This window comes from Halichoeres trimaculatus, unplaced genomic scaffold, assembly GCF_033239565.1.
Source record: "Halichoeres trimaculatus isolate MK-OKI-2021-1 unplaced genomic scaffold, fHalTri1.1 fHalTri1_scaffold_6, whole genome shotgun sequence".
Classification (NCBI taxonomy): domain Eukaryota; kingdom Metazoa; phylum Chordata; class Actinopteri; order Labriformes; family Labridae; genus Halichoeres; species Halichoeres trimaculatus.
This window is the reverse complement of record NW_027437184.1, coordinates 31,130,366-31,191,313: the sequence shown is the minus strand read 5'-3', so window position 1 is coordinate 31,191,313 and position 60,948 is coordinate 31,130,366. Positions and strand designations below refer to the sequence as shown.

Below are 60,948 nucleotides of genomic sequence, written 5' to 3'. Positions count from 1 at the left end.
CAGTTCTCATCCTCGACATGAAATATTTCTGAGTGTCATATTGAAAAGGAAATAGAAACAGAGTAACTCTAGTCATTGCTTTTTCTCCTATTTGTTGCCATGAATTTTTAGACTGGCTTCTTTTTCTTGTAATCAGGATTGATTGTCGTATTATTTTCAGGATTAAATCAATACTACTACTACTACTACTAATAATAATAATAATAATAATTATTATTATAATGATCGTTATATTAAAAATGTATAGGTTTATACAGAGTGTTTACAAATACTCAAAGATGCCTGACATTATGACAGGTAGACTCCCAGAATATTTATCTTGTATTTCGGACCCCGAAATAAACGTGTGGTGTTCTTCTCTTGCTTGAGTTGTTTTGTTTTGTGGGAGGCAGAGGTTCTTGTTTTGTCAATTAACTTTTACTATCAAAGTTATAATGCTTGTTTTGAGATGTTAATTTGTTAGGGTTCTTGGTTTTTCTACAGATTTTAAGTAACATTGTTGGTTTGTTCTCTGTCTTTGCTAGTCAATTATTGTTTGTTGTTTCTCTGGTTATGAACAATAATACTTGAAATCATATTATTCACAAGTTTATTATTAATAATAATAACAATAATAATAATAATAATAATAATAATAATAATAATAATAATAATAATAATAATAATAATAATAACAACAATTGTAAACATCACCACAGTTAAGTAAAGTAAATTCGGTATTAATCGTATAATAACAGTGGTGTATCAATTTTTGGGACGAATGAAATAATAATAATAATAATAATAATAATAATAATAATAATAATAATAATAATAATAATAATAGTAATAATAATTGTAACCATCACCACAGTAAAGTAAAGTAAATTCGGTATTAGTCGTATTATAACAGTGGCGTATCAGTTTTTGGGGCGAATGAAAATCAGAATTGTATTGTTTTAGGCCTACAGGACTGATACATTAAAGCCTATATGTCAAGTGAGGGTTTGTCATTAAGGTAAATTATAACAATTGTATCTTATTCGGTTGTAAAAATTAGTTTTCAATACTTTTCCTAATATCTTTTGTGCCCTCAGACCAACCTGACTCCAGTAGTGCCTGTGGCTGACACTAGAGGCTTCCTGCTGCTCGCTCCCTCAGTTGTTTTGGTTAGCAGGATGCTAACACATGCTGTCTGCTGTAGCCGGCTGTAGCGGTGATGGCTCTCCCATAAAGCGGGGGAGCGGGGCTCTGTTTTCCGTACAAACACCAAGACAAGTTCCGTGGCCATGGCTGGAGTTTTTGACATCGACTTAGATCAACCGGATGAGAATGTCTCTGATGACGAACTGGAGGATGGGGTGAGTAAACGTTAACATTGACGCTTACACCGCAGCTGTTAGCCAGTTAGCTGGGAGTTTAGCGCAGTGCTAGCACTTTCGAGGCCCGCGCTGCTAACGCTGGTGGTTCCATTATCGGACATGTCCTCGTTTACCCCTTTCCCGCGGAATCCTGCAGTGTCCCACAAAAGACTTCACTGTAGTTCCAGAAGTCTCCCATGACCTGACTGATGGTCTGTACTCGAAAAAAATGACCGAACACAATCCGGTCTCATCGCTGACCCAAATAAACACGTACTTCAACGTTAGTCTTTAGGTTTCGACTGTTTGTATCTCCCGGTGTTTAGTCGAGTTATGCAGCTTACGAAAATCCAACCGTTGGGCGAATCCACGACAGATTCAGTGAAAATATATTAGATAGTGCTCCCTGTAAACACTCTATTGTCACCAAATCCTGCGCCATTTCATATATTTCTCACCGAGAACTTGTTTAATATTACATGACAAAACTTATAGTTAAAAGAAAAAACAAATTTGCGCATATATCCATATACTAGTTAGCCAGCTTCATTTAAAAATGCTTTTATAACGAGTTGATTGAACCTGACACCACTACGCACTCACTTTGTACCATAAATAAAAGATTTATAATATTTTTCTTTAAAAGACATGAGAGAAACGATCCACTATTATTCGACACGCATTATGGCGCTAGTAAGCATGCGCAATGCCTCATCTCGATAGGTAGCACTAATTGGCATAACACTAGCTTAAGTTAATGTAACTACAGTTTCTGCTTGAAATACGGTAATTTCGTGGCTGTGAGTGTGTTGATAGTGCGACACAAACGCCACTTTTTTTGTTCAGAACTCTGGAAGTCGACATTAAAGAACAGTCACAACATCAGCCGTGTCCCATCTTTAAATCTCTGTTACGTTGGCTCTCCACCCGGGCGTAGCTAACTACATGTCCGACAATGGGACTAGCAGAACAGATGAGGCGGTTTTACGCACTCCATCGGCATCCGCCTGTTGTAGGGATGTAATTACACAGTTTCAACTCGCATAAATGCCACATGTTCAATTTGACAACGACTTTGACAGACAACAAGTGGGAAATAACTAGGTTAAAGGACCAGCTGACCAACAAATGCAGCTAATGGCTCTGAAGCTAACAGACTGTTTACTACCCCATCACTCACCTGGCAGTAAGTCAGACACCTCTCAGGTTTGTGTTTTGGGATACAAGTACAGATAAGCACATAAAGGTTTTAAGTTATGGGTTTATTATTGGTTTTAACACCATTTTACTTTGAAATGGATATCAGTCTATTGTCAAATGCAAATAGAGCATGAAAACATTACATACACTTGTTTACACTGAATCCAGACGTTGTATTCACACTTTTTAAAGATTAAAAAATGACAAAAAAGTTTAGAAGAGCAAAAGCTGAAAATCTTTTTACAAATGCCACAGTGTGGAAGTTCTTGACACATATCCTCACCCCTTATGACCCCCAATAGGATAGATTGAGGACATAATGGATAACTGTATGAGCCTAACACAATACAATTAAGTTATATCAGCAGTGTTTGTGGTAGCATTACTCATAATTGAAAATTATAGAGACAATTTTAAACAAAAAACAAAGAAAAACAAAAATCTGAAGTTTTCTCTCTTTGCATTCAGCTGGACTGATTTTTTGTTGTCCTGGTCTTTCTCTTCTTTTCAGGGTCAGCTCAGCGAGTACATGGACCAGTGCAGTGGCTTTGAATTGTGAGTAAAAGGTCACCTGTAATTAACTTTGTCCTGAAAGTTTTAAAAATCAATACATATTTATGTCAGTGACTCAGGTTTATTGCTTATGGGAAGGAATTTTCAGAAAACCATAAAGCTTTGATTGTTTGTGTGAACCTGCCTTCTCAGTAAATTCTTGTTGCTCTTTATATAAGCTGACTTTACAGCATTGCAACACATTAGAAATAAAAAACAAATTACAGGGACGAAGTCATATATGAGAGCAATGTGTAACACTAAGGTTTCCCCATAGGTATTGAGTAAAGTTGACAGTAATCATAATCTTTTTCATCAAACCGTGCATGAAGTTCTGTTTTTTTTATTCAGAGTTTTCACCCATCATCTTGCCCTCAGAAATAATTTTCTGTGTTTCTATAAATACTAACTGTGGAATTTTTAAGCTCATGTAAAGAATGTACAAAGTCTGAACTTAAAGCTGGATTATAACGGAGGCCTTGTGTTGTTCTGCTCCTGTTTGCTCTGTTAAAGTTATGAGTTCTGAAAGCTTCTCATGTTTCTTTAGAATGAGCTTATGAATGATCAGAGTACCAGTAAATGAATTTCTTAACTAAAGCCTGGAGTATACTTCTGCATTGACTCTACACCTTAGTGGCCAGTGCAGTCATGAGCTCTACATTCTTCTGCATGGATATGTCTACGTCACTCTGCATTACTTAGAGTAAGGCTGAACGGTTTTGGAAAATAATCTAATTGCGATTTTTTTTTTGGACCAATATTGCAATTGCGATTTAGCATGTTCATCTTCTACATTATTCATTTAACACAAGCAATACATCATTCTGTAGTATGACCAACACAACAAAGGATATTGTCAACATATAAACAAGTCTTTCCTGTAGGCCGGGCCTACAAGTTATCATGAAATGAGATGGACTGGTATGAATAACGTATCTCTAACTATTACAAACACAGTAGAATATTGACTGATTGATTTAACTTTAAACCTTATAGACGTGTAATAAAATTATCAATAATTTCCACACAAAAAAAATCAGAGAAAAAAACAAAGCACTGCAGAACAGCAGGTCTGGTATGAACAATAATCTGAAAAATAAATATGAATCCTCTCTTCTGTGAATCTCATACTAAATAAAATGAGGAACTGTGAATAAAATCAAAGTTTTGGCTCAACCACTGAATTATGTATACTTGTGGAATGCACTTTTTAAATGCACTTTAAAACTTTTCTTTCTTTTTTTTAATTGCAGCCTTTGGGATTTGAAAATTGCATTGTGTTACATTGGGATGTCGATTAAAATTCAATAAATTGTTCAGCCCTAACTTAGAGTGATCTGTATGATCACTGTTTCTGGTCCCGCTTTATTTTATCTTGCTTTTTTTCAGCCATTTTGAGTGTATTAAGTTATATTGAAGCAGATACATCGTGCTGCTGATCGTTCAACAACTTTCACAAAAAGAAGGTTAGAGAGTAGACAATGTGGAGGCCAATGTGAGACAATCCTGCCAATGTAATGAATACAGGAAATTAGGGATGGGTATCAAATTAGGCTTTGATAGGTACTGACCGAATTCTGTCTGTAGTACCGAGTACCCATTCACAAAACCCAACAGTACTATATTTAGGTACCTTAACACATCCTTGTAACTGTGAGGGAGTGGAAGAGTAGGTGATTTTCCATGCTAAACATAAACACAGCATTGCAAGTTTAAATATTGAGAATAAATTTGTTTAATTGAAAAAAAAAGAGATTTTATCGTTAAAAAAGTTAACATTTATTACCACATAAACACACAAAAATGTACCGAAAAATTGCACCAATGAGTAGGGATACCAATTGCCAGGTACCGGGCATTGGTACATATCATTTCAAATGTGAAAGGTACCCATCCCTACAGGAAATATGATCCTGCTCAGTCGACCTATCAGAGAGCCTGCAGCCCGCATTGCTTCAGCATGTAGTCACATTTTGTAGGAGGCGCTGTAACGTAAACAAGACAAGGACAAGACAGAAGTATGAACTGAGCTTTAGCTCTTATTGACAAACATTTGCAATAATGTATGTGTTTTTAGAATCTGAGAAAATTTACCAAACAGTACTTGCAATGAAGCTGATGCCATCTTGTGGCATTTCTATGCCACTATAAATTACAGGATGGCAAGTTAAAGGTCTGAAAATAAACATTATGTGTAGTTAACACTGACGTGATACAAAAAACACCACATTATTTCCCAGGTTTTGGACTGGGACAGGCCTTTCTATGTTCCTGTCAGTCATGTTTTGACCATTACTAGATACCTGCTATTATCTGAGGAAGTACAGTTTATAATCTTATATTAAACAAGCCAGTAGAGCTGCAAAATGGTCATACTGATGGATCTATTTGAGGCACATTTGCATGCAAAAAAACATAAGTAATACATTTTAACATGTATCTCAGTCATCCTCAGATGATAAATGATAAATGATGATAAATCTGTTTTACTTTGGACCAAACTCAGAACACCCATTAATGCTTTGAAAATGTTACGTTATCTTGTGTTGGTTGAGTTTTTTTTATAGTTTGTTTCTTGATATTCTTTTTTCTGTGTTTTTTGTTTGTTTGACAGTAACATGGACGACTGTGAGAAGTTTGAAATCTCAGAGGACAGCGTGAACAAAGGAACGGAGCAGATCAGGCCCGAGTGCTTTGAGCTGCTGAAAGTTTTGGGGAAAGGTGGATATGGAAAGGTAAGACATCTGATTCTCTAATAAAACAAAAATGTAAATATGAGCTCAAGTCAAGGCAGCTCTCTTCTGATTAGCTCTGTTGAAGTGTTGAAGCTATAGAGTAGGTCAGACAACCATGAAATAATGGCATCAACAACTGTACGGAGCTGAATCGACCCAAAGTACATAAAATGCTCTGAATAATTAGTTTCTAAAGCAGGAAATGTTCCTGGGTCTGGACCTGTCTGTACACGTCAGTGTGAGGTGAAGACACTTGCTCATGTCTTTAAATTAAAATAAGAGGAACCCTTTTACAGGAAATCAACCCTTAAACTGGAGCTGTTTATGAGAAACCTTTAACACCCAGACATATGTTACAATATTTTTAAGCTGTTGGAAATTCTAAAATTCACTCTGCACCTTCAAATGTCAGATCTGGCGTCATAAAACAGCCTCCTCTTCAGCCACATCAATACAACACCAGCCTATAATCATCTACGCCCTCCTATCAAAGTGTGAGACCTCTGACGTTTGGGAGTTTCGCTTGATTGTTTTATTTTTGTGTTACCAACACATGGGGCTCTGGAAATTTTCTGACCTCTTCTTTTCTAAGCCTGGCACATAAAAAATGCACATCACAGTTATTTTGGAAACACTTTTCATTTGGCGAGTAGATGCGTGACTTATTCCTTCTTGAAGTGGTTTGTATGTCTGATGACTAAGAAGTCGATTTCTGCATCCTGGGAATTTTTCAGCCAACATTTTCTCAAACAACACAGTCATCTGTTTTTGTATTCTTCAGTTTTGACACTTTATTTTTCTTCAAAGGTTGAACGTTACTTTAAGCGAGGACTAAATGGTTACTTAAGGTAGATAAATAAAACTTCAGTTCAAACTAAATGAGCAGCCTTTGTTTGTAAAAATGGCCTTTTAGGTGGTAGACAGTTTCAGAGTCATTCAACATCAGGTCTGTGCACTGCAAAAAACTGAAATCTTATCAAGTGTTTTTATCTTATTTTAAGTAAAAATTGTCTTGTTATACTTAGTATGAGCCTGATCATTTCCAAGAATGTCTTGTTTTAAGCAATTCAAAGACTAAAATTAGGTCTGAAATGCTTGTAACAAGTAAAAAAATCAGCCGATAGAACAAGAAAAAATAGCTCGAAAATTTGCTTAAAACTAGAATAATGTCTTATACAATTAACTTTTCTCTTCCATTGACAGATGTTTTTTTTTTTTAGTTGCTTTGGTACATTTCTCAGATCAGAATTGAAATTCTTAATATCCATGGAATGGATCTCTGTCATCCCATAAGTCTTCACATGCAAAAAGGTTGAACAAGTTATTATAATATGTTCAACATCTTTCCATACAATCTCATCGGACTTTTTTTTCCCTAAATCTGTCTGGATTGATAAATTACTCCCTGGTCAATCTCACAGATATGTATGTGTACTTTCCTCCTAACGGAAAGTGGCAACAAATTTCTTGCAAAGGACAATAAAGATCTATTACACCTGTGGACCATTTTCCCAATCATCAGCTTACAATAGCCCAGGTTGGTTGAAGGATGTGGCCAAAAGTTGAGAACAGCTTTGTCCTCAATTTTGTGGACAGAGAAGATCTTTGTAGTGATGTGGATGAAAATTTGTGGCCCAGCAAACAGGAACATAACAGTGCAGTGGGAAGACTGTACTGACCTGCATGAACAGTTTTCCCTAATAAAGAGATAGTTCTATGTTCACATTTCTACTAAGGTGTTTTTCTTAGTGCTGTGCAGTGCCTTCTTCTCCTTTCTGTATCAATGATGGGGTCAGTCAACAAATTACAGCACAAACAGTAAAAAGCGAAAATGTGAATTTTGTCCAGTCTCTTGAAATCAATCTCCCATACACACTAAGATGTAACTCACAATTTACAATAATTGTCATCAAAGCTTAGCTTTAGACATTGTTTACATCAGAACGTCCTTCCAGAGTAAACTGTTATACTGACAACATGACTCAGCACTTTGACTGTCCTATCCATACACACTGACACCAGGACTTGTCATTCTGATGTACTGACACGTTCACTGATACTGTACTTTTAAGAGTTGAATTAAGGATTCTTAAAAAGAGACTGGCTTTTGCAGGTAATCCAGGGTGTTTTGCTTTTTGTACAAACTGTTTTGAGTAATACACTTACTGTTTTGCAAATGGTAAAGATGATTGGAGAAATGAACCAAAGCAACTGAGAAAAACTGTAACTCGTTTTGAGCAATTCAGACTTAATTTTTGTTTCTAAATAACTTGAAAAAAGACATGTTTCTGGACTGGGTGGGTGAATGTGGCTCATATTAAGTCTAAACAGGCATTTTCTACTTAAAATAAGACAAAAAACACTTGATAAGATTTCAGTTTTTCCAGTGTAGTCAGTTGCACATTGTGAATCAGCGCTCTCCCATCTTTTGCCATCAGTCCCATTAGCTGCACATTTATGCTTAGCTCATGTCACTGGTGGTTACTTGAATGATGTTGGGATTCTGTTTGACACAAAGTGCATGTTATTTTAAATCTTTGCCTGAGCAGCCTATTAAAGCAGTGACACACCTTTGCTGCATCACAATTAAGACATCAACACTGTTAGACCTAGAGAGAATCAATAACCCCTGAATTCAGGACCATCTTGCTTTCCTAGATATATTTCAAGAAAAAAAACTCTTACATTGAGGTCAGCAGTAGGGATGGGTACCGAATTAGGTACTTTTATAGGTACCGACCAAACTCTGTCAAAAGTACAGATTCACGTAAAACCAAAAGGTACCATGTTTAGGTGCCTGAATACATCTTTGTGACTGTTAGGGAGTGGAAGAGTAGACGACTTTCCTTGCTGGACATGAACACAGCATTGCAAGGTTATATATGGAAGAATTAGCGCGTTAAATTGAACAAAATATATATTTTATTAATAAACAAATTGATATTTTTTACCACATAAACTCAAAAAAGTACCGAAAAGTGGTACCGTTGAGTACTGGTACCGATTGCCAGGTACCGAGCATCGGTACCGTATAGTTTCAAATGTGAAAGGTACAGGTCTAGTTTACTTTTGTAGGTCATACAGAAGCATTGGTAATAATCTCAGTCTGAGTAATAGCCAGCCTAAAACTCTGAACACATAAAGCTACTTTTAACCATTCCTGTCCTAAACTAATAAAAGGATACATCTCCTCATCCCCTAATGATTTCTCTAAAAGTTCTGGTATAACAAATTAAATGTGGTCCAAGCTGTAAAAGTTTGTGGTGTATTCAGGGTCTTACAAAATCATCATCAAGTTATATTCACTCAACACAAAATTATGAGAAGATATTCCAACTCTTCTACTCTCTACAGTCTTGTCAGTGTTTGTCATTTCTCTTACCACACATATTGATGGTCAAATAATGTCTCGGCACATTATAACCAACAAGCTGCTCGTGAGAGATGGGGAGCTAAAAACTGCAGTCCCCTCAGTGTGTTCTTGTGGCTGTGGTGTTAAAACCCACATACAGTAAAAATAAAATCATCTTTGGAGCAGAAATAAACGTGTTTACGCTCATGCTTGGTTTGGTTAAGTCAGCATTTTTCTTGTATGGTGAGCGCTATCAATCAGCAACGAAGCTGCACTTCTGAAGTAAAAGTGCTGACATCACCGAGTTGGTGTAAATGGTTGCTAACTATCCGTAATGTAGCAGCCGATCTCTTTACTAAAGTTAGATTCTTGGAGCACTGGGCTGAGCATGCAGCGTACACACTTTCTCTGCTGCTGCTGCTGCTGCACATAAAGTACCAACATGTTAGCTCCTAATAAGCTTATCACTGGGTATTTGTCTCCATCTCAGCGTGCGATTTAGCAAAAACTAATCAGGCTTAGAATAATTGACAATTTTTAATAGGCTAATAAATCCATTACTTCTCTCTGCAATCAAGGCCACAACTGTTACAGTAATTATATCATAAGTATTATTCGTGTTATGGCTGCAGGGAGGTGGTGAAATAACTGATATAAAGTGAACTTATGAGGCTGTGTTGTTGTGACAGTTTCTGTCCCCCTCTGGAACTTTTCCCAGTGATAAACTGTTTGCAGAAACCCCTGTTAATGTAAACTAACTGTGACTGATGTATGATAAATGTTTGCAGGTGTTTCAAGTCCGGAAGGTGTCAGGCGCCAACTCTGGGAAGATATTTGCAATGAAGGTCTTAAAGAAGGTGAGTTCATCTCTGCTGGATATAAAAGGATTTACTATGCTTTGATTAAAAAAGAGCTCATTAAGAGAAACTACCAATCATCTATGAAATATGAAGTTAAGGTGAGCATGTCTGCCCCCTGGTGTTCAGACAGGGAAGTGCAATGTGATGTAAAAAAAAAAAAAAAAAAAAAAGCATCTAATTTTTCGCTCCATATGGAAGCTAACGCTGGTGTTTGTGGAATTAGCACCTTACATACTTGGTGGACGTACAGGCCAAACGCAGTCTGACTGTGTCTCCTGTTTCTGTGTGCTGAATGTCTCTGGTGACAAACTGGTGCATTCAGCCGTGAAGCTAAGGGCAGACCACCCAAAATAATGGCAGCAGGCTCTCTGCCATTAAACCTCACATGTGCTGCCTCTGTTCAGCTTGGCCTCCTCTCCGCAGCTGACACCGAGCCGGTGCCTGGCTCTCCTCGAGAAGCCAACTCTCATTCCCCGAAGCTTGAGGTTTGGGTTAATGACTGTGTTTATTGGCTTAATGAGCCTTTACTGTAGCTACCAACCTGGCTTCCTGTTACTGCTCTGGCCCGGCCGCAGCTGATGTTGGAGCGATGACACGAGCTAACTGGCTTTAACTTTCACAGCTCTGACTCTCTGTGTTTTTCTGTCCCTCTGCAGGCCATGATAGTGCGTAATGCTAAAGACACAGCGCACACCAAAGCAGAGAGGAACATCCTGGAGGAGGTGAAGCATCCTTTCATCGTGGACCTCATCTATGCCTTCCAGACTGGGGGAAAGTTATATCTCATCCTGGAGTACCTGAGCGGTGAGCATCATGATGCTCAGACATATGAAAACATCCTGATACTAAAAATACTTTTGGTTTCTGGGGTTGATTTTTTTTTTTTGTTCGAGGACTTTATTATAATTCTTAATCAAGCTGAATCTCCCAGTGATGACTTGCGCAAACAAAGTCAAGTTTGCACACTGATCTGGTGTGTTTGAGTTTCTATCATTTGCAAAACTTTGCGGTTCCTCGCTCATTGAGAAAATGAGAACACTGGCTCCACCCACTTTTGAAAACAAGGAGAGTTTTACCAAACTATAAAAGAGCTACAGGTTTATTCAGATCTCTTCAAGGTGTATGTCAGGACACAAGAGGTCCAGTTTGGTTTGCTCATACCGATACTGGAGGCTCAAATTTAAAGAAAGACTATCAATGTATTCAAAACAATCGACTCTGAATAGCAGCTAGGTGTGTCTTTAAAGCAGGATCTCTGAATGAAGGGGGCAGGGGAGAAAAATGAAGAAAATTAATGATGATTTGCCATGGAGTCAGTGTAAAAACATTGGTTAGACAACATTATAATGTTTTCTTTTTCAATGTGCAGTTTGTGGACAAAAAATCCTGACTCATTGTGCAAAGGCCTTAATGTGATCCTCTGCATGCAGCAGGGTGCATCTGAAATTTTACTCCCCTCTCCATCTGCAAAACATTCTTTTATATTTGGTAGTGCAGATTTTTTAATCTTTAATCTGATTCTTTAATCTGTGTTCTCCCTCTTGAGTACTCAACAATACTGAGTACCGATACTACTAGTACTTCATAAAATTTAAATTCACAGTAACAGGTCATTTTGATAAAAGACAGCACAGTCACACTGCCATTAAGTCCAATAAAAACACAAACAACTCTCTCTGAGTTTAGAATTTTTTTGATAATTATTTAAAAAAAAAAAATGAAAGTGCACAATAAAATGAACAACTATTAGAGTTTAAGTATTTTTTAAAGTAAACTAAAGGGAAAAATAAAACTGTTTAACTGTTGACTCTTCCTGGTTTATTCATGTTGTCTAAACAGGACCTGGCGCACATTTGCAGCGGTGTTAAACTGCAGCAACTAGCAGCAACTAGTGGCGAGGAGGACTTCCTCGACATAAAATTTTCTTGCCTTGAGTATCTGCTGCTGGTATCTGCAGTCTTCACAAGTACGGATACCTTGAAAAAAGGCTGGTATCGGCCTGATACCAGTACCTGGTATCAGTACTAGCCCATCCCTACCATGAAATAAATGAGCCTTTAATTTGTAATGCTGCTTTTATTGACAAGAAATCTAGTTTGAAGACAAAAAGTGAATACGAGAGGTACAGCTGGAGGTGTTTTGGCTTTGTGCACTGCAAAAACTGAAATCCAATTATCTAGTCTAATTTCTAGTAAAATTTGTCTTATGAGTTCGAGGATGAGCCACATTTTTTTGGAAAAATGTGTTAATCCAATATATTAGAACACAACAAAATGCCTAAATTGAAAAAGAAAGATTTTTTAACTAGTTTAGTTTGTAATCTTAAAAGGGTCTTGGTACTCTGCACCCTCGGCTTGGAACCAGTTTCAAAACTAGTAAAAGCTCGAAGAGCTGGTGTCCTTAAATGTTTTTAAATCTAAAATGAAAGACATGGAGGCAGGTTTTGTAAGATATCAGTTTTTGAGCTCGGTTGTTTGAGCAGTTGTTTTCTAGAACATGATTTTAATCCATTATCTTGTGTTTTATTGACTCTGCTTTGTCTCTTTGTAACTTTAATTTTTCCAGGGTTTCCGCATTTCCCTGAAAAGTTGTATTAAGTCTTAGATTTAGGCCTTAAAATGTCTCCAGTTCATTCAAAATGTCAAATGCTGGTCTTAAATATGTCACTCAGAGGTCTTGAATTTTTCAGGGCAGGACTTGGGCTTTGGTGAGCAATTCAGTATTCATATTTGTTAAAAGAGGCAAGCTCCTTTCTTTCAGCTCAGATCTTTAGCTTCAAAAAACAAAAACATGTCAGTTTAATCCCTAAAATAGAAAACACCTCTGCTGTTTTCTCTCTTGAGGAATACAATTTTCAGTCTTTTTTCTTTCTTTGGCCTGAATCCCTGTGATATAAAGTATCTGCATGCTTGCTAGCCAGTCCGGGATTTTGGGGTTAGTGCAAGTTTATTGTGATTTGGGTGTATATAGCAGGATCTGCCAAACCATCGCCTGTATTACAAGCCTTTTTGGCCTAAAATTTAATTCAAGGTGGCATTACAAAGTATTAAAAAGTCTTAAATCTGACTTGCTGAAACCTGCAGATACCCTGTTTTTCAGGTCTCCCCTGAAAAACAGGTTTTTAATCTCAATGGCCCATCCTGATTAAATGAGGGTTAAATAAAATAAATCATTTCGAAAAATTTGATTGTGTTTTACCCGTCAAAGGCAATTCAATCTATCTTTATCTATATAGCGCCAAATTGCAACAAACATTATCTTCAGACACTTTCCAAAGGACATTAGACCCCTTTGTTGATAAAAATTTATTAGCAGAAAATTCAGGTATACAGTTTTGCCTCTTAATGTCTTAAGGCATCTTTTCTGGACTTGTCAACTTTCAGTTTTTGCAGTCTGCCCTGTAAGGCATGATGAAGCATGAGTGGGCGGAGAGCTGGGGGTGTTATGGCTGTTTACTGGACAGAAAGGCTGCAGCAGTTTCCAGATTCGCTGGAAGTTAGTTGGAGACGGTAATTCCATTAAGGAGAGATATTTGGGTTTCAGAAACCAACGTGCAATGAGTTTTTCGCAGAACCTGTTCCGTTCTCTGAACATGGCTGTAGGTATTTACTATTTTTCCTCGGGGAAAGCTACCGTGACATTTGCTTTGAGGGCCAGTTCTTGTTTATTGTACCAGCTGAAAACGATGTGGTTGCTGGCGGGCTGACCGATTTCCCTCACTGTAACGTGTTAGAGTGCACGTGGATGGAGGAGAGTCAGCGAGAGTAGGTGACCTGTTTGAGAGGATGTGAGGTGTTGGTCCCATGTCAGGCCTTGGCATTGGGAAAGGAGAATTAATACCCATCCCTCTCCCTGTGTGTTCTCCTCACATTATGTAATGAACAAGATAAAGGAAGTCAGAAAGGCATTTTTCTGGTAAAGGATGATTCATTATTTCCACTGTAAATACCCTGGACTGACATGTTGTGTTTTTGCTGTGTCTGCAGGTGGGGAGCTGTTTATGCAGCTGGAAAGAGAGGGCATCTTCATGGAGGACACAGCCTGGTGAGTCCAGTTTGTCCAACACCCCAAAAAAATCGTCCCCTAAGAAACAAACACAAACGATTGAGTTTCTGGAAACTCCTGTGTTTCAGGATGTTTTGATTAAACATGTCAAATGTCTGTGAATCAGTTCATCCTGCCCACACTTCATGTGTTTACGTTCATATTAAAAATCTGCCCTCACAAGTTACAACATGAAACAGTTTCCAAATGGGGACAGCATTGACATCCTGAAAATCACAGATTGTTTCATCTTTTGTGTCAGAAATGTAACACCGTGAGTCAAACAAACGGCTCTGGTTTCAGGCTTTCAGTTCTGGAAAACAGGCCGAGGGTGACACACTTTTTAGTCACTGTGACGTTAACTTTGCACACAAATACTTTCAGTACCTGCTGTTCTGTTTTATAAACACAGCCTGTTGGTGAAAACAGTGATTACATGAGCTGAGCTGCTGAACAAATAAGGGTGTGTAATATTCCTGGAAATGACACAGATTTACACACTTACTGCAGATCACTGAGAAGCATTAATATGATGAGTTTAGTGAAAGAACATGTGACTGAATTAAATTTAGCTTTATCTAAAGCCTGTTTTGTGTTCCTGTGCACAGTTTCTACCTGGCTGAGATCTCGATGGCATTGGGTCACCTGCACCAGAAAGGCATCATCTACAGAGACCTGAAGCCTGAGAACATCATGCTCAATAACAATGGTATAAAAACATGGGTCCATATTAACACAGCTTCACTTACATGCATCTCATGACCTTCACCGTCTTCATAGATTTCCCCTCGAGTAATCTGAGCCTTAATCTATAGTATTCTTGGTTTGTAGTTTCACTCTTGTCTCTGTTTTCCTGTAGGTCATGTGAAGCTCACAGACTTTGGTTTGTGCAAGGAGTCCATACATGACGGGACGGTTACTCACACCTTCTGCGGCACTATCGAGTACATGTATGTCTCACAGCCATCTTCCAGATTCAGTAACTGATTTCAGCTTCCAGTTTGTCCTCACATTTCCTTCCCCCCTCACAGAGCGGTGTGTTAGCTGTGTAATGTTTCACACTCTTGTCCTTCCTCAGGGCTCCAGAGATCCTGATGAGGAGCGGACACAACCGAGCAGTGGACTGGTGGAGCTTAGGGGCTCTGATGTACGACATGTTGACAGGAGCAGTAAGTGCAGATTAACCAATCAAAGAACAGCGTTGTTAATGAATTAATCTGTTAATATCTGCACTGTTGAAATCTCAAGACTCTCCAAATCAAGTTATTTGTGTTTAAAATTGTAACTAGTGTCACTTAAAGGTAGGGTCTGCAGGAATTTCTGTTACTTGTTTGTAAACACAACATTCAAACTGAGCTCCTCCTCCTTGGCTTAGTGCCAGCAGCAGCACACACCCACAGCCTCCAACGTGAACACACTCACTAGCTCAGCAACCACCTGTAGCATCGAGTTTCTACGTGGGAGAGACTAAAGAGTCGTGTACCTGACTTGTCTTGTTAGCACAAACTGATCTCTGGGTTATTTGACACATACCTGGTTAGCAGAAAGCCAACTTGTGTTGCTCTTCGTCCTGTGCTGCTCTCCAAGTGCCCCAAAGCGAGTGAACAAAGCATTTGCAACGTCACCCATCTGTTCCTGAAACCGTGAATATGAAGCCAATCTGCAGACGCTGCCATATACATTATGATGCCGGCTGTAAGTTTTTCTTCAAGCAGCCCAGCGGTCACGTGACCTGAGCTGTGCCCTTGATTGGAAAATCAAACGGTCCTAATAACTTCTAAACCGCAGACATAGAAAAAAAATCCGGACTGTAAATATGCTTTTCAATGCCGTAAAAGTCTGTTTTATGGCTGGGTATGTACGTGACTTCCGGTCTTTCTGCAGCCAGCCTCAAGCGAATTCTTGACGAACAGCAACTCTTGGCACTTCCGCATATGCTTCATTTTTACTTACCGGATGTTGCTCCTTTTCTGTTGTGTGTTTTTGGTTTTGTTTTTCTTTTTCTGTTTTACTTCCACTGTTGTAGCCGCTCAGGATAGCTTATTTCACTTGCTATTATCAACACGCAAAGTCACTTGCGCACTCGATGTGCTGTGATTGGCTGAGGTAACCATGCTTACCCTCCACTCAGAAACATCCCAAAATAACCAAAACTTTGACATTCAGGCAGAGGAGGAGGTTGAGGCAGATGTAGACACTGACAAACATGTATAGAGGCCTGTGGGAGATGACTGAGCAGAACTATTCCTGTAAAAGTTGACTTTTTATTTTTTAAGGAATATCCTGCAGACTCTACCTTTAGTCTGTGGGTTCATTCTGAGTGAAATAATTGTCCATCATCACTATTCAAATGGAAATATGCTGGTTTAAGTCCAAGCCTGAGTATCGTAACGTGTCAGGGACAGACGATGTTATACACAGGCTGAATTCAACTCAACTTTATTTAGAAATCACCTTTCATACACAGAAACAAGCAGCTTCACAACAAAAGAAAGGTTACAAAAAATACATATTGTCAGCACCAGTGGAAGAAAATAAGAGGAAACAATATAATTAAAGAATTTAAACCATTAAAAATCTGTGGAGTAAAAACAGTTACATGAATAGAAGTCCAAAAAACCACAGTGAGCAATAAAATCTCAAATGCACCTCATTTTTAATGAATCAATCTGTCTTTTGATAGTGTCAAATTATAATAGATATGATCTCAAGACACGTTTTACAAAATTAACAGGTCTAGACCTGTTACTTTTTAAAAAGGAGAATAGCTTTGAGTTTTACTTATGTCATAGTCTACAGTATTTCATACTCCAGACTTGAAACTGTCCCTCTGGTGCCCCCTGTAGTAGCTTTAAATTGTTCATACCTCAAAAAAAACTTTATTTATCTCCCACTAGTGTTTTAGAAAACCCTTTTCTCAGCCACTGTCGGAAACACCTCATTTTAGCTACTATCTCTTTAAGGCTCCCTACTCCATAAGCCCCTTTCCTCTGATTGGCCAGCTCACTGGAGGCCTGTTGTGGGTGGAGCTATGGGCAGACTTCATTTCTCCGATAAAAATATGGGAGAGCGACATACAGCCTCTTTAACTTTGATGAACAGAATATTCAGTAATGTCAGCAGAACACACACACAGGCAGATAAAAGACAAAGCAATTAAAGCAAAGAGATTATCATTTATAATCTAAGACAGAGAGTATTATTCAGATTATGCATCCCATTTAGACTCCTGCAGCAGATTGTGACACATGGCCTCTCACCCACTTACAGTCAGCTCTTTGTCTGCTCACAAAGTAACCAGCTGACAGTTCGCAGGGCTGGCTTTAATCAAAATGCAAAGCAAGTGAACTGCAGTCTGAATGAAAAGAGGGACAATGATGCTACCAAAAGTGCAGCTGCAGGTTTCTGATGTGTGGGTGGAGACAAAAACACCAGGAGAAGTTTGATCCTGCTTTTGATATTCCATAAAGCTTGTTTTAATGAACGTGTGACTTAGTCATGGAGTTTGGAAACCATCACAGCTCTGCAGACGTTAGACATATGCTCCTTTCACTGACTTTTGTTACTTTCCATCTTTGTTTTCCTAGCCGCCTTTCACTGGTGAAAACAGAAAGAAGACGATTGACAAAATCCTAAAATGCAAACTCAGCCTTCCGCCTTACCTCACACAAGAAGCCAGGGACCTCCTGAAAAAGGTGAGTAGTGATGGATGTCCTTCCTTCTCTGCGTCAGCTGAATGGTGGGGGCAGAAAACTGAGAGTCCATTTTTTCTTTTCCAGCTGCTGAAACGAAACGCCTCATTACGGCTCGGGGCTGCACCAGGAGATGCTGCAGAGGTCCAGGTGAGTAGATTTGTAAAGATGTGATGCAGAAGTGAAACTCTTGCGCATCTGAAAATATTAAACCTGGTTTTTGTCGCTGTATTTTACAGGCCCACCCGTTCTTCAGACATATAAACTGGGACGAGCTCCTCGCCCGGAAAGTCGAGCCTCCATTTAAACCCTTCCTGGTGAGTTTTTCTTTCAGGATCCTCCTGTCTGATTTTTTCACACATGTGATTAACTTACCTGTTTTCTCTTTTTCTTCACAGCAATCAGCTGATGACGCCAGCCAGTTTGACTCCAAGTTCACCAGCCAGACCCCCGTGGACAGTCCTGACGACTCCACGCTCAGTGAAAGTGCCAATCAAGTCTTCCTGGTGGGTACCTGAAGCTGAACCTCCACACAGAGTCTGACCTGTTTCTCACCTGTCTCATATTTTTCATACTGAGTCTTGATAGGATATTACCTTAGAAGCTTTCAACAGATTCATTTTGATAATCAGCTTTATAAGTCTGTCATGAATATTCAGTGCAGTGCATGTGCAGCGAAGTATTCAGAGTAATACACTGATCTAAATCCACCACATTGACCATTATCTTCATAATTAGCATGTTCTGTATTTAAAGAGAATAGAGCATTATCTAGCAATGAGCTCATAGGTGTGCTGAGCATGTTACCACACTGTCTTTGAACCCGTCAGTTGTCTCTCCTGACCGTAAATTGTCTGGCTTTCTTGCGTAGTCAGAGGTCACGGTAAGCAACAGTCAGCCGAGTCTTTCTTTTCTTTACCGCCCAACTTCACAAGTGATCAGGAGTTTGGAACAAAGCAAAAGCCAAATTCGTCCCCCTGGACACATTCACAAAATAAATAAATGGTTCATTTTCAACACTTGGAGGGAAGCCTGTTCATGTTTTTCTGGTAGGTCTCAGTTTAAAGTTGAATGGGGACCAACGTCAGGGGGAAGGGCCTTAAAAAGAATTTTCCAGTAAATAACTTGTCAGAAACAGGTTTTAGGATAGCTGAAGTAACACCACTACAATGAAGATATGTAAAAAGTAAAGAAGGAAAAAAAGAGGAGCAAGAGGTGACAGATTTGTTGCCCTGCTTCAAATTTATGAAATGTATAATTAAAACAAAATTTAATTCAAAATGAATTAACCAGAAAATCTTTGCAAGTTTAAAATCCACTTTTACAAGAGTGTCCCAGCCAAGCCCAGCAGCAACATGTTTCAACAAAGTTGCAGAAATACAGCAATACTTTTGCGTTTCATCCTAAAACTGTTGTCATGTGAACGGCCCTTTTAGCTGTTTCCACCAAGCAGTACGGTTTGGCACGGTTTGGTACAGTTAAGCCTGATCCCGTTTGCATTTCCACAGCAAACTGTGCCCTCTCGTGGTGGTCGGTGTGTAAACCGGATGCCGAAAGCTGCAGCTGTTGAACAATAGCGTGACGCCATAGCAGCGCAACACAGTGTACCCCGCTAGTAAATCCAACGAAGAAGAAATACGGGACACAGTAAACAAAGAGCATGTAAGGAAGACATGCAGCATTTCATCCTCTCTGTGATTGGCATATGACTCTATCTTACAAAGCACAATCAAGCTGTGTTTCAGAGAAGTCTGTGTGCTGCCAAGAGAAATGCAGACGCTGTCGCACGGTAAGTGACGATTCTTTCAATCAATCAACGGTCTGCAGTGTTGTAGCTCTGCCTTCGGAGAGCGGATCAGTTCAGTCTGGCACCCATACGGAAGGGTCCCAAAAGTGGGACGGCTCGTCTCGGTTATCTGGGGATCTGTCCCGGGATAAGTCAGTGGAAACTCCACAAAATGCGTGCTGTACTGAGTCAAACTGAACCGGTCTGCTTGGTGGAAACACAGCTTTTGTTTCCCTTAGTATCAGCTGGGCATCGTTGTAAGTCCACAGCCAACCTGAGTAGTGCTGATGACCACAGTGTACCCATCTTCTGATGGGGACTTCGAGCAGGATAAGGCTGATGCTTGACGCCTCTGTGGGGTCCATGCGGCTTTGTGCGGACGAATGACGTCACTTTCGCACCTACGCTCCCTCACGCGGTCCCTTTCATGTGGAAAATTACCGTGCCGCGCACACTCAAAAATTTCTAACCTGCCAGACGATGATGCACGGACAAGATGGCCAAGGAACAGGATATCCTGGTAGTCGAAGTGCAGAAAAACAGGCATCTGTATGACTCTTTATACAGACATCACCGTGATAACCAAGTGGTAAATGATTTATGGCGGGAAAATCGCGGCCACTATCCGCAGAGGAGAAAAATATGTTTAAAGAACCTGGAAAAAATTTGGGACAGATATGTAAATGGGTTGTAAACAAAGACAAACTTCTTCGACACTTGTTGTGTACCCTGGTAGACATACATTTGTGATACACCGCCCCCTGCAGTTTGGGAATGGATACCAACAGACACCACACAGCGTGTTAAAAAGCATAAAAGCCTCAGGCATTCTCTCGTGTGGATCTCATGCGTCTGATTTTTTGCGCGTCACACCTGCGTGAAAGTCATAAAACAGCCTAAACGCTCCATGTCACAAAGCTCAGATAATCTCAGATTGGTTTCTTGATCATGACAATGAGTTTACTGGACTCCAGTGGCCTCCACAGTCACCAGATCTCAGTCCAGTACAGCTCCTTTGGGATGTGGAGGAATGGGAGAATCTGCAGCAACTGTGTGATGCTGTCATGTCAATATGGACCAAACTCTCTGAGGATTGTTTCAAGTGCCTTGTTCAATCTATGCCACAAAGGATTAAGGCAGTTCTGAAGACAAAGCATAAACTTTTTGACACATGACTAACTAATCAATACAAAGTGCAAAAAGTATTTTTGTGTCAATCCAGTAAAAAAAGATTAACAGTCACGTAATGTTTGAAACTCCAAGAGGGGAGGTCCAGAGTCTACTGTTGGTAAAAAACAGCAAAAACTTAGCAACCTGTGTGTTGTTGTCAGATATTTCTTTGAATATTAAAGTAAGAAGAAAAACTACAGTTCCTTGATCACTCAGTTGTTTTAGTTTCTTGGGTAAAACTTCATCAGAGCAGTGAGCAGGAGTAAAAATGCTCGATGAAGAAATGCAGTAAAACTTTCTGTAACTTCAGTTTCTGTGCAGCATCAAAACATGTAAACAAACACAGACACAAACAAAGATCAGCTGTAGACTTAATATTTTTTTTGTCCTCCTCAACAAGTGGCTCTTACGAGAATCAGTTAATGCATCACATCTGGTCCAGTGTTTTCCTGGAAGCTCCTCTCACTGCTTCACCACATCGCATGATCCGGTTTACTCAGCGTTTCATTGCTCATCATCAGCTGTGGGTTGTTTTTGGAAACATGGTCTTTGAAGAGGTGAACTCACATCTTTTTCTGTTATTGTCCCCCTCCTCTGCCCTCAGGGTTTCACATATGTAGCTCCATCTGTGCTGGAAAACGTCAAAGAGAAGTTCTCCTTTGAGCCAAAGGTCCGCTCACCGCGGAAGTTCCCTGGAAGCCCAAGAACACCTGTGAGGTAACAACAAGTTGTTTTTCTTTCTCCCTGGTTCCTCTGAATTCCTTTGGTCATCATTTACAGATTTTCCACTCAGCAAGTCTTTCCTGCTTCGATTACTCATTTGCTGAGCTTGTAAATGTTGCCAGATTGATCTGAAACAAACCATTTGAAATAAAGAAAAGCTGTTTCAAGAGACACGGTCCCTCCAGCATCAGGAGGAGAATTTATCAGTCACACCACATCTGAAAAAACATTTCTGTATATTTGATGCAGTTGATGTCAGCTGCTTTATTTGAAGCAGGTTTTTGTCCCTCTTCATCTGTTTCTGTAGTTACTTGCAGTGCCTCACTTTCACTCATCTTATGTCTTCAATCATCTCTAACAGATCTGTGCAGTTGCGTCGCAGCTTTTGTTGCCGTAGACTTACTCATGTATTTAAGGAGAAATCTCCTCAGTGATATTTGTGTTTGTGTCATCAGGGGTATAATCCCTCTGCCTGTCTCTTCTTTTCAGCCAAGCTGGTGCTAATACTAGTTCCAGGTTGGCTGATTCTGGTATCACTTTTTTGTTATTCTTTTTTTCATTTTATATCAAACAACAGACTAATATTATAAATATTAAGCTAGAAACAAGTTTTTTTTAATATTTCGAACATTTATTAGATGAATGGTGTTGGCTCAGTGAAATAATTCAGAAAAACACTTCTGGATTTCTGTCAATATCAAGCTTTGAAAAGCCCCCAAAAAAAGGTGCTAAATCTACACTTTTTAGCTCAGGTAACATTAAGTTAAATCTGTTGTAGACACATTATAAACAACTCCATAGCACCTGAGCTCTGCCTTAAAAATGCTCATATTAATGATCTTATCTTAAACATGTAGTTTTTACATTGTTTTAAGCCCCTAGTGGTAAGGTGACATTACCACCAGTGTTTGCTCATGAAAGTTGTTCGCTTTGTGCTATTAAGTAACCAAATACCTCCTTAAAGGGACTGTGTGGAGGACCTGTTTAAATTGGACTGCAGTGCCACCTTTTGGCCTGGAGTGTCACGCACACCGTCGTGAAGACACGACTTTTTACAAGCCATGTATTTGATTTGGAAATGAATGGGGATTAAAACAAATTTTCTTTGTTCAAGACAATTTTTTACCAAAAACAACACAATAAAGTAAGGTTACGTTATGTAGCACTTTTGTTTGAAATGTGACAACACACAAATATTGTCAGTTTGTACTGTAGCTTAGTAGCTAGCTATAGCGCTACTGGCAGCCACATGCTCTAGGACATGTCCGTCATGTGTAACGTTAGCAAATTCTGGTTATCTCCTGCCATCGCTCATCTACCAACAGAGCTCAGTGTTTCCCCTAGGTTTACAACCTTGGGGGGGGCGGTGACATTGTCGGCAGCCGGATGGGGTGGGGTGTCGCATCTTCATAGAGAAGGTGCTAGGAGACGTTTTTGTGGCTTTCACAGCTATCTGTCCACTATACAGAATGTGCTTGTCGTTGTGTAAATGCACACACGCGTTTGTGGGTCTGTGAACGTGTTTGAGCGGAACTTCGCCGTGAGCAAAACAGCCCGTGGAGAATTAGGAACCCAACAATGTACAAATGACATCCCGTCATGTAAATTAGATGAAAATCATAAGGCTATTTAGTCTGTTAAATAAAAAAAACAAGGTATAGACCTGATTTATGAGAGAGGTAACTCTAAATCATTTTTGCTGTGATCTGGCGATAAATGGAAAATAAAATCAGCTCGACTTCCAGAGGGGTCAGGCTGCCCCCAGGATACAATGGTAAGGAAGACAGTGGAGCTAACGTAACCTCAGTCTTCATTTTATTGATAGACGCTCAAGTTTGAACAGACCACTGCAGAATAACTGCTGACTGTGGGTTGGAAGAAACATTGGCACAAACAGTTTAGTCCCTGCGTTAGCCTTTAGCTTGTGTTTTAGCCTTTAGCTCATGCTCTATCTCTCTCCTGTTTATCTCTCTTCTGCTCTTCTGTCCTTTTTCTGTCTGACAGTTAGTCTCTGTCACTACAAAATTAATCACAGAAATTGTTTTCAGCAGAGAAGAACACAGATGTCTCTTCTCATAAATAAACTTCTGCTGACTGCAGTGTCTACAGACGTTTATTTTTTGAGAATGGGCCTGTGAGCGCAGACATCAGCTGATGCCGATTAGGAAAATGTTGTAAATCAGCTCATTCAGATTAGGAGTGTTACTCATAGTTACACACCACTGCAGAATACGACCACATATAAAAGCTGCAGTCAGATTAACTCTAATTTGACAGTTCAGGTCAAAACAGAACATTAACAGATTGATTGGTTAAGGTGGATTTTGAACTTGTATGAATCAGAAAGATTGTAGGGTATATCTGCTGGTGTTTATTGTTATTTTTCTCTGAACTATCTTAATACCTTGGTGTGTTGAAAATTGTCTTCTCTGTGTTTGATTCTTCTTATTAAAGCCACAGAGGATCTTTATTGCAGGTGAATGGACATTGGATTTACATGCCTTTCCATGTGGCTATTTTATATTATGTTTTACTTCCTTGACAATCAATATTTTCCATGTGTCAAATTTGTTTAACAAGACTTTCTGACAATTATTGTCATTTATATTTGTTTCTTTATTTTTCTCAATGTCATGTTAATCTGAAACAGGCCACAGGATGATTAAATCGATGGTGGATTCATCTGTTAAATTCATGTTGTAGTAATAAACAAACCTATAAATATATTTAAAAAAACCCCACAGAGGAGTAACCTCACTTTCTTTTATTCCTCCTCACAGTCCAGTGAAGTTCGTAGCAGGGGACTGCTGGCCCCGGGGCCCGACACTGACCACCTGCCCGTCCCTGCTGTCCCCTGGTAACTCCGTGGAGCTTCCCATGGAGGTGTCGACTGTGGAGCACATGGACACGAGCGGCAGCAGCAACTGCGAAGCCTCCGCTCCTCTCCCCATCAGGCATCCCTCAGGCATCAACGCAGGGCCGTACAAAAAGCAGGTCTACCCCCTGAACTCCAAACGACCTGAACATCTACGCATGAACTTATGACACCCGTCAGGACTCGTCCTCTTTTATCCTGTTCCTCTCAAAGAGACTTTTAGAATCTTTATAAATTGACTGACTGACACTGTCAAAGCTGATCACCAGCTCTTCACGCAGCGCCTTCCCGTCTCTCGGCCTCTCAAACCTTCCTGACTCAGCCTGGCCTCCTCAGCCTGATGCTTCGCAGGTTCAGTAAGCAGACCCGTGGTCTGTCGGAGAAGGTGCTCCTCTGTGAAAGTTAACTTGGTTGTGTCAGCTGGTGACTGCTGGGGTGCTTTTGGTGTTCTCTACTGGCTTTATCGTGAGATTGACTGGTGCTCTTTTATCCTTAACTTTGTTACTTTTAGTGTTTACAAGTAGACACCTCCATCACAGGGAGAAATAAGGTTATAGGAAGCTATTCTCCATCAATCAGACGTTCATTTATCAGTTATGATCATGTTTGGATTAAAAATAAGTAGGTCACACTCTTATTTGGCAGGACTCCCTAAAACAGCACATCACCTGTGATTTTACAGGTAGTATGCATCACTTTCCCCCACTGTTTGCTGTCTCTTGGCCTGAATTGTGTCACGTTGACAATAATCAGGTGCAAACACTGCTTTTAAAATTATGCAGAGCTGTGTAGTTTGCTCTTGTTTTGCATCTGATCGAGGAGATGAGCTGTAAGCGTCTACATGAGCTGCTGTGCAGAGCTGCACTGTGTGCTCTCAGTCTGTCAGAGCTCAGATCTTATAAATTCTTAAAAATCATGAGAAAGTTACAACATGCTATACATATTAAATGCAGCATCCAACTCATAGAAGACATTAAAAACCTCACTGTAACTGCATGTGGCTGGAGTTGAAAGCTTGAGGCTCATGCAGGAAAGATGTATTTAGCCCCAAATGAATACAATTAACCCTTTACATGCGATTGCAAAAATTAAGCAGGCACAAAAGCTGCAATCACTCTGTGAAACCTCACTCAGGTGAAATGTGCTGTGTTAAGGGAGTCCTGTCACTCTGCAGAAGTATTTCATAGTATTCCACAGTGAACACAGTATTCCTTTATGTTAGAGGGAACAATCACTTTGCCTTTTCCTTTGAGCAGGTGTACCTGCAGAAAAATAACTACCTGTAAAAAAAAGTAATAAATAGAAAAGCAGCTGTAGAAAGAAGAAATGAAACTTTAGCTTAAAACATATCACTTCCACTACAATCAGTATGAAAGGATTGGGGGCTTTCTTCAGGAGGCCTTTGGTCCAGAAACACAGTTCAGTTTCTTTGTGTTGAATGTAAACAGACTCTAAATGCCTTCGTTTGTGCGTCACTGAAATCTTCTGCATTTAGCTGTGAAGACCAGAACTGTTTCACTCCTGGGCAGACAAATACGGTGGCTCTGCAGAGCCTCTGAGCATCTCAAACTGGTGCACAGGTGACCCTCAAACACACACTGCACTCTTTCCATAACTGCTCTGTTAGTGATGTAGCATGAAGCAAGATTGAGTCGGTTTGAGACAGAAAAACGTCACATTGATTTATTTTAATCTAAAACTATAACAGGCTTTGAAAGTCATCCACTGTTTTTCCTCTTTTTAAGAAAATGCATTACAATTACTGAAACTGTATGAGAGGCTATGACCATTTAGATACATTTTTGCTGTAATTTCTTTTATCTCTACTGTTTGAAGCGGCTTCATGTCCTCATATCAGGTCAGAGACCAAACAAACAGTCAAGCCTCCAGGTCTAGTGCTGCTGCTAAAGCTACGCATGACATAATTTCCAAATTCTTAGACCGTTTCTTTGGTAAATTTTAAAGTTTTGAAGCAAACAGCATTTTAGTACAAAGTGAGCAAAAGCGATGCAAGAAACTATTTTATTTATCGAGCAACTGAAAGAGCCGATATTGCAAAAACTGAATCCAAGCAAGTTTTATGTCTAATTTTTAATAAAAATGTTGAATTAGACTCAACATGAGCCACACTTACTTAAAAGTCTAGGGAAATGTCATATTTCAAGATATTAAATGACAAAAAATGACATAAATTGCTTGTGAAGAGTAAAACAAATCAAAATAAACTTGCTCAGATTTCTGATTTTTGCTGTGCAGCCAAAAAATGTAAGTGAGCCAAGGTCATCTAGTATGAATTAAATAAAACAAAAAAAATTGTAAAAATGTTGGTTCATCACGTTTTTTAGCAACTTAAAACCAAGACTGAATGACCTGCTCTGGTTTCTTTTATTATTTTTTGTGAGCATCTCTTCCTTACATCCAGTTTGGTATCTTCTGAACACCAGGGTGCTGGAGTCGGGCCAGACAAACCTTAAACTAAAACTTTAACTGAAACGTTCGCTGCAGTCACTCACTAAAAAAAAATGTTGAAATGCTCCTTTACTTCTGTTTCTCCAAACTGATGTTAACCACTCTGCAGAGAATCAGCGATTTTGAACACCCCTGCTTTAAACCTGGCCATAGACTTCCTGTTACATCACATCTGGTTTAGTGAGTTATGTTTTGTTCCTGGGTGATGCTCAGAGGCTTTTAATTCCTCCTCTGAGTTTATTTTTAATCCTGATGAGCTGCTGCTTGGTTGTTTTATTCTCTCATTCCATTTAAGACTAGTCACTCCACTTTTTTCCTTTGTTAAGTTGTTACTGTATTTATTTTAAGTGCCATTTAGTTTGCATTGTTCACCCTATGCAATCTTTGTATTTATTTTGTGGTATTATTGAGACAAATGTGTGATTAATTGATCTGGAGACTTATTAGTTAGCATCTTAAGTTTGATTTTATTACTGCAGAAAATGTCTTAAAGCAACCTCAGATGCATCTTTTTTTTTTTTTTTGCCTGTACCAAAACTGGTGACGGCGTGACCGTCTGACAGTATTTATTGTGTGGCATACTATCATACTCACAGGGTTTTCCAGAGTACATTCGACATCAGTCTTTTCTTGCTGAAACTTGAAATTCATCTTGTGTTTTTGCCGTGCTCAAAGCGAGGGGGTCGTTTTTATAGAAGAAAAACATGCAAAAGAAAAACAGAAAAAGTGATGGCGTTGTGCCTTTGCTGATAATGATGTAATTGGCTCTGTTACGTTAGAGAAGAGTCAGTGAACTCTCACACATTCAGCTTAGTAACTAAATCCCAGAATAGATTTTTTTTTTTCCACTGATGGGCATTGAATGATGTTATTCCTGTTGCTTTATCACCCACCATAGATCTGCCTCTTAAGAGTGAGAATGTTAATATGTATCATGTACATTATGAGGTCCAAATAAAAAAAATATCCAACCTATGTCCAGTTGAAGGCAAAGTGTGTTGATTTAATCACATGCACCGATAGATTGGTTGGCTGATCAATCAGTGCTGATCTCCTTAATTTTGGGGATCAGTGATCAGCCCATCCTTACATATGAAACTGATCTTATATACCTCTGGGAAGGTCTGACAGCCAGCCATTGTTGCTTTTTGCTCTGAGACCTAAAACTCAGCACATTCAATTGGTTGTTTAAGTTAAAACATAAATATTGAATTGTTTAATAGGTATCATTCAATTATCTTCAAAAAATTAAGATCAGAAAATTGAAGTTATATGCTGTCAGTTATAAAAAAAAAAAAAAAATCAGTATTTGCCCGAATCAGTATCGGCAGGTCAGATTTTTAAAGATTGGTGATCAGTGATCGGCCAGAAGATTGTGATCGATGCACCCCTACTTTTTTTGTATCAGAACAAGACTTAATCTTATCCTCAGACACAACTATTTTAACACAAAAATAAATAAAAATAAATGAATTTTCAATTTTTCAGATATTCTGAGTTGGTTTTATGAAAAAGGTTGTTTTTTTGTTTTTTTTTGCCTTCTCCCTAATGTAAATCCGTAAAAGTCAGTTTTGACCTGTAACTCCACAGGTGTTACTATTGTTGATAATGTTGGATTTAAAAAAAAACACACAAAAGTATCTTTTTGGTAGGTGTGCTCTAATATTAGTCTTTAAGACTTGGATAATGTGCTTACCCATGATTTTAACTACAGGAAGAAAAAGTGATTTTATTTTATTTTTTTATATACCGTTTTTGAATTAAAGATGAGTGGTATATTGTAAGTCAGAAGGTCTATGTAGCCGAAAAATGTAACATCTAAAAGAGTGTTTACATGGATATGAATACATAATACGTTATGAGGCGAAAAACAGTGTTGGGTGATATCTATTGTCTGTCAAAGTATAAACAAGCTAAGTTTAGCCACTGGTCAAACTTGACCCACTAACAGCTAACAGATGTCAGCAGCTTTCTAACACATTATGAAGGCTAAGAATAATTTTGCCTTGTCATGGCCTTCAAAAGGCTATCAATGTCTTTTTGGTTCTTAAATTTAAACTTATTACGACAGATTCTAGCACAAGAAGGGGGCTCTGCCGTTAACCGTTGTACGGTTTTGAAGCCCAAATACCCCCGTCACAGGCGCAGCCATTGAAGCAGTTGTGCAGCCAGATTCTGCGCAGTAGAGACTGTGAGGGATTCTGGGAGAATCTGAGTGGAGCTGGGTGACAAAAATAATATTTTATTTATTTTTTTTCTTTTGAGAGTCTAATCACTTCTTGGCTCTACCTCCCGACATATGTTACAATCCTTGATGAAAATACACTGGAACGGCAGCTTTCAATCATCGTTTAACGTGACGTAAAACCTTTTTTTTAGCCTCATATAACCAATGAAAACGAAACTCTCCAGAAAAAAGAGGACTTGTACACAAGGCAGCCAAACAATATCTTCAAATCACCACAATAATTGGATGTGAGAAACATTTCTACGAGGTGTAATGATTTTTTAAAGTTTGACCACAGCCCATCTGGATTGACTGGAGAGATGGGTTTTGACCTATACTGCAGCTAGCCACCAGGGGGAGCAGTTTTTGTGGCTCACTTTGAGCCGGGCAACATGATGTCCATTTTTTTTATCGTCTATGATGCTACCTAAGCATGATAAGCAGAACCTGCTTTGTCCACAGGAGGGCGCCAAAGTCGATACAGGCCAAAAGTTCCTCACAGGAGCTTTAACTTGACCAACACAAGTAAATATAACCATCAGGAAGAAGATGTCTAAATTCTCAGCAGTTATTTGGGCGCTGCAGGCTAGCAAACTATCAGGGTGTGTCTAGCCTCTCACCCAGTGACAGATGGGATTGGCTTCAACCCCTGAACAATGGGATTGGTGGATGGATAGATGGAGGAACCTCTGTTTCTGCTGCCACATGTAGATATCAGACTTAATGATGAAAAGCTGAAGACTGAAAAGCCTGCATGTGTATTTTCCTCTGGAGATATTATTAATGAAGGATTCAATAAAAAAAAAAAAAAGATTTGATAATGGGGGGAACTAATTTTGTAAATGTGCCTCCAGAAGGGCGCAAAAATCTACACATTGAAATACACAGGAGCATTAAATAGGTTGTGTGACATGACTTACTGAATTACACCTTTTTGAATGCATGATTCTGATTGGTCAAGACCCCAAAATACTGATTATCAGTCCTTAACAACACACAAGACATCAGCCACAGTCTGATCACAGACAACATATGAACTCAGTGCTCAGCAAAGGACTCCAGCACATTCCCTCTCTGCCTGTTGACACTGTGGTAAAAACTTAAGTGTTGCCTCAGGATGGTCTCAGAGTGGGGAAAAAATGACGGTTTGCAGTACAGATATGAGATCAGCCCGAGGAGTTACTGGACCCCAAACATCTCTGACAGAGAAAAACACTCTGTCCTGCAGACTCCGACAGCAGAGCTGGTGAGAGACGCTCTAAGCTGTTAATCTCTACAAAGTCATTTAAACCGAAAGAGGTGGAGTTCATGTCTAAAGGTGACATTTAACTTGTTTATGTTCAAAGGTGTGTCAGCTGTTAAGCTCTTAGAAAGAGAGGTGAATTAGGACAGAGCTGTCAACCTGCAGAAATCCTGTTAAACTTGTCTAACATTGTCTTCTAGAAATCTTCAGTTAAAATTTTAATCCACAACAAAAAAACAGGTTTTGAACTGACAGTGGATGGAAACGATCAGATTACAATAAATTCGTCCTGCGAGGAGCCCAGTTTCAGTGCTTTGCTGGAAAAGTGACATTTTTCTTTAGGCATGGAGAAAAAAAAAATCTGAAAAATAATTAAATAATTAAAAATAATTTTCAGATCGACAAAATAAGCTTGATGTTCATAGTGCAATAAATTTAAAAAAAAAAAAATCAGGTAAAAGTGAAAGTACTTATCATAAAGCCAAAGTCTTTTTCTAAAGATGGATAAATACGGATGACTGATTCAGTCAGGAAAAATTAAATTACAGGTATCTCAGTTGACGTTAGAAAGTTTTAAGGTAGATGTATTCCAAAATGTGCAGCAAGTCTGCTTTAATTTTTAAATGGTTTTTGTATCCTAGGAGATATAGACATCTGGCAATTTTAGGGGGGCATGGGTCAATTATTTGGTCATGTGACTTCATGCCAGCGTTCAAAATTATATTGATACATTTTTATCAAATTTCAAAATGGCAGCCTTTGTGGAAAAAGACAGTGACCATGAGGCAAGTCCTAATTTTTTCATGTGAATTATATTTTGGCAGGACTTGTTTTTATAAAATCTTGTTCCTCAAGGATGAATTTTTGCATTGATTTTTAGGGATGATGATTTACATTTACACAGCTTTGATAATCAGGTGTTGAATGTCTGTATTCTGGAAGATACATTGTCTGGATAGGGGTATACTGCCCAAGAAATCAAGGGAACAAATAATCATAGCAATGTAACTCCAGGTCAGTCACACTTCTGAGGTATCAACCTATTAAGTTAGGAAGCAACACTGACTTTGAATCAATTTCAGCTGCTGTTGTGCCAATGGAATAGATTACATGTGAAAATTAAAGGCAATAAACAAGACAACCCCAATAAAGGAATTGTTATGCAGGTGGTGACCATAGACCAGTTCCTGGTCACTGTTTGTTTTCATTAATGAGGTTGATGTTTTGGATAAAAAGTAGTAAAGTATAGTATAGTATAGTATAGTATAGTATAGTATAGTATAGTATAGTATAGTATAGTATAGTATAGTATAGTATAGTATAGTATAGAATAGAACAGTACAGTACAGTACAATTCAGTATAGTATAGTATAGTATAGTACAGTACAGTTCAGTATAGTATAGTATAGTATAGTATAGTATAGTATAGTATAGTATAGTAGAGTATAGTATAGTATAATATAGTATAGTACAATACAGTACAGTTCAGTATAGTATAGTATAGTACAGTATAGTTCAGTATAGTATAGTATAGCACAGTATAGTATCGTATAGTATAGTATAGTATAGTATAGTATAGTATAGTATAGTATAGTATAGTATAGTAAAGAATAGTATAGTACAGTACAGTTCAGTGTAGTATAGTATAGTATAGTATAGTGTAGTATAGTATAGTATAGTATAGTATAGTATAGTATAGTATAGTATAGAAAAGTATAGTACAGTACAGTTCAGTGTAGTATAGTATAGTATAGTATAGTGTAGTATAGTATAGTATAGTATAGTATAGTATAGTATAGAAAAGTATAGTATAGTACAGTTCAGTGTAGTATAGTAAAGTATAGTATAGTTTAGCATAGTATAGTAAAGTATAGTATAGTATAGTATAGTATAGTATAGAACAGTACAGTGAAGTATAGTATAGTATAGTATAGTATAGTATAGTATAGTATAGTATAGTATAGACATATTGCATAAGCCTGTTTCCACAGCTCAATACATGCGTAAAACATTGTAAATTGTTCAGTTTTTTTCCAACTGTTTTTCCAAAAAGTAGTTTGCTAGATCTAAAGGGGAGCTAAATAATTGCTGTTTTTATGTTTTTAAAGTTAAAAATGTCACATTTTAAAAATTAGTTAATTTCAAATGTATACCCCTAACTGACAATGTATCCCCAAGGATACAGAGTGTAAAATCAGAAAAAAAGACCCCATTTAGGAAAAAGTCATGGAAGTGTGTTATTATAGCCTAGATACATTACAAAATAGCAATTAAGTAATTTTCATAAATATCTCTGTGTGCTTGCCCGTCAAAGGGCTAATATAACAATTCGGGTGTAATTTGGCACCAGTGTTAAAGAATTTAACTCAGTGACATACAAGAAGTCACACAAATGCCTGAAATGTAGATTTTATTGAGATAGTTCATGGATTTAAATGGATAAAAATAAAGTGAACAGACCGTATAATAAAATAGATTTTTCTCCTGGTCTTTGGTTTTTTTAAAAAAGCAAGGTCACATCCCCTGGATAGAAAAATAATTTATGTTGTAACTAAATCTCAGGTGCTCCTTTGCATCCTTATCATTAGCTGTGAAAAGAAGTCATAAAAGATGAAAGCATAAAGCAAACTGTTCACCCAGACCACTGTGCTGTCACTGTGTACAGAGCTTCATACAAACCTTTACAGTCCGCCCATCAGCCCTCTGGTCTCACATTTATTTGAACACATTCAGGGTTCAGAAAGCACTCCTGATTACCTCCACACATTCATTAGTAATTAATCCCAAAATGAACCCCTCAGGTTTTGAAACACTGGATAGGAAAAGGTCTATACTCATCAGGTTGTTCAAATGTATCACAAAGGAAAAATCTGAAAATACTTTAAATATATTTCTCCGACGTTCCCGTATTTACAGGTGGAAGGAACATTTTTCTGCCACATGAGGAAAGCTCGTTTGAAATATAACATGAAAAAAGCAAAACAACACAAAAAGGAAAAAATACTTGAAATAGAAAAAAATCATATAAACAGGAAAATAATCAACTTTCCTGCAAGTGCCCAGGATGGATGTTCTGGTGAATAATCCAGAGACATACCTACTGTTGGTGCTAGTCATGTGTCCAAACAGACCCCCGTCTGTCAGGGTCACAGCCCTTTGCTGATAAAAAACAGTGTGTACATTATGATTCAGCCAGAGGAAAAAGAAACTATTAAATACAAGTTAATACCAGTGTCCCACAACTAAAAACTTGTCGTCAGTAAATCTGCAGGTGAGGAGATGTGGCTCCGTCCCTCCATTTGTAGACTTTCTCTGTGATGACGGTGCGGCAGAGAGGACAGCTCTTCTCTCGGTTAAACCACAGAGCGATGCATTCGTCACAGAAAATGTGCTGCACAGAACCAAACAATACCTTAGTTAGATCCAATCACAGACAGAGGAGGATCATCTGAAATCATCACAATGTGCTGAAAAATGTCTTTGATAACTTTGTGTTTACACTGGTTGAGCGTGTTTGCAATGGCTGTGCAGTTTTTTACCTGACAGATCAGAGCTCGCGGCTCCCTGTACTCTCCCTGACAGATGGGGCAAACATCTCCAGCCTCGCTGCACTGACTTCTGCTGGCTGCTGAACCTGTGTGCTGAGAAACAAAAGAAAACACTTGTCTCAATACAGCTGCTCACCCATTCTAAGAGGTGTCTATTAAACCTTTAAACAAGTTAACCACTGACCTCGCCCTTTAGAAATATCCTCACAGTTTTCAGTAAAGAAGTCCACTGACTGTACAATCCTAAAAGCTGAGAGGCAGAAAAACAAGTGCTTTTAAAAAATGCATAACCATGCTTTCATTTTTCATCAACAGCACAATAAAGATGTGTTATTCTACACACTGACCTTCAGAATGAGGTAGAGCAAAGCCAGCAGGACCCCCAGTGTGAGCCCAGGGGTCCCGTCCACTTCCTGGTACGTGACCAGGTAGCGGAACCACAGTGGAACAGGCGCCACGGCCTGATGTACCTGACCCATCTCCTCCGTCAGCATCAGCCACCGGCCCTGGAAACACACAAACACACACACGCAACTGCTGAACCAGCGCTGCACAGGTTAAACTTTCGAGTAGTTTCTTTTTCACACTGCTCTCACCTGGGCTCTGTAGGTCACCAGGGAGGATGGCAGCAGCAGAATAAGGCACTTAATCCCCATAAAGAGGAACTTAATTACAAAGTTGGTGATGCTGACGGCCCACAGAACCTCCCAGAAACCCAGCGGCTCGATGGATGGGCTGAGGAAGATGAGGCTGGAAGGAGATCATTGACTGGTTATTACACATGTTGGGTTAGTAATATTCACACAGTGTTGCAGGTTATGTGGCACAAATGATCTAAGTTCAAATTAACTCTATTACACGTGTATATACATACACTGCTTGGCCAAAAAGTAAGTCACCACCTGGATTTAACTAAGCAGATAGGTACGAGCCTCCTATTGGGTAATTACTGCATGGGCAGTTATCTTAAGTTGGCAACAAGGTATTTAACCCCAACTGGTGCAATGAGTTGCTTCTCATTTCTTAAACAACCATGTGGAAAGACACATCCCATGGTCATGGGAAAGATGTTGTCTGTTTGAGAAGGGTCAAATCATTGGCATGAATCAAGCAAAGAAAACAAAGAAGGAGATTGCAGAAACTACTAAAATTGGGTTAAGAACTGCCCAACGCGTTATTAAAAACTGGAAGAACGGTGGGATAGTGTCTTCCATGAAGAAATGTGACCAGAAAAAATCCTGAATGATTGTGATCAGGGATCACTTTAACGTTTGGTGAAATCAAATCAAAGAAAAAAACAGTAGAACTCAGGGTTGTTGCTGTCTAATAGTCAAGGTAAGAGCATTTCCACACACAATGATAAGGGAACTCAAGGGATTGGGACTGAACAGCTGTGTAGCCTTAAGAAAACCACTAATAAGAGAGGATAACTGGAAAAAAAGGCTTCAATTTGCTACGGAGCAAAAAGACTGGACTCTGAAGCTATGGAAGAAGGTCATGTGGTCTGATGAGTCCAGATTGACCCTGTTCCAGAGTGATGGGCCATCAGGGTAAGAAGAGAGGCAGATGAAGTGATCTCCCATCGTGCCTAGTGTCTACTGTCCAAGCCTGTGGGGGCAGTCTATGATCTGGGGTTGCTGCAGTTGGTCTGGTCTAGGTTCAGCAACAGTCTGTGCTCAAAGAATGAGGTCAGCTGACCACCTGAATATACTGAATGACTAGATTAGTCCATCAATGGACATTTTCCAACGTGACAATGCCAGGATTCATCAAATGTTGAAAGAGTGGTTCAGGGAGCATGAGACATCATTTTCATACATGGATTGCCCCCCACAGAGTCCAGAGCTTAACCCCACTGAGAATCTTTGGCAGGGTATATGCTGAAATCCTGAGGTTAAATTCAATACCTTTTTAAGACTTTTTAAAAAACCTTTCAAAAAGTCTTAAGACCTTATCGCGACTTTAAGCTGTTGTTAGCAACCGATCGTTGACGGTTGTAGTTTGCATTTTAACATAAACTAGGTAAACTGAGAAGGAATAAAGCTTGAAAGAATAAATGAAACTAAAGACAGGTTAATTGACATTCCCATTCCCACAAAAAGTAACAGCAGTTATTCAAGGCCAACTTGCAGAAAAAAAACAAGAATTTTACTTAATCATTATCAAAATTTAGGACGTGCTTGAGATTGTGTTATTTGCTTTCTATTGGCGCTACATATGGATGGCTGCTAAACTTCTGTACAAACTGAGTTTGTTGTCACATTAGCCTACGGATATGTCGGGCTGCTAGTGCTACATATAGCCCATGCCTCACAAAATGACAACTTTGCTTGTTGTCAGGTTTCAAACAACAGGGCTACATAACTGCATTGATAAATACCTTATCTCGTCACGTTGTGAACAGTAAAAAGGTGACTTGAACAAAGAAAATTTGTTCCAAAACAAATGAGATCAGGGGAAGCTTTCTATAAATGGTAAGATTCCAAGATCCCAGGTCATCAAAAGTCCGAGAAATTTTCTCAGGAGGCTCGAGAAACTCTTATGACCTAGAGAGAAATATTTTGAGATGCTAAAGCTTTTACTAGATCCTCACGCTGGTCTGTGAGGAGTGTGACGAGCAGAATGATCGTCCAATCACCAAGTGTGGTTATTTTTGAAGGTTCAGACCCTGAAAACATTTTCCAACCAGATGGACTATTTCTGTGGTGGAGCTGTCTGTCTGAGGTGTCAGGTTAGTTTGTAACTGTCCCAAGGAGGAAAAGCTTGAATACCAATAAAATGTAATACCTCACAACATTGGGATCAAGACTTTTTAATACTTTTTAAGGGCCTTAATTTTCCCACAACTGATTCATCAACTTTTACTACTTTTTAAGACCCCGCGGACACCTTGTTTGGGATGTGCTAGAGAAGGCTTTGCTCAGCAGTCAGACTCTACCATCATCAATGAAGATCTTGGTGAAAAATCAATGCAACACTGGATGGAAAAAAATCTTGTGACATTGCAGAAGCTTATCCAAACAATGCCACAGCGAATGTGCGCCGTAATCGAAGCTAAAGGTAGTCCAACAAAATATTAAAGTGCGTGATTTTTTTTTTTTTGGTGGCGACTTATTTTTGGCCAGGCAGTGTATTTTGTAGTGTGTTTCGCAGTGTTTCTCTCAATCTGAGTGAGCTGGTCCGCCTGTTATGACTGGGTAACTTTCAAACTTGCAGAGCACTTCATCCCTGAAACTTCAAATCCTGCATTAAGAATGTGACCAAAGCAGCTTTCTGTCAAGATTTGGCACTTTTTGTTCCAACATGATGACGAAATACTGCTCCATGCTTTTATTCCACTAGATTAGATTACTACAATGCTCCTTTCACTGGCTCACAAGAACAATCCACTGATAAACACCAACATAAAACTCTGTTCAAAGGTTTTCACCCAGGAGAAGGAGGAAGGATATCACCACAGTTTGAGCAAACTGATCTCTTACCAATGGTAAAGTGTCTCAGTGAGGAAAGTGTAGTAAAGCAGGAGAGTGGAAGAGGTCAGAAACAGCAGCAGCCAAGCACTGTGCAACCTGGACTGACGATCCTGAGGGAGCAAAGAGGCAAAAACAGGATTTAAGAATCAAACAGCAACTCAAAGCACTGAGAAATGAACAGTGTCTTTCTGTTTTTACCTGAAGAAAAACTTGAGCTTGAATGTTTTTATTCACATATAGAAAAGTTGTAAAGAGGCCAACACCAACAGCCAGACCTGAAAGATAAGGAGAAGCAGTTTGTTTAGGATTTCCTGTGTTTACAGCTGGAATGATGATGTTTGATCAACTCACCGAGAGCATGCTGGATGACCAGTTTAGCACACAGTATGATGAGGAAAGGAAGACTCTTTTGAACCCAGCGAAAAAGACAGCGTAGCTCTGACAATGAGGTGCTGGGTTCTCCAGAGTCTGCATCAGAGTCAGGGGAGTCAGGCTCTGGCTCTGAGTTTGAGTGGTGATGTGCCCGATGGTGTCCATGGGACTGAGAGTGGGAGTGGGAGTGGCTGTGAGAGTTGATTCTGCACCTCCTGGATGATGCACCCCCACTCAACTCCCCAGGCCCGCTGGTCATGGGTACCCGGACCTCAACATTCTCAGGGTTGGCAGCAGGGGTTGCAGCAGCAGCAGCAGCACCAGGGGCTGGAGTCCTGGTGAGAAGCTCTGGCTGCAAAGTTAGGGATAAGCCATTTCCTGCACGAGCACCTCGCTCACTTGAATCAGGCTGCATTACAGTAGAAGGCTCCCTCAGTTTCAGTGCTCTTCTGGTATCACTCCTAAGACAGAAAAGACAGGGATCACAACCTCAGTCACAATAAAACCAGAGGAAATGTAATTCACATATTTTATGATGTGTAATCATTAGGCACTTCAGATTTGTGCTGATTTGAGCACCCCATGAACAAAGGGATGCTTCATCTCTTTGATTTTCTAATGTAAGCTCTGTTTTCTGATCAGAAATCTCACCCAATGTCTTAGAGGTCAGTTGCATCACTCACTATGAATATCTGCAGCAGAAAAAGGTAAAAACAAGTGGTTTCTTCAGTGTGAAGTCAATTGTTTGATATCTATCCATTCACAGAGGTCACATGCCTGACAGGATTTGTTAAAAAATGTTGTTTAACACGTCTTGTTCGCTACTGGAGGTCAGAAAAAGGTGCTTGTATATTTGAACCCTTAGCTCAGGGGTCTGCAACCCTTACTTCCAAAGGAGCCAATTTGCCTGAGCTCACCTGGATTGAAGTCGTTCAGGAGCCACATGATCTACTCTGTCTTCACAATAAAACTATAAAGATAAAACTATACATACATAACTATACATAGTTAAAATACATTAAATAATAAGCATAATGAGTAGTTTTTTTAATTTATGAAATTGTTCATGTGATGACTTGAGTTTTTTATCTGTAATAAATTTCCAAAACTTTCAAAAACTATGAAATTTGAAAAATTTGCAAAAATTTGAAAAAAAAAGAGAGGCTAAAATGTAAAAAAAAAAAAAAAAAAAAAAAGACAAAAAAAAACAAACAGGAAATTAAATTATTTTTGAAATTAAAAAAAAATCCTCCATTTTTTTTAAAATAAAATTTTAAAAAATTTGGAAAAAATTTAATTTCATAAAAATTTGCAAAATATTTTAAAAAGATGAAATTTTATAAATTTGCAACAATTTAAAGTTTTTAAAGCATACTTAAATTTGACGACATAATATTGCTCAACTTATCATATTTTTTTTTGTATTTTGCTAATGTACTGCCAGATAGCAGTAATATCCTGTTCAAGAAAAATGAAAACTCTTTTTTTCAATATTTTTTTGAAGCTACAAGGAGCCACTGCAAAGGAGTCAAAGAGCCGCAGGTTGCAGACCCCTGCCTTGGCTAATGTGCAGTGACTGATGTTGACTAGCTGGAAAGTCGCTCCTAAGAGTCCTGTAAATATGACAATAGGTGGAAAAGAAATCCTAGAATATGAGCTAACACCTCTGTTGATGAACCTATGTTACATAAAACGTTTGACAAGAGTAGAATTTATAGGAGAACACCATGGGGGAACCACTACAGCCCAATAAAAATCTGTCTGTTTGCCAAAGAGTGCCTGGAGGTTTCACAGCACTACTGGCTAAATATTCTGTGGACTGTGATGAATTTTACATGAGATTTTTAATAATAACATGAAAAAATATAAGTGTCCGGGTCACCAAAGGGCACACATGCCACTTCTTACAACTGTAGTTGAGTTAGTCTTTGAATAACTTAAGACGTACATCACGTGTTTTTAGTAAAGTGTAGGTACCGCTATGATCGTGGAGATGTGATCCTCTTGTTTATCTGAATGACTTTAGTGGGAATATATAAGAAAGCTAAAATTCTGACCTACAAAAACGTCACTAATCTATGTTTTTTACTTGTTAATGTACCATACTAATACAATTACACCGTTTAGTTGAGTCTGTCCTGAGGTGGATGGTATTTTAGATATTAATCCAAAGTCTTTCGATAAACTTTGATGATTCCCAGAGTAATGACAGACAGCTAAGGAGAAGCTAACTGAGCAGCCGTTAGCATTAGCAGCTAACAGATGTTTTCCATCTGCTGTAACAGAAGCTTAAGCTCACCTGTCATTCTGCAGCCGGAGTTTCATAGTAAGCGCTTGGTCTCCATCTAATACAACATCGAAGACTCCAAACGTAAAAAAGGGAAAATTAAATCAAAAACAAAACTAAGCTTTGATCTGAGCGGCTAAGCTGCTCGTTCAGACATATTGACGTTGTTTACGACAGCAGACGTCACAGACTTCTTCTGTTGGATATTAACGGGCCAGCTGGGGAAAAGTGTTGAACTGCCGCCATCTAGTGGTGTCCACCGGAAGTTGTCCAGCTACACAGCGGCAGGAAACAATATTGAACACGTAAACAATTTTGTCAGTATATTCCCGATGGGGCTATCGACATTAATTTTTTTTTCCAGACTTCGAAAACAACCTTGTTGATCCATAAATATGCATAAAACAGGACACTTTTACCCAAGATCTTTTTTTATTTTGTTTTATTTTATAAAATTAGGTGACAGGAAAATAAAAAAAAATGAACACAAGGGGAAGATGGTGAGCGAAAAATCATGGGAGTCCAAGAAAATAGCTGAAATCTGCTTGTATTTAGGAATAAATCCTGCCTCAGCTTGTTAAGTCCTTAATGATGGTCCATAAAACAGCGTTTCATCACCCAGGTGACACACAAGAAGCATCTTATGATGGAAATATATTCTGCAAAAATAGAAATAACTAAATAAAGAAAATAATAAGATAAATAAATAAATAAATAAATAAATAAATAAATAAATAAAAATCAGAAAACCAGTGGCTTGTCAACAGCAGTGCATACATTTCACTAGAATATTTAAGGCTGGTTTGACAAAAATAGGAAATACGAAAATGCACAACATATATGGGCTATTCTACCAAATTGGTTCAAATTTAGAGCTGGAATTTGTGCAAATTTGTATCTTATTTGGGGGAAACTTACCATATGTACGTTGCACCAGATCTAAAGGACACATAGTAAAAGACAGTCAACTTTCATATCTTTGTATATTTTATAACTAAGAATTAATTCAACCTATTAAAATATTTTCTGTTTCTCATTGTACAAGTTTTTTGTTGTTGTTGTTATTTTAGTGGTTTCTGTATCAAAGTGATTTCAGAAGAATTTTTAGCAGGATTTCATGTTTATTTTTTTTCTAAATGTATTAGAATTTAAACGCTATTTTTCCCTGTAAAATGCATAAAATTGTTTACATGGACTCAAGTCATTGACGCTCAAACCACACATACACACTTAACCAGCCATAATCATAATATCTTGTTTGATGATTCATTACATTTTATTGTTTGTTAAAACATCTGTTGTTTCGGCAGTAACTATGCTGTTGCTGTGGTTGCAGAAATGTTTTGTTTGAGGGTGGAAATGTAATCACTGAACCTTTTTTGTTATATTTTAACTTTTAAGCAATGAAATATTGATTGATCATTAAAGAAGTATCATCTTTCATATGAAACTCTAACTGGAATGAGATCACAAAAAAGTCAAGTTAAATAAAATTTGAAATACTTTAAATCTGTCACAAATAGCTGTGCCCTCGGCTGACCTTGGCTGACCTTGGCTGACTGAGCTGACTTCACACACCATGCCCAGACCAATGTAAGTGACAGTGAACAGCACACACACACACGCACACACACACACACACACACACACACACACACACACACACACACACACACACACACACACACACACACACACACACACACACACACACACACTCACACACACTCACACACACACTTTTGTACTTAGCAGTCTAATGGGTACAGTACCATGGCCTACATACCTCTGTTATAGGCACTGTGATCCAAATATGTATCTATAGGGACCATGGGCTATTCATGCCAACAAATAACATTTAAACTAGTCTCTGAGTCTCTCTGCTTGACTAATACAAAACTTACTTTATTCAAAATAACCATTGCAAAACCATCCTGACACACTACCCAAACCTTTCCACATGTCTTTATAGTGACTGTTTTGATAGTTACTTTATTATTTGCTGGAAAATTCAACACCACAAGGCAAAAGATGGCTATGAAACACAGTTTGAACAGGTGTACAGGGATAGAAAATGCAACACTTGGCATTAAAATCAAAAGTCTTAATTGAAGCGACACCACTTAAAACAACACACTGATTTTTAGACTTTGACAGACATTTACTCCATAATGTTGTAAACTACGAGTCACCATGTGGCCTCGAATGAAGACTTGGTGAAATTTCTAGAGGTGATGCTTAAAGCATCAGTTTTCAGCTCTGGCTGAAACCAAAACTTGTGTTTTGATAGTGACATGATTTTTTAACATTTAGACTTTTAATTCAAAAAAACATTTATGAATCAATCTAAATCCTTCAACTCCTCTTTTAAAGAAACGCAAAACATTCATTGAAATACAGTGTTTGGAAAATTGGCAGAAAAAAAACAAGTAAAATGAAATAAAATAAAATTAATAAGTAAAATAATAATTAGAAAATTCATTTTAAAAATAATACCTCTGTGGATTTGCAGATGTATCAATTGATCTAACAGCTGTTCACTGGTTAAACTTTGATACATGAAGATTTAAAGCCATGGTTGGAAAATGTGATCCGTGGTTTTTGACATTTTTAATGGTCTTCACTTTTATGGAACTGCAAAAGATTCATAGTTACATAAATAAAAACAACGCTTCAAAATATCAGACGAAATTGTAAAATGGATGTCAGAAAGTGTTCAAGGTTTTCTTTAATTTTAGTGTGAAAGGTGTCGTCAGGTGACGTCACTTCCCTTTCCGTTCGTGTATCGAGTGCACTTCTCATCTGGGATTTCATGGTGTGTGTGCATGACTAAAAGTAAGTGATGATTGCTGTAAATGCAGTGATGATTACTGTAAATGCCTAGATATTGTTTATGAATGCTTAGCCATCGTTTTGATTCGAGCCCCTTTTTTCTTATCCTGTTTTACATGCTCGTTCGGGTAGTTCGGAGCATCGTTTATAAGTTAATTAGACACACACCCCAAAACATATACAAACAGGCACCATCTTGTGCACCTGCTGTGTTTCTCCTGTATCCCATCCATCCGAACTTCAACATTAAAGTTCCTGTAAATTCTCTCCGTGCCCCTCTCTCTGACCGGAGCTCTGTCGAAAGAGGCTATTAGACCAGGCAATCCTTCAGAGTGTCCACTCTATCACATGGTCCTGGAGACAACATGGAGACAGAACAACCATCTGCAGACCCAGCAGTGAGTTCTAGACCCCAGCGGGAGAGACATCTACCAGGACACCTTGATGACTACGAAGTTGGATATATTCCAGGAGTAACAGTACCCCCTACCTCTACAGCAGAGGAACATGGTGCAACAGCTCCAGATCCACGCGACACTGTCAGTTATCCACTGTCAGTTATCCACTGTCAGTTATCCACTGTCAGTTATCCACTGTCAGTTATCCACTGTCAGTGACATCCCCTGTGAGACCCCCGTCAATCCGATCCGCAGTGTCTTCTTGTCGTAGTAGAGCGAGAACCCAATACAGCGCTCACTCAAGCACCAAGAGGTCTATTATAGATGGGCTCACAGACCTACAGAGTGCAATGTTGGAGGAACAGGTAAAGCGCATGGAGCTTGCAGAAGTGCAAAGGCAGATTACGGAGCAGACTCTAATTGATGAGCAATGTAATCTACTAGACAAAGAAGCTAGAGATGCTCTTAATGAAAAGGAAGAGCTCCTCAGGGAAAAGGAGCGACAGAGACGTCTGCTTGATGAGAAAGCGGAGAGGGCACACAAGAGTAAAGAGGCTATAGCCAAGCATCAGATGTTGCAACGGCGACTCAAAGAGAAGGAAATGGAATTGGCGCAAGCAGCCCTGATAGCGTCCTTTCTGCAAGAAGAAGGAATTCAGAGTTCTACCTCCTCCAGGCCCCTCAGTGAATGTGAGTTCAACCCAAAGTCCTCAGCTACAGCCCGGACTCTCCCCCCTCATTCACAGAGTGTACCTGGACCACTCCACTCTTTGCCAGTAACACATGCTCCACTACCAATTTCCAATTCAGCCACAGCGCCACCTGTCTCATCTACGTCAGTACCCATACGAGTCCAGCTTGCTCTACAAGTGACAGCGCCTTCAACTAATGGTCTCCCTACCCAACCTCAGCCTACCTACGTCACCACAACACGTGCTCCGCCACAACCTGTATCCAGACCTGTGGCCTCCATCAGCCAACCACAACTGGTCTATAGCCAAGCCCAGGGTCAACATGTGGCTGCACCTGCTCCACAACAGTCAGTGTTACAGGCTGCCAATACATTGCCTTATTTCCACCCTGCAATGCCACCTTTGCCCCAACAGGTGACAGCGCCACTCCCAGGTTACAGGACGACACCAGGCACAGACCTTATGGAGCTCCAAGTCGCCACTTCATATGGCCTTCCAAGACCTGCTCTACCTCACTTTTCCTCAGGGGAAGAGTCTGATTTTGCCCTACTCAAGATGGCTCTGGACAATCGGCTCAACACACATTCCCACCTCACAGAGCAGTTCAAATATCAAGTCCTCCTCGATCACTTGAGGCTGCCCAGCGCCTACAAGCTAGCTCAAGCATTCATGCATGACCCCAGACCTTATACTTCAGCCCTTCAGGCCCTCCAAGATAAATATGGTCAGCCACGTCAGCTTGTGCAGAGTGAGCTAGGTGTAATCCTGAACTCACCTCCTGTAAGATCTGGAGATCCAGAGGCCTTCGACAACTTTGCCCTTTCAGTACAGGCTCTAGTGGGTATGCTTCGCTCCCTCGAGGGTGAGAATGGTTACAAGCTGCGATGTGACTCCCACGTTGATAGGCTGCTCAGTAAACTGCCTGCCAACTATCGAGATGGGTTTGTGGAGTGCAGTCTAAACCACGGCATTCTGAGGACCGGCACCGATCAGACCTACACGCTTAGTGATTTCTCTGCATGGCTACAGCTGAAGTCACAAGCTAAGCGTATCTCCTCCAGAGCAGCTCTTATGTTCCAAGATCAGTCCAAGCCGGTGAAGAGTCAAAGGAAATCACAAGCTCCTACATCCAGTGTTTACTACAACACAGAAATCCAAGCTAAAGGAGATTCTCCAGATGCTGTTCGCAGCACTAAGTCACCCAGAGCTATACCTATTGTGAAGCCTTATTGCCCGTACTGCAATAACCGAGAGCATTACCTCAGCTTGTGCCCGAGATTCAAATTTCTTACCCCGACAGAGATTTCAGCATGGATCAAGGACCGAGGCTGTTGGAGGTGTGGCAGGAACCATAACCTGTGGCCTGTACTCTCAAGAAGCCCTGCCAAGTATGCAAGCAACAACACCTTACTGTGCTTCATGAGGCATGTTATCAAGAGGCTAAGAAGGTGCTAATGGTTAGCACTGCTCCAAACACTATCTACATTGACCGCCCGAGTCGACCAGAGAAAGTCATGCTGAAGTTGGTAAAGGTTCGCCTGCATATATAGGGCACTCCCTGGAAGGTTTTGCTATCCTCGATGACGGTTCAGAGAGAACTCTCATCCTCCCCTCAGCTGTCCAGAACCTTCACCTAACCAAAGAGCCAGAGAAATTGCCTTTGCATACCGTCCACCATGAGGTGGTCCATCTTCAAGGAGCTGCTGTCTCGTTCGACATCTCTCCAGCCCATGCACCTGAACAGAGGTATAACATTCATCACGCCTTCACCGCTGATGAACTGAGTCTGTCTGAACATATCTATCCTGTCAAGTCACTTGTGCGGAAGTACTCTCACCTGCAAGATCTTCCACTCCCGATGGTCGACAAGGCCCAACCACTTCTGCTCATAGGCTCTGACTTTCCACATCTGCTCATTCCCAAGCAACCTGTACGAGTTGGTCCTCTGGGAAAGCCCCCTCGCTGTGTGTATGGCTCTTGGTTGGGCACTGCAAGGTCCAGCCAACCTAAACCACCTCCCTGGTGAACATCTTCAGTGCTACTTTACCACGTGTCCTCACTCAGAGCTGCGGCAACATGTTGAACGCCTGTGGGAAGTTGACATAACCCCTTATACCAACACCAAAGCTGCTACTCACTCCAAAGAAGATCAGCAGGCCTTAGAACTGCTAGAACAGTGCACAGTCAAAGTAGAAGTGGACGGAGTGACGAGATACGCCACTCCACTACTGAGACGCAGGGCGAGCCCCTCACTCTGGGCTCCCAAGCACACACTGCTCCCCCAGCTATGGAGTACAGAACGCCGTCTAGCTAAAGATACTTCTATAGCTAACACTTACTGTCAAGAGATACAGAAGCTTGAGCAGTTGGGCTATGTCAAACCTCTACCTCCTGAAACAGTAGACGCCTCGAAAGAGTCCTGGTACCTGCCGCACCATGTCGTCCACCACAATGGCACAGCAAGGGTTGTTTACAACTGTTCCTACCAGCATAATGGCCAAAGTCTCAACAGCCAACTCCTACCTGGTCCGACCTTAGGTCCTACCCTCCTTGGAGTACTTCTTCGGTTCCGGAAACACAGTGTGGCTATAAGTGGTGACATCAAAGCGATGTTTCATCAAGTTCGCCTACTACCAGAAGACAAGCCTCTTCTTTGTTTCCTCTGGAGAGGTATGAACAGGGAGGAGGAACCAACGGTGTACGAGTGGCAGGTTTTACCATTTGGGACGACATGCAGTCCTTGCTGTGCCACGTACGCCCTTCAGAGGTTCGTGGAAGACAACAGCAGAGGCAATGAGGACATCCTACACCTTGTGGAGACAGGTTTCTACGTCGACAACTGCTTGACCAGTGTCACAAGTGCAGAGGAGGCCAAGACCATACTAGATGGGATGCGCAAGCTGTTCTATGACGGAGGCTTCGAGATAAGGCTGTGGGCCAGTAACATCCTCACTGTTGTGGAACACCTTCCAGCAGAAGCAAATGCGGCAAGCACCAATCTTTGGCTTTCTCAGTACCGTCAAGATCCAGAAGAGCCAGCTTTAGGCCTTCGCTGGAACTGCCTCACTGATCGCCTAGGGTACCAGCACAGACCAGTTGAGTATTCACAGCCAACCCTGAGGAATGTCTACAAAGTGATGGCCCCTCAGTATGATCCTCTTGGTTACCTCATTCCTTTCACCACGCGGGCCAAGATCCTCATTCAGGACCTGTAGAGAGTGGGAGTTTGCTGGGATGATCCGCTCCGACCAGAGGTTCTGCTAGATGTCTGGACCCAGTGGGAGAGTGAACTGACACAGCTCCCTCAAGTGGAAATCCCCCGATGTTACGTTCCTCCAGTAGCAGATGCTGAGGCACTCCAGCAAGAAGCACATATCTTCTGTGACGCCTCAGAAACAGCTTACGGGGCAGTCGCATATCTCCGCACCCAGGACAGCCAAGCTGATATCCATGTGGCATTTCTGATGGCTCGATCACGAGTGAGCCCCCGCAAACAGCTGTCCATGCCACGCCTTGAACTGTGTGCAGCTTTAGCTGGAGCCCAGCTGGCTAAAGTGGCGATGACGGAACTTTTGCTCCCTTCCCAACACGTGGTCCTCTGGACTGACTCTACAACAGTATTAACATGGCTGAAGTCCGAGTCGTGCTGTTATAAGGTTTTTGTAGGAACAAGAGTCGCAGAGATTCAGGAACTCACTGAGGGCTCCACCTGGCGGTATGTGTGCACCACAGAGAACCCAGCAGATGACCTAACACGCGGCAAACCCTTGCTGAGCTCAGTCAGACAAACCGGTGGAGTCAAGGTCCCCCTTTCCTCCGACAACATCCAGACACCTGGCCAGTACTGTGGTACGAGGAAGCTCAAGAAGCAGATGAGGATGAACTCAGGAAGGCTCTGTTCTGTGGGACCACCACCTGTGCACCAACCATGACGCCTATGTCCAACGTAGACAACTGGGATGGTCTCCTCAAGGCCACCCATGAGAGCCTTCACGGGGCGGCCAAAGACCAGAGCAGACTTGCTATGACAGCAGCGGAAGCCCTTCCAGCGGAGCTACATGTCCTACGACAAGCCCAGAGTGAATCCTTCCCTGAAGAGGTGGAAACACTCTCTGCTGGTAAGCCAATCTCGAGGCAGAGTCGCCTGCTCATGCTGTCTCCAGAGTACGATGAAGCCATTGGTCTGGTGAGAGTGGGAGGTAGATTACGTAGAGCAGAAGACCTCGATCCTGATGTCATACATCCCATCATCCTCGATCCCAAACATCGTGTCACCAAGCTGCTCATTAAGACATATGACTGTGAACTTCTACATCCTGGACCTGAGCGGGTTTTTGCTGAGATCAGAAGAAGATACTGGATCCTCTGGGGAAGAGAGTCCATCAAACGTCACCAGCACAGCTGTGTTGAATGCCAGAAGTGGCGTGCCGCTCCTGTGGTCCCTCGGATGGCAGATCTGCCCCCCACCAGACTCCGTTTGTACAAGCCACCTTTCTGGTCGACTGGAGTCTACTGCTTTGGGCCCTACAACGTCAAGATTGGCCGACGTACAGAGAAGCGGTGAGGGGCTGATTTTTAAGTGCATGACCACAAGCTGTGTTCACCTCGACTTACTGGAAAGCATGGACACTGATGCCTTTCTAATGGCCCTTCGTCGCTTCATCGCCTGTCACGGGAAGCCATTCGAGATCCTAGCTGACAGAGGAACCAACTTCCGAGGTGGAGCTGCAGAACTTCAGGCCAGTTTTGCCGCTCTAGAAATTCCTATCCAAGAGCAGCTGGCCAGTCAGAAGATAGAGTTCCGTTTCGATCCCCCTGGTTCTCCACACTTTGGAGGGACATGGGAGCGAGAAATCAAGTCCATCAAGGGTGCTCTTCAAGTCATCCTGCAGGACCGCACCATTGCTGAACCTGTACTGCAGACTGTGCTGATCAAAGTGGAAGGAATACTCAATGCAAAGCCGCTTGGGTACACCTCCTCCGATGCTGCTGACCTTGATCCAGTCACACCGAATCTACTGCTGATGGGCGATGCATCACACCCCCAGGCTGTCTATGCATCCAGTGACCTTCTTAGCAAGAGAAGATGGCGCCACAGCCAAATCCTGGCAGACCATTTCTGGTCAAACTTTAACCGTCGTCACCTCCCGGACCTTCAGAAGCGGTCAAAGTGGCACAAGGACACAGACAATCTAACTACCGGTCAGGTGGTGATGGTGGTTGATTCACAGCTACCCCGAGCCCAGTGGCCGATCGGGAGAATGGTGAAGACCTGTCCAGGCTCGGATGGATGAGTCAGAGCAGCTGACGTTGAGATCAAGGGACAAACCTACCTGCGCCCAGTCGTGCACCTTGTGCGGCTTCCAGCCTGGGAGGATGAAGAGGACACTAACTAAGATAGACTTTCCTTTTTATTTCAAATTTATTGCTAAATTTGGGGGCGGCTATGTCGGAAAGTGTTTAAGGTTTTCTTTAATTTTAGTGTGAAAGGTGTCGTCAGGTGACGTCACTTCCCTTTCTGTTCGTGTATTGAGTGCACTTCTTATCGGGGATTTCATGGTGTGTGTGCATGACTAAAAATAAGTGATGATTGCTGTAAATGCAGTGATGATTACTGTAAATGCAGTGATGATTACTGTAAATGCTGTGATGATAGCTGTAAATGCAGTGATGATTACTGTAAATGCAGTGATGATTACTGTAAATGCCGTGATGATTGCTGTAAATGCCGTAATGATTGCTGTAAATGCAGTGATGATTACTGTAAATGCAGTGATGATTACTGTAAATGCCTTGATGATTGCTGTAAATGCCGTAATGATTGCTGTAAATGCAGTGATGATTACTGTAAATGCCATGATGATTGCTGTAAATGCCGTAATGATTGCTGTAAATGCAGTGATGATTACTGTAAATGCCTAGATATTGTTTATGAATGCTTAGCCATCATTTTGGTTCAAGCCCCTTTTTTCTTATCCTGTTTTACATGCTCGTTCGGGTAGTTCGGAGCATCGTTTATATGTTAATTAGACACACACCCCAAAACATATACAAACAGGCACCATCTTGTGCACCTGCTGTGTTTCTCCTGTATCCCATCCATCCGTACTTCAGCATTAAAGTTCCTGTAAATTCTCTCCGTGCCCCTCTCTCTGACCGGAGCTCTGTCGAAAGAGGCTATTAGACAAGGCAATCCTTCAGAGTGTCCACTCTATTACAATGGACATGAAATTGAGAAATAAGGCAATGTTAAAAAACGTTTTATTATTAGCTAAGATCGAATTAGTATTAATGAATATTTCATAATTATTATTTGAACAATACTCTTGAAAACTATCAATTTCAAAGCTTCCATATCACAAAAAGGTCAGTAAAGTCAATATTTATTTCATAATGTCGTTTTTCATCATAATGACTTGGTCTGTCAATCAGAGCTGGGGGGTGGGGGTGGGGGGCTTCTCTCCTGCAGCCATTCTGTCTCAAACGTGTCATGCTCTCCTGTTTTCAGCTGTTCAGTCTTTCCATAAGTCTCCACGTTTGAATCGATCCTGCAAGTGCTACTGCAGTGTCTGTGTAAAGGATCAGCCAATCACTTAACTGACTCTGCATTATGTGCTTTGATTGACAGACCAATCATTATGCTGAAAAACGACATAATGAAATAAAAACTAATTTGTAAAGAAAAAAAAACATTTGTTTATTTTATAAAAGATCAGCTGTGATAAAGTATCACAATTTTAAGCAGTATGAAGTTGTAAAAATAATTACTTAAAAATATGCAATTATCAAAACTTGATATGATGAGTTTGGTGGTTGCCATGGTTCCTCTACGTGTGCGTCATTTTTTTATGAATTCATCCCGGAAACAAAACAAAATCGACTGCAGCAAGAAGGACGATCTCTCGACCTTTAAAATACATTTTTTTGAGGAAATTCACAGGTTTTCAGAGAAAAACTTCAGCAAACACAAAGATTAAAGACCCCAGAAAGTGTTTGAAGACAAGAATCCAACTTCTGTCATGGAAAATGTGAGATATGAACATGTGACGATCTCTGCTCTTTAGCGTAATGATAGAACTCACTTTGACTTTCAGGGTTAGCCGAAGAAACATCATTTTTCTCATCAAATCAGATGATTTATGATTTTTCATGATGAAAAAAACCCCAAAACTAGAACATTCATGATGTGTATCTTGCATACTAAGTACAGAAATCATCTTAACATAAATCATCCATGATACTCAGTTGTTTGCAGGTAGCTACCGCTAGTTCCAGATGAAATGGGTTTTATATCAACATCTTTTTCTCTTGATGTGTCTGATCCCCTGGAGACATTTTCCTTGATATGTGTCAATAAATGGTAGGATTTGTTTCTTGTTTATGATTTCCTTCAAGTGTTACCAAACACAAAGCTGAATACCGTGCATTACCCTGGGACTCATGTATCACAAAACTTTAAACAGTTTTTTATTTCGAGGATTCAGATATACGTATGTTTCAAGTTAACGCTTCAAAACCTAAGACTCAAGGTTGAAGAAAATCTCAAAACCAATTAGTCACACATCATCTGTTTCCTTAAACCAAAAGAAAAAGTGTAATGTGTGTGTCTGATCTTGAATCAGTGTTTTTGAGATGGTAAAGTCGGGACACTGACTTGATGCTGACGTTTCTCGGAGCAGGTTCAGTTATTCAGCTCAGTGAGGCTGCGGGAAACTCTGGGGGATACATTTCTTTATTTCCAAAGATCGTTTGTATGCATTAAACTCCCTCTGTCAGCGGTGATTTTAACAGTGCTGATAAATAATGAGATTCTAATGTGGTACAGATGAATCCTTGGTTGAAATCGTCTGGATCAAGAAAGAAAAGATGTATTGTGTCCACAAAGAAGTTAATTATTTGACAAAGACGAAAAACATGATATTTAATGTTTTATTTCGCCTGGGTTTAGAGTAATACAGAATTATTTGCATTTGCTTGAATATCAGAGGTAAGTGCGGCTGTGCCAAATGCGTAAATTACGCACAGCACCTCTGTGGATTTGCTGATATAAATCGATCTCACAGCTTTTAACTAGTTAAACTCTTGATACATGAAGATACAGAGCTGTGATTGGGGAATGTGATCCGTGATTTGACATTTTTAATGGTCTTCACTTTTATGGAACCCCAAAAGATTCATGATTACAAAAATAAACACATTTTAGAATGACAGACAAATAATATGGCCACTAAATTGAGAAATAAGGCAAAAAAAATGTTTTGATCAATATTATTATTATTATTATTATTATTATTATTATTATTATTATTATTATTATTATAATTATTATTATTATTATTATTATAATTAAAAATTATTTAAATTATTTAAAAAAGAATGAACTTGTAAAATGGTCATTTCAAAATATTTAATAATAATTGTTTAAAATGGAAGAAAATGCTGATAGATCAGTGCGTGCCTGTTTACGCACGAGTGGTGGAACATCACATGGTTCACCTGCTTCAAAAAGTGTTTTTGGTGGTTTCCAAGGATCCACTACGTGTGCGTTATTTTTTTATAAATTCATCCCGGAAACAAAACAAAATCGACTGCAGCAAGAAGGACGATCTCTTGACCTGTAAAAGACATTTTTTGAGGAAATTCAGGGTTTCTCTGAGAAAAACTTCAACAAACACGAAGATTAAAGACCCCAGAAAGTGTTTGAAGACAAGAATCCAACTTCTGTCATGCAAAATGTGAGATATGAACATCTGACGATCTCTGCTCTTTAGCGTAATGAGAGAGCATACTTTGACTTTCAGGGTTAGCCGAAGAAACATCATTTTTTTCTCATCAAATCAGATGATTTATGATTTTTCATGATGAAAAAAACCCAAAAGTAGAACATTCATGATGTGTGTCTTGCATACTAAGTACAGAAATCATCTTAACATAAATCATCCATGATACTCAGTTGTTTGCAGGTAGCTACCGCTAGTTTCAGATGAAATGGGTTTTATATCAACATCTTTTTCTCTTGATGTGTCTGATCCCCTGGAGACATTTTCCTTTTATATGTGTCAATAAATGGTAGGATTTGTTTCTTGTTTATGATTTCCTTCAAGTTTTACCAAACACAAAGCTAACGACTGTGAATTACCCTGAGACTCATGTATCACAAAACTTTATACAGTTTTTTATTTCGAGGATTCAGATATACGTATGTTTCGAGTTAACGCTTCAAAACCTAAGACTCAAGGTTGAAGAAAATCTCAAAACCAATTAGTCACACATCATCTGTTTCCTTAAACCAAAAGAAAAAGTGTAATGTGTGTGTCTGATCTTGAATCAGTGTTTTTGAGATGGTAAAGTCGGGACACTGACTTGATGCTGACGTTTCTCGGAGCAGGTTCAGTTATTCAGCTCAGTGAGGCTGCGGGAAACTCTGGGGGATACATTTCTTTATTTCCAAAGATCGTTTGTATGCATTAAACTCCCTCTGTCAGCGGTGATTTTAACAGTGCTGATAAATAATGAGATTCTAATGTGGTACAGATGAATCCTTGGTTGAAATCGTCTGGATCAAGAAAGAAAAGATGTATTGTGTCCACAAAGAAGTTAATTATTTGACAAAGACGAAAAACATGATATTTAATGTTTTATTTCGCCTGGGTTTAGAGTAATACAGAATTATTTGCATTTGCTTGAATATCAGAGGTAAGTGCGGCTGTGCCAAATGCGTAAATTACGCACAGCACCTCTGTGGATTTGCTGATATAAATCGATCTCACAGCTTTTAACTAGTTAAACTCTTGATACATGAAGATACAGAGCTGTGATTGGGGAATGTGATCCGTGATTTGACATTTTTAATGGTCTTCACTTTTATGGAACCCCAAAAGATTCATGATTACAAAAATAAACACATTTTAGAATGACAGACAAATAATATGGCCACTAAATTGAGAAATAAGGCAAAAAAAATGTTTTGATCAATATTATTATTATTATTATTATTATTATTATTATTATTATTATTATTATTATTATTATAATTATTATTATTATTATTATTATTATAATTAAAAATTATTTAAATTATTTAAAAAAGAATGAACTTGTAAAATGGTCATTTCAAAATATTTAATAATAATTGTTTAAAATGGAAGAAAATGCTGATAGATCAGTGCGTGCCTGTTTACGCACGAGTGGTGGAACATCACATGGTTCACCTGCTTCAAAAAGTGTTTTTGGTGGTTTCCAAGGATCCACTACGTGTGCGTTATTTTTTTATAAATTCATCCCGGAAACAAAACAAAATCGACTGCAGCAAGAAGGACGATCTCTTGACCTGTAAAAGACATTTTTTGAGGAAATTCAGGGTTTCTCTGAGAAAAACTTCAACAAACACGAAGATTAAAGACCCCAGAAAGTGTTTGAAGACAAGAATCCAACTTCTGTCATGCAAAATGTGAGATATGAACATCTGACGATCTCTGCTCTTTAGCGTAATGAGAGAGCATACTTTGACTTTCAGGGTTAGCCGAAGAAAGATCTTTTTTTCTCATCAAATCAGATGATTTATGATTTTTCATGATGAAAAAAACCCCAAAACTAGAACATTCATGATGTGTATCTTGCATATTAAGTACAGACATCATCTTAACATAAATCATCCATGATACTCAGTTGTTTGCAGGTAGCTACCGCTAGTTCCAGATGAAATGGGTTTTATATCAACATCTTTTTCTCTTGATGTGTCTGATCCCCTGGAGACATTTTCCTTTTATAAGTGTCAATAAATGGTAGGATTTGTGTCTGGTTTATGATTTCCTTCAAGTGTTACCAAACACAAAGCTAACGACTGTGAATTACCCTGAGACTCATGTATCCAAAATGTTAAACTGGTTTTTATTTTGAGGATTCAGATATATGTGTGTTCCTGGTAATTATAATTCAAAATCAAACATTTGTATTAAAGAAAATCACAAAAACAACTCCAGTCACACATCACCTGTTTCCTTAAGCAGAAGAGAAAAAAAAGTCTAAGGCGTGTGTCTGATTTTGAATCAGTGTTTTTGAGATGGTAAAGTCGGGACACTGACTTGATGCTGATGTTTCTCAGAGCAGGTTCAGTTATTTAGCTCAGCGAGGCTGCGGGAAACTCTGGAGGATATTTTTCCTCTTTACTAAAGTTAATTTTTAAAGCATGAAATTCCCTGTGATAGCCGTGATTATCAAAGTAAAATAAAAGTAAAATATGTGACACAGAGGAATCCTATGTTCGAATTGTCCAAATGAAGTTCAATAAAATTTGTCGTTGCCTCTGAAGGGGTTAAACATTTTTCTGGAGACCAAAAGTATGATATGACTTTTTATTTCGCCTGGGTTTAGAGTTTAACAGAAGTATTTGTTAAAGTATCAGAGGTAAGTGCGACTGTGCCAAATGCGTAAATTACGCACAGCTCCTCTGTGGATTTGCTGATATTAATCGATCTCACGGCTTTTAACTAGTTAAACTCTTGAGAAACAAAGCTGTGATTGGAGAATGTGATTCGTGATTTGACATTTTTAATGGTCTTCACTTTTATTGAACCCCAAAAGATTCACAATTACAAAAATAAAAATAACATTTTAAAATAACAGACAAATAATACGGCCACGAACTTGAGAAATGAGGCAATGTTAAATTATGTTTTTATTTTTATAATAATAAAATAATAATAATAATAATAATGATGATGATGATGATGATGATGAAGATGATTATTATTATTATTATTTTTTGTACGGTCTTTGGAATGCTGATGGATCAGTGCGTGCCTGCTTTACGCATATGAGGTGGAACGTCACATGGTTCACCTGCTTCAAAAAGTAATTTTGGTGGTTGCTATCGTTCCTCTCTATGTGCGTTATTTTTTTATGAATTCATCCCGGAAACAAAACAAAATCGACTGCAGCAAGAAGGACGATCTCTCGACCTTTGAAAGACATTTTTTGAGGAAATTCAGGGTTTCTCTGAGAAAAACTTCAACAAACACAAAGATTAAAGACCCCAGAAAGTGTTTCAAGACAAGAATCCAACTTCTGTCATGGAAAATGTGAGATATGAACATCTGACGATCTCTGCTCTTTAGCGTAATGATAGAACTCACTTTGACTTTCAGGGTTAGCCGAAGAAACATCATTTTTCTCATCAAATCAGATGATTTATGATTTTTCATGATGAAAAAAACCCAAAAGTAGAACATTCATGATGTGTGTCTTGCATATTAAGTACAGAAATCATCTTAACATAAATCATCCATGATACTCAGTTGTTTGCAGGTAGCTACCGCTAGTTTCAGATGAAATGGGTTTTATATCAACATCTCTTTCTCTTGATGTGTCTGATCCCCTGGAGACATTTACCTTTGATATGTGTCAATAAATGGTAGAATTTGTTTCTTGTTTATGATTTCCTTCAAGTTTTACCAAACACAAAGCTAACGACGGTGAATTACCCTGAGACTCATGTATCCAAAATGTTAAACAGGTTTTTATTTCGAGGATTCAGATAATTGAGTGTTTCTACAAATAATACTTCAAAACCAAACATGTATTGAAGAAAATCACAAAACCAATACCACTCACACAATATTTGTTTCATTAAGCTCAACAAAGAAGTGTATAAGGTGTGTGTCTGATTTTGAATCAGTGTTTTTGAGATGGTAAAAGTCAGGACACTGACTTGATGCTGATGTTTCTCAGAGCAGGTTCAGTTATTCAGCTCAGTGAGGCTGCAGAAAACTCTGGAGGATATTGTTTTTCTGTCTTTATTTAATTTTAGGCATGAAATTCCCCGTGATACCCATGGTTAAAACAAAAATAAAATTACAGTTTAAAATTTGATACGGAGGTATCTAATGTCAAAATCGTCCAGATTGAAGTCAAAAAAGTTTGTCAATTTCTCTGAAGAAGTTAAACATTTCATAAAGACCAAAGTATGATATGAATTGTTTTATTTCGCCTTGTTTTAGAGTTCAACAAAAGACTTTGCTGAACAATGAGATTTAAGTGCGGCTGTGCCAAATGCGTAAATTACGCACAGCACTTCTGTGGATTTGCTGATATAAATTGATCCAACAGCTGTTAACTTGGTTAAACTTATGAAAACACAGATATCTGGTTTTTAGCGTAATAATAGAACTTACTTTGACTTTCAGGGTTAGAGTTAAATATCATTTTTTTCTTATCAGATCAGATTCATTTATGATTGGATAATGGTGTGTATCTTGCATATTAAGTACAGAAAACATCCACTGTTTCTGATAAAAGTGTGTGGTGTCCACAGATACACTCTTCATGACCTATAGAAATCAATAACATCACAGTCTGAATTTCTGCCTTTAAAGGAAAGTTTGGTCTGAAAGACTCAGAAAAACATTTTGATGTTAAAAACACATCCACTGGAACAGTACCCATGTTTGTAAAAAGTGTCAGTCACTACTTTCTCTAATATGGCACCAAAGTTTTTTTTTTTTTTTTTCATTTTGAAGTGTTTTCATTGCAACCATTTTTCTTGTCTTTGTTTGTTGTTTGTTTGTAAAATTTCTCATCCTGATATTTAAACTCTTTAGATGGTTTTGTATTATCTTCAGACTGTTTTCCAGGTGGAGTTCCAATAAAAACCATTTACAGTTTTCCACCTCACACACACACACCTGATTTTATATTGATATCAATTCCTCAAAGTTGTTTGTTTAATTTCTGAGCATATGAATAAATAAGTGAATGAATCAAATGTGTGTTTTTGTAATGATTTTAAATTCTGTAATTCAAATTATAAATCAAACACTTGAAGACATCATCGGAAACATGCAGTGCAAAGCCTGCTGATTCAAATGTTGTTGTGCATTATTGATTGATTCACTTTTTATGAGTTTGTTTCAATGAGATAAATTCACAAGAACTGTCTGAATAAACTATCTCCCAAAGCTACCAGTCCATCCTTTAATACTTTGATTCAGATTTTCAATCTGCATCTCATCTTTGAACAGTCTAAAAGTTAATGGAGAACAGTGAGAATAGAACTTAAAGTTTGTGTGATTTGGTGAAGTAAGATGATCATCTTTAATCTGCCCATCCTGGAGAAGTTCAGTTCATTAGAACAGTTGATTCAAACAGGATTCAAACCTTCATTTATTCCATGACATGTTCACCTTTTGGGTATTAGTTAAATCAATCCAATCCACTTTATTTATACAGAGCACATTTAAATAAAACAGTCAAGTTTACCAAAGTGCTGCACAGTAAAAATCAAATCAGAACATCAGTAAAAAATAAAATATAACAGCTAACAGAAACAAATAAGAGCCATAAAAAACACAGGGGTTAAGACCATAAGAGAAATAAAAGGACAGAGATCAAACAACTCTCACGCTGAATCAAAAGCCAAAGAATAAAAATGAGTTTTAAGATGATATTTAAAAGTTGGTATGGTGGGGGTGGGATGAGTTTGAATAACTAACGGGACAATGATGTTGAAGAAGACACTAATTCAGTCGATGTTTTAAGTCACGCAGGTTATTTAGGATAATCCCATCTCCATTTTTTGTGCACTGGTATTAAATTTTTGTCTGGACTTGTGTTAATGTTTCGCTGCAGTCTGTTGTGAATCACCACCTCCTGGACCACGACTACTGCAAAGCCAGGATGATCTCAGCACGCCGTGCTAAAAGACAGCTCACAGCTCCCGCTCCCTGCCCCTGCTGCGGGGATAACGAGGTAACACATTTGAGTTTCATACTGTAAGATCTCACAACAATCCCAACAGAATAGGGGAGACCAGGTGGGGCTGTAACATGGGGAGAGTTGTAACACAATCAATTCCACCAATCAGGGATAAGATAGGAGTCATGAGATCATTCCAATATTTACCCACTTCCACCCTGATCACACAGGGTGTCTGTCAGGGCTGGAAACAGCCGCATCCAGATTCTATAAAGAAAAACTGATTTACAAGAAATAAAGTGAACTTTTGACGAAGACTATATTTTGTTTGACATTTATACAATTCCAGATAAGACCATTTGACTTGTGTCAGAATCAACTGTAGTTTCTCAGGCTAATGTGATGCATTTTTCCCATGCTAATTTCAATCCACTATGCTAAGGGGCTGTTTTCTTGACAACGGTTTTAGGCTGAAACGCAAAAGTTCTGGTGCATTTCAGTCTCGCGTTTACACGGAAACAAGGTGTCAGCCGACCTAAAAAGCAAACTTTGTAAACAGCCTCAAGAGTGGAATTTTTCCGAAACGCTACCGACACAGTTCCCGTGTAAAATGTAAGCTGGCGTTTTCAGTGGAAAAGCTGACGTCATGCTCTGCTTCGCGTAAGTGCATACAACAGGACAACAGTACCGTTGTTGCGATCGTCACGGATCACCGTGTTGAGCTTGTGCTGCTGAATCTGTTGACTGTCTTTCTACAAAATGTGCATCTGTTGCTCCACTTTTGCACTTATTACTCTCCAATACACCAGATGATCGGCTCAACTCTACTTCGGTGGAGATCTATCTCTATCTATCTTCTGGACAAGACAGTTATAGCGCCACCTGCAGGCCTGCTATGCTTACTACAGCGTTTTCAGTCCCTCAGCGTGTCCGTGTAAACGCAGATTTTTTTCACTGCATTTTAGCGTTTTTAGATGAAACATTGTCGTGTAAACAGGGCCTCAGGCTAAGTGTGATGCTATTGTCAACCCACTATGCTAATACAGCTAGCTAAACACTGGCTGACAGTGGTGGAGAAGGTTGTAACACATCTTTAAAAATGCGTCACCACCATCCCCTTATGAACCACTTAGGACATTTTCTTGATTTTAATAATGTTTCATAACTTTAGGCAGTGGAAAAGAAAGACTGACAGAGGTGTACTTGCAGGTGTTTTTTAAAAAAACACCTGATGAAGTCACAAATTGTCCAGAACATTGTTCTAGATTGTTCTATTAAATAAACCTCTTTTTGAGGGGTCGGATCTCTGCTTTTGCTTTTTTTCTGTCTAATGGTTACAACTTACCCAGCATGTGTTACAAACCTTCCCTGTTAGTGGGGATGGTTGTAACAAACCTCCATGTATCTTACATCACCTGGTGAGGTCTGTGATCTTCTAGCAGAGGTTTGAGTTGGAGCCATTTGTAGTAAACAAATGCGGGAACTTTGCATTAAAGTTTGAGAACTCTGACTCAAAAATTCAGTGAGTTGGAGGTACTGAAGCAAAAAGTGTTACAACCATACCTGGTCTCCCCTACTACAAACATTATATGAGCAATGTAAAATCAGGACCAAGTTGATGCGTTTTTAAAGGATTGTTTTTGTTATTGTGGCTTTAAGGCAACAAATCTAAAGTTAGCAGTATTTCACTTTAGCTGTAAGATGTCAACTTGGAACTCAATTATTTCCACAAGAAGCTGAATATTTTGGTGAAGTTGTTGTGAACTTTACTGGAGCCTGACATTCTCCCATTTGTTGAAATCTCTGTAAAGCGCTCAGAGCACCATCGCCCAGCACCTGCTGCTGGACGCAAGAGGAAGCAGGCCTCCCAGTCAAGCCCTGCTCCCAAACGCACCAGGAAAGATGGCGGCTTCCCAGCTACTATTCCACCAGATGAGCTGCCTACAGTTTCCAGCCAAGCTCCCAGGGAGCAGCCTTCAACAGCTCCACCCCCAGAGGACACCCCATTGATGATCCACAACCACACCGTGTCTGAGTACCAGAAGATCTACCACTCTGTGGTAGATGACATGCTGAAGTATGTTTGTGTCTAATAACTTCAAACTTCTTCTGTCTACATCCCAAACTGATCATGATTTTAAAACTTTTCTTTGTTTGTTATGTCATGTTTTTTAAACTCTGGTGTCTCTTTCACAGGTACAAGAACGGTCGTCCTCGTCCGTACAGTTTGGAGCTGGGGCGACGGATCAAACAAGCGCTCTGGGAGCGACTGGGCCGCCCGTCAACTACTGAAACAGTTTCAGAGACGGGACTGGTTCAAGTGAACACCACATATGGGGCTAAGGATCATCCTCCCCATTATGATGTGGACATCTCTGGAGAGCCAG

The 60,948-nt window shown here is 39.5% G+C and overlaps 2 protein-coding genes across 2 annotated transcripts; one reads left to right on the top strand and one right to left on the bottom strand.

The window, feature by feature from the left end:
• Positions 1-1,117: 1,117 nt before the first annotated feature.
• rps6kb1a (ribosomal protein S6 kinase b, polypeptide 1a) lies at positions 1,118-27,766 on the top strand. The gene is made up of 15 exons (XM_074672369.1): positions 1,118-1,340; positions 3,052-3,095; positions 5,707-5,827; positions 9,968-10,036; positions 10,696-10,843; positions 14,026-14,083; positions 14,692-14,792; positions 14,943-15,033; positions 15,162-15,252; positions 17,671-17,778; positions 17,863-17,925; positions 18,015-18,092; positions 18,174-18,281; positions 21,336-21,448; positions 24,235-27,766. The coding sequence occupies exons 1-15, from the start codon at positions 1,269-1,271 to the stop codon at positions 24,497-24,499; spliced, it is 1,530 nt and encodes a 509-aa protein (XP_074528470.1). The 5' UTR covers positions 1,118-1,268; the 3' UTR covers positions 24,500-27,766.
• A 4,901-nt stretch (positions 27,767-32,667) lies between these two features.
• Positions 32,668-40,131, bottom strand: rnft1 (ring finger protein, transmembrane 1). The gene is made up of 9 exons (XM_074672305.1): positions 39,961-40,131; positions 37,641-38,122; positions 37,488-37,564; positions 37,299-37,399; positions 34,413-34,566; positions 34,164-34,322; positions 34,001-34,066; positions 33,808-33,909; positions 32,668-33,659 (listed from the first exon to the last, which is right to left on the bottom strand). Exons 1-9 carry the CDS (start codon positions 39,984-39,986, stop codon positions 33,525-33,527), a joined length of 1,302 nt encoding a protein of 433 aa, XP_074528406.1. The 5' UTR covers positions 39,987-40,131; the 3' UTR covers positions 32,668-33,524.
• Between the last annotated feature and the right edge of the window lie 20,817 nt (positions 40,132-60,948).

Excerpts from the sequence above, each read along its gene's own strand:
- rps6kb1a (XM_074672369.1), top strand. The coding sequence starts at position 1,269 with ATGGCTGGAGTTTTTGACATCGACTTAGATCAACCGGATGAGAATGTC. Across the intron at positions 10,844-14,025 it reads CATCCTGGAGTACCTGAGCG|GTGGGGAGCTGTTTATGCAG; the intron begins GTGAGCATCATG and ends CTGTGTCTGCAG. Across the intron at positions 18,093-18,173 it reads CTCCATTTAAACCCTTCCTG|CAATCAGCTGATGACGCCAG; the intron begins GTGAGTTTTTCT and ends TTTTCTTCACAG.
- rnft1 (XM_074672305.1), bottom strand. The coding sequence starts at position 39,986 with ATGAAACTCCGGCTGCAGAATGACAG. Across the intron at positions 37,565-37,640 it reads GGTCATCCAGCATGCTCTCG|GTCTGGCTGTTGGTGTTGGC; the intron begins GTGAGTTGATCA and ends CTTATCTTTCAG. Across the intron at positions 37,400-37,487 it reads AAGCTCAAGTTTTTCTTCAG|GATCGTCAGTCCAGGTTGCA; the intron begins GTAAAAACAGAA and ends TTGCTCCCTCAG.